Source organism: Trichomycterus rosablanca, chromosome 19 (genome assembly GCF_030014385.1).
Source record: "Trichomycterus rosablanca isolate fTriRos1 chromosome 19, fTriRos1.hap1, whole genome shotgun sequence".
Taxonomy (NCBI): domain Eukaryota; kingdom Metazoa; phylum Chordata; class Actinopteri; order Siluriformes; family Trichomycteridae; genus Trichomycterus; species Trichomycterus rosablanca.
In genome coordinates, this window is record NC_086006.1 from 26,040,720 (window position 1) to 26,112,808 (window position 72,089).

The following is a 72,089-nucleotide window of genomic DNA, read 5'->3' on the forward strand; positions in this document are numbered from 1 at the left end:
TGTGCAAATACACCTACAAAATACAACACTATTGAAATAAAGAAGGAAATAATAGAGAAATATGAGAGTTATTGTTGTTTCTGGTAGATACATTTCATAAAAAGGAAATGTATTATGGTGTAAGTGATGGTGTATTATGGTGTATGAAATGTGATGTTTATTTTATGCACAGTACTACTGTGTATTGTTGTTTGTTATTGCTTATTACAGGAATGTATATTCTATCATTTAAGATTTAAAGAAAATATACTTGTATTTATAACAAAAGACCATTTAAGACATTACAAATGTCAGATAATGGGGGGGGGGGGGTCTGGCAAGGATTAATTCTGTTTACATGATTTCTTATGGGAAAAATAGTAGGTTTAACTAACGAATATTTTGACTTAAGAACAGCCCTTCAGAACCAATTAAGTTCAAAAGTCAAGGGTCTACTGTATGTAATATTTTGTGGTACCTAGCCTATTTCCTTTTTATTTGGAATAACCTTGCTATAACAGGTTTGTCCGACAACTAAAGGGATACAGTTTGCACCTGTAAAGTTACCACCCAGTCATTCTGAGCACCTGCTTAACCACAAATACAAATTACACCACATTTAAATTCCCAGATGGTTTTTATTTGCTGAGTTTGATGTGCCAATGAAAAATAAATTAATGAATCTAACGTGGCACATTTGATGTGTTTTGTTTGATGTTAAATTAAACAGATCCATAATAATTGTGCACAAAAATAAGATTTTAAAGTGTTTTTGTTTGTTCGAACTTGAGTATAATACTACAATACATAAAAGAAAACAACATGCTTAGGCAAACTGGAAGAAATATGATAGGTTGATGCGTTCTTTCTTATTTGTTTAATTACACACTCCACACCTGTCATTCTGCTGCAATTTCAAATCTCGAAAACAGACACGTCTTCACATTTAAGTCTTGTGTTTTTAAACATATGGTAGTTACATTAAACAAAGACCCAAGTAAACGCAAATGTATCATTCATTGGAGAGAAATGCTGAAAAGAAATTCAATCTATGTGAAACAAGTCATAAAATCTACCAGCATCGAAAGGGTTGAGTCGCTGCTTGAGGCTCTGAGACTCCAGCCACAATGAAAGCCATTATCCACAAACACAAAATACTTGGAATAGAAGTAAACATTTCTAGGAGTGGCTGGCCTACTAACATTTCACAAAAATGCATCTATGAACTGCAGGCATCACTTGATTTACAAACCCAATTCATCAGAAACCTGAGATATTTCATGTTTTGTCTGCTTAACTTCATTTCCTTTATTAATAAACATCCATTCCTACATCTCAGGCCTGCAACACATTCCAAAAAAGTTGGGTCAATGTTCCACAAATAGAAAGACACTGGGGAAAAACAGCTCCCGTGGGAGACCAAAAAAAGAAAAAAGGCTTGTCTTGCAAATGCCAAATTCATCTAAATGACCCCCAATCATTTTGGGATAGTATTGTATATGCTTGAAAATCCTTCAGTATATTCGGCCAAATTTTCCAAAGCAAAAAAAAAAAAAAAAAACAAACAAACAAAAAAAACCTCATCACAAGTTATTGCAAATGTTTGATTGCAGTTCTTCCTGCCAAGGGTGGCAAAAGCAGTTATTAGGTTCAGGTGGTAATATACTTTCCCAGATATAAGCTTTGACTAAAAGCTTTATCCTTAATAAATGAAACGATCGTTTTAAAGGTGCATTTTTGTGTTTACCGGTGTTGTTTTCATTTTTAAATTAGTTTTAAGATATAAAACACTTAAAAAAAACGAATTAGCAGAAACAGAAGAGGGGCAAATACTTTTTTTCATAGCACAGTATTTAAAAGTATTTCCCAAACAATTTCATCTAGAACAGAGTGCCAGTTGTTCCTCTGGGCCATCGTTCATTGTGTTCATACTCATCAAAGCGTTGGCATTTTTCTTACTGTTCCAAACGTTTTGGAAATGGGGTTGTTGAGCCTAGCCCCTTCTTAACTTTAGTTTTTTTTTTAGAGAGATTTTGTTACTCCAGCTTCCAATATTTGTATTGAACAAAACATTAGTATTACCCATGCAGTGTTTGCTGTGCCACTGGCTATTAGATTTTAAAACTAATACACTAAAAATAACAAAAAATAATATAATAATCTTAAAAAACAGTTTGTTTCCTTATGCTTCTTAATTGTGGAGATCATTGATCTAGGAATACAATATTTCTTAGTGAGTTCAGTAACGCTAACACTGCTCTCATATTTTTATATTATCTCCTTTCATTTCACTGTAAAGGCGCATTTACATGATAAGTGCAAAACCGGTTAATGTTGTTTACTATGGATTGTGGCTCAAATATGAACAATGCGTAACGTGAACAAAGCTTAACGTGACTTATTGTACTAAAACAACAACCTATGAATTCAGTTAATGGAGAGAACTTGACCATTAATCATTAAGAAAAGTTTAGTGCTTCTATGTCGTTTTTTTAGTACTCAAGCCATGTTAAGCTTTTTCACGATATCGTTTTAGACTCTCTTGAAAAAGCTAATTCTAAGTGTTTTTCAGAACCCCAAGCTGTAAAACACAAGATTAAAAGTGAAACAGTGAGAGATTCCAGCTAAACACAGATGTGCAGTATGTGGACGCATACAAATGCGTATTCACATTGTGGAACACTTTGATGACATTTTAAGTTACAAGGTATGACTGTATCATGTTTGGTATTAACAGTTGGTTAGGATGTTCTTTTCATAAAATGTTTTTCTTTTTTTGGCACTTGTTTCTAAAATGTCTTTGGCTTTAAAAAAAATTGCATTCCATACATGTTCAGACATTGATGTTGGCGTTTCTGTTGTAGGAGCCACCTCCAGTTTTTTTGGTTCTCCAGGTTCTGTCTTGACATTTACAGTTTCTAAGAAATTTTGTTTCTTAATTGTAATGGGTCGTGCTTGGCTTGGTTCCAAAATATTGTTTCATCTGTCATGCTTATCATAAGTTATAGGCTGTGGATGTTCATTGGTTACTTTGTTCCTCATTTTTAGTGGATTATTAAGCCACAGTATTGTTCTATCTTAGTCAAGCATTCTGCATTTCTGGTTTATTTCATTCAATGTGTATGTTTTTACCTCAGCTTTGGTAGCAATCGTTTTCAGGCAGTGCACTATATATATAAGTTTCTGTTTGTTATTGTTATCTAACTAACACCCGTACATGCAAAACATATTACCTCATGATCTGTTCATTCTGTTCTGCTAACACACAGGCAAAGGCATGCAGAGCAAATCCACATAATTATATTATATATCAAAATCAAGAGAAACTCATATCAAAGGTTATTTAGACACTACCAAGTATCTGGAAACCTTCAAATCTTAACTGTAGAACTGTACTGGCATGACTTCTCAGTGTTTCTACATCATTTCATCTTTTCATGGCTGGATTATTGCAGCTCCCTTCTCACCGTTGTTCCTGCTAATCTGGTAAACCAGTTTCAGCTCATTCCAAATTTTAACATCTAATGAGCGGTCTGCCAAAATCACTCCCATTCTCTTATCTGCTTCAGTGGCTCCCAACAGCTTTTGTATAGAATACAAAGTAATTCTGCTGACTTCTAAAGTCCATGACCTATACCTATACCTCATTGCATTATTCTTCTTTTTTATGTCCTCGCTTTGTTGAGTCTTTTTGTCTAATATTTTTGTGTGTTCTTTCCTCTAATATTGACCTTGTAATGCATACCTGGGTATGTGAAAGCCACTATATAAATGTACTTATCGTGAAAGTTAAAGATTCAAGAGAATTAACAAATCACAGATTCTTCTTTTTTTTGTTTAACAAAACATCCCATCATTTTTGGGAATTGGCTTTGAAAGCTATTACAATCATTATTAATCTCAAAGTTCATATATAAATTTTAATTTCATAGATCATAAAGAAAAGTAGTGTACAAACTTAGTGGGTGAATACTGTTACGGACACTTGAAACCTATCACAAGACAAAAAGCTTTAATTCAACAAAACTATTTATTTTGGTGGGTATTACTAACCTATCCTTGTGTGTATACTTATTGTTTAAATGAACCATTTTGGTACTGCATTTGCTTCTAATCATGCTTGTTTACACACCCAAACCTCAAAGTGTTGTAATAAACCATGTACCTTCATTACTTCATTCAGATGCTGTATTTCTTCTCTTATGTGATTCCAGGCTTTTGAATAATTATATTTAACTTTATTTATTTATGTAGCTACTATATAACTATAAATTGTATATAACTTTTCTTGAAGTGGTGTGTTCTGTAGCAGTTTTTGAGTAAAAATTGAGTAAAAAAAAAAATCCAAACCTAAGAAATTTGTCAGTAAATAAATGTAAACTGTAATATAATGCTAGATAAACATTTTTGCAATGAATGTGATGAATCAGCTACTAAAGGCATGACTTTCCAGTCAAATAAGCGTTACCTTACTTTTTGAAACAAGGACTTTACTTCCAGTGAATCGGACACATCAAAGAAGGTTAAAAAAAGAATAATAAGGGTTTTCTTACAATTCCTAAATTGTGTTCAAGCACGACAATAAACTCAAACACTCATCACAACTGATTACATTGGTTACGAAATACAGTACATGTGCCTTACAGGTGTATGTAAACTTTTTACTTTATTTTAACTCATTTAAAGCTTTTTCAAGTTTTCCAAAATTCCAAAATGTATCTGACTTAAATATTATTAGGCAAGGCAAGGCAAGGCAAGGCAAGTTTATTTGTATAGCATTTTTCATACACAGTGGCAATTCAAAGTGCTTTACATAAGGAAAAAAAAATTTATTAAAAGCATTAAAACATTCCTGAGATCTAGAATCTCAGAAAGACATCTTGCAAACATTTAGTTACAATTAAGAGAATATGAAATTCAAACAAGAGAGATAAAAAATTAAGATCGTGAAAAATTAAAAGAAAATATTGTAAAATATACCCTACAATTTGGGAAATACGAAATTAAAACAAGAGAGATAAGCAATTAAAACATGAAAACTAAAAGAAAATATAGTAAAATATACACTACAATTTAGAATGTACACTACTCTATAAAAAGAATTATTAAGAGCATGAAAAACTAAAAGAAATAGGGTAATAGCAAAAAGTTTGAGCTCAATCATAGGCACAAGAAAAAAGAAAAGTTTTTAACCTGGATTTAAACATTTCTACATTTGCAAAACATCTAATATCTCCTGGCAGTCTGTTCCAGTTATATGCAGCCCAACAGCTAAATGCTGCTTCACCGTGTTTAGTTTGGACTCTGGGCTCAACTAGCTGACCTGAGTTCATGGATCTAAGAGATCTACTGGGTTTATATTCTCTAAAAATTTCTGAGATGTATTCTGGGCCGAACCCATTCAGTGATTTATAGACCAGTAGCAGCACATTAAATTCTATTCTGTAACTAACCGGAAGCCAGTGTAGAGATGTTAGAACTGGAGTGATGTGCTCAGTTCTCTTCGTCTTAGTTAAAACTCTAGCAGCAGCGTTCTGAATGAGCTGTAACTGTTTAATGGTCTTTTTGGGAAGTCCAGTTAAGAGACCATTACAATAGTCCACCCTACTGGAGATAAAAGCATGGATCAGCTTCTCTAGATCTTGTTGGCACATTAGACCCTTGATTTTGGCTATATTTCTAAGATGGTAGAAGGCTGTTTTGGTGATGGTTTTAATATGGCTGGTGAATGTGAGATCTGAGTCTATTAGCACGCCAAGATTTCGGACTTGGTCTTTGGTTTTTAGAGCCCGGGAACTGAGGTGCTCACTGACACTAGACCTCTTTTCTTTGCTGCCAAACACCACAATCTCTGTTTTGTCCTTATTTAACTGTAAAAAATTCTGGCTCATCCAGTTATTGATGTTCTCCAGACACTGACACAGTGAGTCTATTGGGCTGTAATCATCTGGTGAGAGAGCCAGATATATCTGTGTGTCATCTGCATAACTATGGTAATCAATGTTGTTAGCCTGTAGCATTTGGCCTAATGGCAGCATATAAAGATTGAACAGAAGAGGTCCGAGAACTGATCCCTGGGGGATTCCACATGTCATAGCCACCCTGTCAGATTCACAGCTGCCAATAGTGACGAAGTAACTCCGGTCTTCTAAATAAGACCTGAACCAATTAAGGACTGTTCCGGAAAGTCCAACACAGTTTTCCAACCTATCCAGCAGTATTCTATGATCTACAGTGTCAAAGGCTGCACTAAGATCCAGTAAAACCAGAACTGATATTTTACCCGAGTCAGTATTCAGCCGTAGATCATTTACCACTTTTATGAGAGCCGTTTCAGTGCTGTGGTGAGCTCGAAAGCCTGACTGAAATTTGTCAAAATAACCACTGGAATTCAAAAAACTGCTGACTTGATTGTAAACAACTTTCTCAATGATCTTAGCTGTGAAAGGAAGATTTGAGACCGGCCTGTAGTTGTTTAACACAGACGCATCCAGAGTTCTCTTTTTTAGGAATGGCTTAATGGCAGCTGTTTTCAGTGACTTTGGGAAAACGCCTGATGCTAGTGAGCCATTAACTATTTGTTGCAAATCAGTTTTTACAGAGTTAAAAATAGTTTAAAAAAATTCAGATGGCAGCATGTCGAGACAACATGTCGATGATTTAAGATGCTGGACTGTTTTCTCCAGAGTGTTTTGGTCTATTGTATTAAATTGTGACATAATAGTCATGTTATTTTTAGGTGTCTGTAGGGGCGGCATGGTTTCATCGTTTGACTGAGTGGCGTTGATGGTCAGTCTAATAGTTTAGATTTTTTCACAGAAGAAATGAGCAAATTCATTACATTTCTCTGTGGACAGATGTTCTGGTGTGATCCGTTTTGGAGGATTTGTAAGCTTGTCGACCACGTTGAATAGAGTGCGGGTGTTGTTGGTGTTCCTGTTAATGATCTTAGAGAAGTGCAGCTGTCTAGCCCTGCATAACTCCGAGTTAAAACTACAAAGGCTTTGCTTATAGAGATCATAGTGGATTTGAAGTTTAGTTTTCCTCCACTTACGTTCAGCTCTCCTGCATTCCTTTTTCAGAGCTATTACCATAATTGTGTTACGCCATGGTGCTTTCTGTTTGCTCAACGTTTTCATGACTTTTACCGGGGCAACCACATCCATGACAGTCAATATTTTCACATTAAAGTTATCCAGGAGTTCATCAACTGACTCTGCAATTAAAGTTGGTGATATAGCTATGGCCTCCATAAAATGAGAACTAGTACTTTCATTTATGCACCTTTTCTTAACAGAAACAGAGCTAGTTTGAGGAATTTAATTAATGAAGAAAACAGTTTCTTAATTGTAATGGGTTGGCTTGGCTCGGTTGCAGAATCTTGTTTCACCTGTCACACCAGTTATCATCAGTTATAGGCTGTGGATGTTCATTTGTTACTTTATTCTTGTTATTTTGCCCACCTCATTTATTTGTGTTTGTCTCCTTTTTGTTAGTGGATTATTTAGCCACAGTATTGTTCTGTATTAGTCAAGCATGCAGTTCTGCTTTATTTAAATGTATGTGTGTCTTTACCTCACGCTTCTGTAGCAAGGTGTGACACATCCTTTTACACTTAATAATATGTTAGACAGTTAAAATTATGTGCTGGAATAATTTTAATGTCTTATTTAGCTTTATTCAGCTCAAGTTTATTGAGTGTTTGTGCAAGATTTAAAGAGTCAGAAATGTTATTGTCTTCTGGGATTGCCATTAAATAATAAAAAAAGAAAATATAAAAGATTGTTGACCTGACCAATCCTAATAAGTCAAATATTGTCTTAAGACTTGGATGCTCAAGGTTTTAAATACAACCCTAATTCCAATTAAGTTGGTAAAACATAAATTAAAACAGAATACGGTGATTTGCAAATCCTTTTTAACCCATATTCAATTGAATACACTACAAAGAAAAGTATTTAGATATTCAATGTTCAAACGGATAAAATTGTTGTATTGCAAATATTCACTCATTTTGAATTTGATGCCTGCAACACGTTCCAAAGAAGTTGGGACAGGGGCATGTTTACCACTGTGTTACATCACCTTTCCTTTTAACAACACTCAATAAGCGTTTGGTAACTGAGGACACTAATTGTTGAAGCTTTGTAGGTGGAATTCTTTCCCATTCTTGCTAGATGTACAACTTGAGTTGCTCAACAGTCCGGGGTCTCCGTTGTCGTATTTTGCGCTTCATAATGCGCCACACATTTTCAATGGGAGAAAGGTCTGGACTGCAGGCAGGCCAGTCTAATACCCGCACTCTTTTACTACGAAGCCACGCTGTTGTAACACGTGCAGAAGGTGGCTTGGCATTGTCTTGCTGAAATAAGCAGGGACGTCCCAGAAAAAGACGTTGCTTGGATGGCAGCATATGTTGCTCCAAAACCTGTATGTATTTCAGCATTAATGGTGCCTTCACAGATGTGCAAGTTACCCATGCCATGGGCACTAACACACCCCCATACCATCAGAGATGCTGGCTTTTCAATTTAGCGCTGATAACAATCCGGACAGTCCTTTTCCTCTTTGGCCCGGAGGACACAACGTCCATGATTTCCAAAAACAATTTGAAATGTGGACTCGTCAGACCACAGGACACTTTTCCACTTTGCGTCAGTTCATCTCAGATGAGCTCGGGCCCAGAGAAGCCGGCGGCGTTTCTGGGTGTTGTTGATATATGGCTTTCGCTTTGCATGGTAGAGTTTTAACTTGCACTTGTAGATGGAGCGAAGAACTGTGTTCACTGACGATGGTTTTCTGAAGTGTTCCTGAGCCCATGTGGTAATATCCGTTACAGAATGATGTTGGTTTTTAATGCAGTGCCGCCTGAGGGATCGAAGGTCACAGGCATTCAATGTTGGTTTTTGGCCTTGCCGCTTACTTGCACAGATTTCTCCAGATTCTCTGAATCTTTTGATGATATTATGGACTGTAGATGATGAAATCCCTAAATTCCTTGCAATTGCACGTTGAGAAACGTTGTTCTTAAACTGTTGGACTATTTGCTCGCGCAGTTGTTCACAAAGTGGTGAACCTTGCTTGTGGACGACTGAGCCTTTCGGGGATGCTCCCTTTATACCCAATCATGACACTCACCTGTTTCCAATTAACCTGTTTACCTGTGGAATGTTCCAAACAGGTGTTTTTGAGCATTCCTCAACTTTCCCAGTCTTTTGTTGCCCCTGTCCCAACTTCTTTGGAACGTGTTGCAGGCATCAAATTCAAAATGAGTGAATATTTGCAAAAAAAACCAATAAAGTATATCAGTTTGAACATTAAATATCTTGTCTTCATTGGAATTGGGGTTGTATGTGAAATTATAAAAAAATTATTTGGGTCTGGATCTGGATGACCGTCTGCTATTTGTTGACCTTTGGTGTAAAATACTAGTGAACCCAAAATATTTCAGTAAAGATCTATACTGTTTCTTTGGTGTTAGCCACATTTATAGTCAGCCACTTGTTAAAAATGTTAACAGTGCTCATATTATTGTCTTTATTATTATTACATTTATCCATCAAAGAATTTTAGGCCCGGCTACAAAAATCCCAATAAATGACCAAATGGCAGTCTATACAGTTAGGACACACAGTCTGTATGGCCATAAGACAAAAAAAGGTTCGTCGTCAAACATTGTAAGATATTAAATGCTTTTCATGCAGTGCAACTATATCTTCATTTATCCTTTTATTTAAGTTCCTGTTTGTTATCTAACTAACATGTACGCAAATGCAAACGTGTTACTTTATGTTCTGTTTTTTTTGTTTTGTTGTTTTCTTAGAAACACAAAGGTGAGGACATGCAGAGCAAACCCACACACGTAAAGACAATCATGAGAAATGCATAGCAAAGTTTATTAAGACACTACCCAGTATCTGGAAACCTTCAGCTCTTTACTATAGAACTGTACTGGCATGCCTTCTCAGTGTGCTGAGTCAAGCCAATTATGGTTTGTACATGATTTCATCTTTTCGTGACTGGATTATTGCAACTCCCTTCTCATCGTTGTTTCTGCTGACCTGGTAAACCGGTTTCAGCTCAATCAAAATTGGTCAGCCAGAGTTTTCTCCTCGCTTTGTTGTGTTGTTTCCTCTAATATTAACTTTGTAATGCGTCCCTGGGTATGTGAAAGGCACTATATACAGTATACAGTATACAGTGTATCACAAAAGTGAGTACACCCCTCACATTTCTGCAGATATTTAAGTATATCTTTTCATGGGACAACACTGACAAAATGACACTTTGACACAATGAAAAGTAGTCTGTGTGCAGCTTATATAACAGTGTAAATTTATTCTTCCCTCAAAATAACTCAATATACAGCCATTAATGTCTAAACCACCGGCAACAAAAGTGAGTACACCCCTTAGTGAAAGTTCCTGAAGTGTCAATATTTTGTGTGGCCACCATTATTTCCCAGAACTGCCTTAACTCTCCTGGGCATGGAGTTTACCAGAGCTTCACAGGTTGCCACTGGAATGCTTTTACACTCCTCCATGACGACATCACGGAGCTGGCGGATATTCGAGACTTTGCACTCCTCCACCTTCCGCTTGAGGATGCCCCAAAGATGTTCGATTGGGTTTAGGTCTGGAGACATGCTTGGCCAGTCCATCACCTTTACCCTCAGCCTCTTCAATAAAGCAGTGGTCGTCTTAGAGGTGTGTTTGGGGTCATTATCATGCTGGAACACTGCCCTGCGACCCAGTTTCCGGAGGGAGGGGATCATGCTCTGCTCAGTATTTCACAGTACATATTGGAGTTCATGTGTCCCTCAATGAAATGTAACTCCCCAACACCTGCTGCACTCATGCAGCCCCAGACCATGGCATTCCCACCACCATGCTTGACTGTAGGCATGACACACTTATCTTTGTACTCCTCACCTGATTGCCGCCACACATGCTTGAGACCATCTGAACCAAACAAATTAATCTTGGTCTCATCAGACCATAGGACATGGTTCCAGTAATCCATGTCCTTTGTTGACATGTCTTCAGCAAACTGTTTGCAGGCTTTCTTGTGTAGAGACTTCAGAAGAGGCTTCCTTCTGGGGTGACAGCCATGCAGACCAATTTGATGTAGTGTGCGGCGTATGGTCTGAGCACTGACAGGCTGACCCCCCACCTTTTCAATCTCTGCAGCAATGCTGACAGCACTCCTGCGCCTATCTTTCAAAGACAGCAGTTGGATGTGACGCTGAGCACGTGCACTCAGCTTCTTTGGACGACCAACGCGAGGTCTGTTCTGAGTGGACCCTGCTCTTTTAAAACGCTGGATGATCTTGGCCACTGTGCTGCAGCTCAGTTTCAGGGTGTTGGCAATCTTCTTGTAGCCTTGGCCATCTTCATGTAGCGCAACAATTCGTCTTTTAAGATCCTCAGAGAGTTCTTTGCCATGAGGTGCCATGTTGGAACTTTCAGTGACCAGTATGAGAGAGTGTGAGAGCTGTACTACTAAATTGAACACACCTGCTCCCTATGCACACCTGAGACCTAGTAACACTAACAAATCACATGACATTTTGGAGGGAAAATGACAAGCAGTGCTCAATTTGGACATTTAGGGGTGTAGTCTCTTAGGGGTGTACTCACTTTTGTTGCCGGTGGTTTAGACATTAATGGCTGTATATTGAGTTATTTTGAGGGAAGAATAAATTTACACTGTTATATAAGCTGCACACAGACTACTTTTCATTGTGTCAAAGTGTCATTTTGTCAGTGTTGTCCCATGAAAAGATATACTTAAATATCTGCAGAAATGTGAGGGGTGTACTCACTTTTGTGATACACTGTATATGTACTTATTGTTAGTAGTGAGTCATGGAGAAAAAAAGTTTATAGGGAAAATAGCAATTGTTACTGCATCTGCTCAAATGAAGACTTTTTTTTTTAAGAAAGAAGTTTTATTTTTTACTTGTATAGAATTAACAAATCACAGATGCTTCCTTTTATTGTTTTAAAAAAACGTCCCAACTTATTTTGTAAATGGGTTTTAAAAGCTTTACTTTAAATCGAAGCAGGTAAAGGGGGTATAAATACTTTATAAATGTCATTATTAATCTTACATTTTAATTTATCAATTTTTATTTGATCATAAAGAAAAGTACTGTACTAACTTAGGCGATGAATACTGTTACAGGCACTTGAAATCTATCACAAGAAAAAAGTTACAGCTAAACTATTTATTTTGGTGGGTATTACTAACTTAACCTGGTGTGTTTCTTTATTTTTTAATAAACCATTTTGGGATGTTATTTGCTTTTAATCATTATGCTCGTTTATTCACCTCTACCTCCAAGTGTTGTAATAAACCATGTACCTTTATTACTGGAGTGGATTCAGACGCTGTAAATTTAAGATCTCATTATGGTGGGGTAGGGGTTTTTTGGGGTTGTTGGGGGCACCTCTGTGCCTGCTTTTGTATTTCTTGTCACATGTGATTCCAGGCTTTTGATTAAATATATTTCACTTTATGTTTTTAATTAAGTACTACATAACTATAAATGATATAACTTCTATTGAAGTGGTGTTTGTAGTTCAGTAGTACTTTTTGAAGGTCTTAAAATCTCTGATTTGTTGGTACAACTGCTGCCATCAATTACAAGAAAAGGCCCCCGCTTTCAAAGAAATTAAAGTTATAACATTTTCTCATCAGTCCCGCCTTCATATCCGCTTCCCACCCTGTATTTTTTATAAAACAGCCCATCCCTGAAGATCAGCTTTATTGTTCAGTCATCCTGCATCCTCTTCACCTTCAGCTTCTCAACGTCTCCAGTCCATCAACAATGAAGTCTCAGGTTGCACTGCTGCTTTTCTGCTTGTTCTTTAATAAAAATAAGAACTATCTCATATGGTCTCATATTCCTGATGGTTGGTTTGCGCTATTCTGTTGCTATATTCACTTTTACCGGCGCTCCAGAAAAGACGCCTCGTGGGCCAAACCAACTTAAACATTTGGGAGGGGAGAATTCCCTCAGATGGTAGAACCCATCTAATCTACTGAGATGTAGGGGCTGCGCTGTCAGATGAATGGAGAATGAATGCAAGAAGAAGATGAGATAGGTGACAGATAAGTGTCAAAATTATTTTTCCCATCCAAACGGCCCAAACTCGAGATTGACATGAATCCTCCCGAATCTCCCGATTAGCCACTCCGGGTTTGGAGGGCGCCGCCGTGGTAGGGATAGGAACGCTGGTAACGTTAAGCCACATAGCGGGGTGACGGTAGGTGGTATCAGAATCAGAATCAGATTTATTGGCCAAGTATGTGGATACACACAAGGAATTTGCTTCTGGCTGATGGTATCTCTCTAGTATAAATACAGTATACAAGCAATGTACAAGTTGCAGACAATACACAAGAACATTAAACATTAAACACAAAATATACAAGCCTGTGGGAAGAAACTGCTCTTTGATCTTGCAGTTTTAGAGTGAATTGACTTATAGAGCCTGCCAGAGAGGAGCGGTTGAATGAGGTTATGGCCAGGGTGTGAGGAGTCAGTAATAATTTTCTCTGTCTGTAGTTTTAAGATATGAAACACTTAAAAAACAAATTAGCAAAAAACAGAAAAGGAGCAAATACTTTTTTCATAGCACAGTATTTAACAGTATTTCCCAAACATAATCACAGTCAATCGCCCTCGCTCTGGAGCTCCATGCAAGATCTCACCTCGTGGGGTAAGAATGATTCTGAGAAAGGTGAGGTCAGTCCAGAATTACACGGGAGGAGCTTGTCAATGATCTCAAGGGAGCTGGGAGCAGAGAAATTCTGGATATGACCCCAAGAACACCATCCCCACCGGGCATTTCTCTGCCTCCAAACACGGCGAGTGGAGTTGATGCCAAAGAGCTTAATTTTGGTCTCATCTGACCATATGACATTCTCCCAAGCTTTCTCTGAATCATTCAGGTGTTCATTGGCAAACTTCAGACGGGCCTGCACATGAGCCTTCTTGAGCAGAGGGACTTTGCGGGCACTGCAGGATCTCAATCCATTACGGTGAAGTGTGTTACTAATGGTTTTCTTGGTGACTGTGCTCCCAGCTCCCTTGAGATCATTGACAAGCTCCTCCCCTGTAATTCTGGGCTGACCTCACCTTTCTCAGAATCATTCTTACCCCACGAGGTGAGATCTTGCATGGAGCTCCAGAGTGAGGGCGATTGACTGTGATCTTGTATTTCTTCCATTTTTGAATTATCGCACCAACAGTGGTCTCTTTCTCACCAAGCTTCTTGCTGATGGTCTTGTAGCCCATTCCAGCCTTGTGCAGGTCTACAATCTTGTCCCTGACGTCCTTTGATAGCTCTTTGGTCTTGCCCATGGTGGTCGAGAGATTTGAATGGATACTTTGTCTTTTATACAGGGACAGGACTAATTTGTGTGCCTTTTGTGCACATAACTGGTCTGTGGGGGTCAGAATTCTTGCTGGTTGGTAGGGGATCAAATACTTATTTCCCTTAATTAAATACAAATTAATTTATAACTTTTATTTAATGTTTTTTTTCTGGATTTTTTTTTGATATTCTGTCTCTCTCTGTTAAAATAAACCTTCTATAAAAATTATAGACTGTTTTTTAGAAATTATAGACAAAAACTAGAAGTCTTTGTAAGCGGGTAAACTTACAAAATCAGCAGGGGATCAAATACTTATTTTCCTCACTGTATATATATATATATATATATATATATATATATACTGTATATATATATATATATATATATATATATATATATATATAAACACTGAAATAATCTTGGAACAGAAAGTTTGTTTTCTTATGTTTCTTAATCTTGGAGATCGTTGATCTAGGAATACGATATTTCTTAACGAGGTCGGTAACGCTAACACTGCTCTGATATTTTGATATTATCTCCTTTACTTTCACTGTAAAGACGCATTCACGTGATAAGCGCAAAACCAGTGTTGTTTGGACTATGGATTGTGGCACAAATATGAACAACGCTTAACGTGAATAAAGCTTAACGTGACATTGTACTAAAACAACGACACAGGAATTCACTTAATATCAATCTATTAACTTATGATCATTAATCATTAAGAAAAGTTTAATGTTTCTATGTCATTTTTTTGTACTCAAGCCATGTTAAGCTTTTTTACGATAAGTGTTTTAGACTCTCCTGAAAAAGCTAATTCTCAACATTTTTCAGAACCCCAAGCAGTAAAACACAAGTTTAATAGTGAAACGGTATGTGGACGCTTTCAAAGTGGATTTCATGGTTATTTTACACAAATGTGTATTCATGTTGTGGAACACTGATGAAATTTTACACCAAGTTACAAGGTATGACTGTATCATGTTGGGTATTAACAGTTGGTTAGGATGTTATTTTTATAAAATGCTGGGGAAGGGGGGGGGGGGGGGGGGGGGGGGGGTTGTGGATGTTCATTGGTTACTTTGTTCCTGTTGTTTTGCTTGCCTTATTTATTTGTGTTTATCTCCTTTTGTAAGTGGATTATTCAGCCACAGTTTTGTTTAATTTAAGTCAAGCATCCTGCATTTCTGGTTTATTTCTGGTTTATTTATTCATGTGTGTCTTTACCTCAGCTTTGGTAGCATGTTGCGACCCACACTGTTACACTTAATTATATGTTAGACAGTTAAAATTATCTGCTGGAAGAATTTAAATGTCTTATTTAGCTTTATCCTGGTTCAGCTACTAGAAAAGCTCAAGTTTATTGAGTGTTAGTGCAAGATTTAGAGAGTCAGAAATGTTATCGTCTTCTGGAATTGCCATTAAATGAAAATGTCTAATTAAAATTTTTGACCTGACCAGTCCTAATCAAACAATGTCTTAAGAGTTAAATATGATGTTTAAGGTTTTAAATACAACTGTATGTAAAATTATAATACATTATTTGTGGACTGGAAAGTACCTTGGTTCTGGATCTGGATGACCGTCTGCTATTTGTTGATCTATGGTCTAAAATACTAGTGGATCCAAACTATTTCAGTAAAGATCTTGGGTGCGTGTTCCAAAACATTTGTAATGCTAAGTACTTTGTAACCTTGTACTTAAGAACATTCTTAAATTTACGAGTGTTTCCCGAAACCCTTCCTAACTAAGTACCTTCTTAAGTCTTCTTGAAGTCTGCGTGCACAAAAACAATAAATTCAGCTAATTTTGCAGGACCCACACAGAGCAGGTATTATTTAGGTGGTGGATCATTCTCAGCACTGCAGTGACACTGACATGGTGGTGGTGTGTTAGTGTGTGTTGTGCTGGTATGTGTGTATTAGGCACAGCAGCGCTGCTGGAGTTTTTAAATACTGTGTCCACTCACTGTCCACTCTATTAGACACTCCTACCTAGTTGGTCCACCTTGTAGATGTAAAGTCAGAGACGATAGCTCATCTGTTGCTGCTGTTTGAGTCGGTCATCTTTGAGATCTTCATCAGTGGTCACAGGACATCCACCACCTAAATAATACCTGCTCTGTGGTGGTACTGTGGGGGTCCTGACCATTGAAGAACAGCATGAAAGGGTGCTAACAAAGCATGCAGAGAAACAGATGGACTACAGTCAGTTATTGTAGAACTACAAAGTGCTTCTATATGGTAAGTGGAGCTGATAACATGGACAGTGAGTGTAGAAACAAGGAAGTGGTTTTAATGTTATGGCTGATCGGTGTATATATTGTACTGTTTTTTGGTGTTAGCCACATTTAGTCAGTCACTTGTTAAAAATGTTAATGGAGGGGGGGATAAATGAGAGATAAGGCAGTTTAACACGAAAATTTACTTTATTTAGTCAATACTCGCAACAATCATGGAAGTTATAAATAGACTACTAAAGTGCAACAGTGCTTTATAAAGGTTCTGACCCCAAGAGCAAAATAAAAACAATTATGAGAGAGTGTAGCACATAAACACCTCTATAATTAAACCTTAAGTAAACATAAAAATAACCACTACCCAAAAAGCAACCCTAATTCAAACCAAGGTGATAAGTGCTCACCTAAACAAAAGAAAAATACAATAAAGGAAAGCCCTGGGTCAGTACACTGAGACTTCACAATGTTATTTAAAGCCTATAATGCCAATTAAGTAATATTGCACTAGGAATAGCATTAAAAATGTAAAATACCTATAGGGTGGTCAGTTATACAATCACTTAAAACCATGCAGCTAACATTGGTGGCTCAGTAAGTTTATACATCACTAATAAAACTAATTTTACAAGGGAAAACAGTCTGGGGAAAAACAGTGGAAAAAACAATAGGAAAAACAGTGGCCTACAGGCAACCAGGCCCGGCCTCTCAGCAACAGATAACAGTACAAAACACACTTTAATTTTCACAGTATTCGTCACTTAACAACGTAACCATTAACAAGCCTCCATTAAAGAAAGCATAGCATTTACAAACCATACTATAACCTTATTTAATACTCAACATAGACTAACTCAAATATACATAGAAACTTACACATAAATACCATAAAATAAGATAAACATACACATAACCAATGATATGAAGTTATTGAAATAACTTTGCACCCCGATTTCCAATAAAACACCTCAGTTCCACTAAATGGCTCCCTTTTTCTGGCATCCCTTGTCAGCCATACCACAACATTTATCCATCCAGTAAAAACTAAATCCCAGTAAATAAGCGAAAGGCACACGGTCGGTATGGGTCAGCAGCAACGGTTTATGGATAAACATATAGGGGGTTTCCAAAATCATAAAATGACATTTTGTTCGGGACCAGCAGGGATAGCCGTATATAAGACAGAAACTCTTTTTAAATATGAACTTTTTCCTGGAAAACAAGATCAACCTGGGTAGAATATTACATAGTTTTCATGCAGTGCACCCGTATCACCCGTTTATATTTTTAAGTTTCTGTTTGTTATGTAACTAACATACCTGCACATGCAAAACGTGTTTATGATCTGTTCGTTCTGTTCTGCTAACACACAGGCAAAGACATGCAGAGCAAACCCACATAATTATATTATATAAAGAAAATCATGAGAAACTCATATCAAAGTTTATTAAGACACTACCCAGTTCAGATCTTTACTGTAGAACTGTACTTGCACACCTTGTGCTCAGCCAAGACGTTTCTACATGATTTCATCTTTTTATGACTGGATTATTGCAACTCCATTCTCACTGTTGCTCCTGCTAATCTAGTAAACCAGTTTCAGCTCCATCAAAATTCAGCAGCCGGATTTTTCAAATCTAATGAGCGGTCTGCCAACATCACTTTCATTCTCTATCTGCTTCAGTGGCTCCCGCTTTTGCATAGAATACAAAATAATTCTGATGTTGATTTTTAAAGTCCATGGCCTCGTCCCTACCTACTGCACATTATTCATCTTTCTTTATGTCCTCGCTTTGTTGAGTCTTTTTGTCTAATATTGTTGTGTGTTCTTTCCTCTAATATTGACCTTGTAATGCATCCCTGGGTATGTGAAAGCCACTATATAAATGTACTTATCGTGATCATTAAAGATTCAATAGGATTAACAAAATCACAGATTTTTCTTTTTATTGTTTAACAAAAACATCCCATCATTTTTGGGAATTGGCTTTGAAAGCTATTACTATCATTATAAATATCAAATTTCATATATCAATTTTTATTTCATAGATCATAAAGAAAACTACTGTACAAAGTGGGTGAATACTGTTACAGACACTTGAAACCTATCACAAGTCAAAAAGCTTTAATACAGCAAAACTATTTATTTTGGTAGGTATTACTTGTGTGTTTTTTTAATAAACCATTTTGGGATTTTATTTGCTTTAATCATGACTCATGCTCGTTTACAAACCCAAACCTCAACACCGAAGTGTTACTGGAGTGGATTCAGATGCTGTATTTCTTCTCTTATGTGATTCCAGGCTTTTGAATAATTATATTTAACTTTATATATTTATGTAACTACTATATAACTAGAAAGTGTAACTTTATTTGAAGTGGTGTGTTCTGTAGTACTTTTATAGGTTTTAACTTTGAGTCTCTAGCTAAACACAGCTGTAATTTTGGCCACCATCAACTGAGCTAATTTAAACAGACTATTACTTTTATTATAAAATTATTTATGCAAAAATTGAGTATAAAAAAGTATAAAAAAAAAATAAAATCAGCAGATTTAGATACACTAAAGTTTGTTCACACAGACAAAAAAGTCAAATGAAAAAGATTTGGCTTCCAGTGAATCGGACACAACAAAGAATGTTAAAAAAAAGAGTAATGGTTTCAAACAATTCCTAAATTCTGCAAGTAACAGTGTGTTCAAGCATGACAATAAACTCGAACACTCAGCACAATTGATTACATTGGTTACGAAATACAGTACATGTGCCTTACAGGTGTATGTAAACTTTTTGCTTTATTTTAACTCATTTAAAGCTTTTTCAAGTTTGTTCAACACTGAACAAAATGTATCCGACTTAAATATTATTAGTTATGCATTAAAGGTTTAGAAGTATTATTCACGTTACAAAAGTTTAAAGACAATACAATTAAATACAACTAAATTAAATAAAATAAAATCTCTGAACTGTGGGTACAACTGCTGCCATCAATTCAAAGAAAAGGCCCCCACTTCCAAAGAAATGAAAGTTATAATATTTTCTCATTAGTCCCTCCTTCATATCCGCTTCCCACCCTGTATTTATCATATAACAGCCCATCCCTGAAGATCAGCTTTATTGTTCAGTCATCCTGCATCACCTTCACCTTCAGCTTCTCAAGTTCTCCAATCAACAATGAAGTCTCAGGTTGCACTGCTGCTTTCCTGCTTGTTCTTTAATAAAGGTAAGAACTCTCTCACATGGTGTCATATTGTGATATATATATATATATATATATATATATATATATATATATATATATATATATACATACAGTATATACTGTATATCCTCAATATATGTTACACATATACATATAAATTTTTATATAAAATCTATACCTGAAAATAAGAAGAATACAGCCTTTTTATACATGTTATGTTAATTAATATACATATAATATACATGGATACCTGCTGGTATTTTTTACCAACTGTTAACACAGTAAGATAAAATGGATAAAGGAGGATAAGTGGAGAAGTTCGCTGCACATTTACCGTTATAATAATAATAATAATAATAATAGTTTTCAATGATCAGTTGTAACATCACTTGCTGTGTTTGGTTCGTTTAGATTTCTTTGGTTCGTATTGCACTCACACCTGAAAACAGTCACACCAGAATTTAGAAACGCACCGTGACCTCCTCCCAACTCCCAATCTCACTATAAAACTGGATCCGTTTTTGATTTTCTTTATTCTTTAGCACTGGCACTGAAATGCAATCAATGCACACCAACATCACCCACTACATCGTGCTCCCCAGTTACACCGACGGACTGTTCGGGAACCCAGTGCGCCAGTATAACTGCTTCTGTCATTGCAGGTAAGTGCTTATGCATACTTTTGGACCTCAAGTCTGTAGTAAATAACATTACATCTTCCAAATTTTTTTTTTGCTACACAGTCAGCTACAAGTCTATTTAATTTTATTTAAGGAATTTAATTTTAGCCTTTTTTGCTTTAAATTTCTTAGGAACAGGGAATTTGTTCATTTACTCATTAGCACAAATTACCTTATTCATCAGTTTTTCATTACAAACTTGAACTATCAGGGCTCCAGTGTCACCCTGTAGTTTTTTTTTATTTATATTAATGTAAAGTTTTTTTTATGTTGTGGACGAATGACGAATGACCCCCCCCCCCCCCCCCCCCACAACCAGTGAGCTTTGTGTAGAGATTTGATTGATATAGAGATTTGACTGATTTGATTTAATATTCTATACTTTTTAAAATACTAATATTGTTTCATTAAAATTGGTTTTTAAATAACTGATATGAATAAATATCACTATAAATCACAAATTTAGTATGAGCAGAATTACATTGTTTTATTTTCATTCATTGCTCATTTGTAATGACTTGAATTAAATATACTCACTCACACCTAAAAGCAATTTAGAGAAGCTCATCCACCTTATATCTTTTTAAAGGTTGGAGAAACGTAAAAAAAACCTGGAGGAAATCCATATAAACTCATTTAAGACATTTGCTCAAAGAGATCAGGGACAAGGATCAAACTGTCCCATTCCTGTCCTTTTAGCCCAAACATTTCATGCCTATGGTAATTAATTCTGATTCTGGGTTGGATTTTGGTCTGATCTCACTAATGTGATGTTCTGTGCAGCTGGTGTTAAGACGGATGTTAATGTGAAGACTTGTGGAGCCCCGGATGAGTGTGCAACCCAGAGTTTGAACTTAGGATTAGTAAAAGTCACCAGCAATGCCAAATGCTGCAGTACTGACCTCTGCAACACTGATGCACCACCAGGTAAAAAACATTTTACTGTCACTTTAAATACCTGCTGTAAGAGTGATCAAAAATTGTGTTTTTTTCTTCCATATTTAATTTTACATCCAAACATTGGCAGCTGCTTTTACTGTACACTGAATAATGGAACACGTTTAGAAACCTTTATTAAGTTATATTTGTTTATATATTTTGTTAAAGTTGTGTAAAATATGCTGTATTAAAAATGTACATACAGCTACTTAGATGATTGATTTATTTGGTGGTGGAGAAAGATCTACAATGTCATTTAACTTTGTGGTGTGGTCTAATCATTTCCTGTAAGTGATTTGATTGTTGATGACCCAAGATTTCTTTGTGCCCATTTGACAATAAAGAAAATGTAAATTGTCACTAGTATGTTAAGACGAATCTTGTCCAAAAATACACAAGTGAATTCAGGAAATGAACTGTTCAAAATGTTAAAATAATTTCCTCTGGTGGCTTGACTGTGCAATCACATGAGTAGTCACTTGGCTGGAATTTACAGTATGTTCCTCTCCATGTGGGACACAGACGGCAAATTCCTGGGAAACACCAAATAAATGAAAATAATTTTTATTTATTTTAGGTTTATTTAATATTTTGTGTAAGATTGAAGCTCCTTGTATCCATTACTAGAGTGCAATTCTGTTTTTCTGGTGATATATTAATATAATTTTTAAGTGAATTAAATTTATTACAGCTTTGTTTCATTTTGTATTTTTCTTTTTTCAGCTCTTATACAGTCAGCCAATGGGAAAAGGTGTTACACCTGTGATTCCAGTGACTGCTCGAAAACAGTGAACTGTGAGGGGATTGAAGATCGCTGCATCACTGCTACAGGTGAACATTACATTTTTAAAACATGCCAGTAGGTGGGCTGTTTACTCTAAAATGTCTTACACTGTCCAGAGTGTTTTCCAGCTCGGCATCTGATGTTTTCTGGTTAGGCTTAGAATCAATTATAGCCTAGTGTGTAAGGTTTTGGGCTGTCAACTGAAAGGTTGAGAGTTCAAATCCCTGCTCTGCCATGCAGCCACTGTTGGGCCCTTGAGCAAGGCCGTTCATCCTGTCTGCTCCACCGTACAATGGCTGACCCTGTGCTTTGACACCAGCTTTCAACTTACAGCTCAGACTCCTGAACAATAAAAAAATAATCAAATATTTTTCTTCCTTCAGTTGAACAAGGTGGCAACAAAATTGCCATGAAAGGATGTGTAAGCAAGAACGTCTGTGATGCCGCCTCAGGAAGCTCTCTGCAGGGGATTGCTGTAACAAAGCTGACCTGTTGTGAGGGGAACCTGTGTAACGGAGCTGAGACGTTTACTCTGAGTTTCCTGATCCTGCTGGTTCCTCTGCTCTCCTCCATCCTCCTCCACTGAGCTATCCACTGATTAAACACTTTCATTAAAGTTTAATCTACTGTAAGAATTTATTTTGAGTAAAACTAATACATAACATTTTTGTTGTAGTTCCTGATTTCTGGAATTTCTCATATTTTTATGTTTTCTTTTATATTGATTTTGCTTTATTATTATGATGTAATTTGCTGGTTTGCTTTCAGACTGTAATGAAAAACATCTAAATTAACATCAACACATAAAACCAGGCAGACAGGAAGATGTCGAGGATGATTAGGATTGGGATTAAGTAGGACGTAACAGTAGACACAAGGACGAGGCAGACACACTCAGACATTTTAGACAGGTGTATTTACAAATACAAAAGACAAAAACACAGTGATAAGGACATTATTAATTCTGAGCTAACTGTAAACATATATCAGATCCTTAGACTAAACAAACCTAACTACTAACTCAGACAAACAGGAATGCTAACACAAATGCTAATGGCTATGCTAAGCAAAGACAAAACAGACACTAGAACTAACACATTTTAATTAACAGATACTGCAGGGGATTTATATTAATAAACATACAATGACCAACCATAGAGGTTACAAACACAAGGGTCTATGTACACATAGTAATCAGGACAGACGTGGGGAACAGCTGGAGGAGTTTAACACGACAAATCAGAAACAGGAGGTGGAGACAAGAGGGGTGTGACATGAAAACAAACACAAAGGTGATCAAGTGTGATCGTGACATCATTTAAGTCTGTGTTAGAATAAAGTTAAATGGTTAATTTCTGGACATTGTGATTGCAGTCACTGCAGATTCCCATAATATCCAGTGGTCCAGCAGGAACAGCATTGATGCCATGACAGACTTGAACCTACAGGCTTCAGCCTCATGTGTAGTTAAAATATTAAAATATTAAATGAACAGTATAATTAGTAATAAGATGTCAGTTGAGCTGAGTATCCTCAAACATCCATAATGATTACAGCATAAGTGTGTGAACTATAGGGTACCACAGCCATGAAGGCCCTTTAGGACAACAGGGGTCACCTCCACCTGTCAACAAACCTGAATGATGTGTTGCTGAGCAGTACTAGAAGGCCGATACCCAGCTCAGTCTCACAGCTTTTTCATTGGATTCTTATATAGGACATTAGCTATACCACTCCAAAACTTAACTCACATCAAGACACAAGTACTTAAATCCTGTTTTAATAAATATCCTAATCACATACCTTAACAAAAAAACGAATCAGTTTTATAATTAATCCTATACAGCAGAGGTCACTAACAGGCGGACCGCGGTCCGGGTCCGGACCCAGAAGCTGTCCCATACGGACCCGGACCTACAGCCAAAACAGAAAGTTATTTGAAACCTGACAGAGCGCTTCTATTTTAACCGGCTCAGCTTTTGTAGTCTTTACGGTAGCGGTTTAGCGGATGAGAAAACGCACAGACCAATCACGTGACACCACTTAGCCAATCAAGTCTGTGCATTCCAGTCGGTAAACACTGCGACTCTACAGTGCAGACAGATGAGAGAGTTAGAGGCGAGTTACATGTAAAAAGACGGTGGAAAGAAAAAGAAAGATAGCGAATGTAGAAAAAGTGAAGGGAGAGATACAGACGACTGTGCCGGAGAAAGTTGAGAAAAAGACAAGTGAGACAGGAGACAAATGACGCTCTCCAAAAAAGAAACGTGTACAGCGAGAATACAGCATTTAATCCGTGATGGAGAGACTCATTTCTGTTCTTACTTCCCACTGGAGCACAATTTATTTTTATTTTCTCCTAATTTGATAAGAGAAAGGTTTGATAAGGTGGGGTGGTCCGGGTCCTCTCTGTGTGGAGTTTGCATGTTCTCCCCGTGTCCGCGTGGGTTTCCTCCAGGTGCTCCGGTTTCCTCCCACAGTACAAAGACGTGCAAGTGAGGTGAATTGGAGACACTGAATTGTCCATGACTGTGTTCAATATAAACTTGTGACCTGATGAGTCTTGTGTAATGAGTAACTACCGTTTCTGTTATGAATGTAACCAAAGTGTAAAACATGATGTTAAAATCCTATTAAATAAACAGACATCTGATTTGACAGTCAGTTATTGATTACATGCAGATGTTGATACAACTACTAGGCTACTTATATATAATATATATCAATATATATGTTACATATGTTATATATATGTTATAATATATATATATAGCAGTGATAGCTCAGTGGTTAATGTACTGGACTATTAAACAGAATAGTTCAAGCCCCGCCACCACCAAGTTGCCACTGTTGGGTCCACAAGGAACAGTCCTAGCCCCATTCCTCTTTACCCTTTAAACTGCAGCAACCTGCCATCCATTGTCTGCTGTTGTCGACTACATCTTGGATGGTAATGACAGTGAGTGCAGGATGCTTACCAGGAACTTTGTGGACTGGTGTCAGTAGAACTAGTACAACAAAAGAGCTGGCGGTGGGAAGTGGAGTAACTAGAAACTCATGGGCCTTCGTGCAAAAAATAATTTTGGGCCCCCCTCAAAAAATTTCATATATATATATATATATATACAGTGTATCACAAAAGTGAGTACACCCCTCACATTTCTGCAGATATTTAAGTATATCTTTTCATGGGACAACACTGACAAAATGACACTTTGACAATGAAAAGTAGTCTGTGTGCAGCTTATATAACAGTGTAAATGTATTCTTCCCTCAAAATAACTCAATATACAGCCATTAATGTCTAAACCACCGGCAACAAAAGTGAGTACACCCCTAAGAGACTACACCCCTAAATGTCCAAATTGAGCACTGCTTGTCATTTTCCCTCCAAAATGTCATGTGACTCGTTAGTGTTACTAGGTCTCAGGTGTGCATAGGGAGCAGGTGTGTTCAATTTAGTAGTACAGCTCTCACACTCTCTCATACTGGTCACTGAAAGTTCCAACATGGCACCTCATGGCAAAGAACTCTCTGAGGATCTTAAAAGACGAATTGTTGCGCTACATGAAGATGGCCAAGGCTACAAGAAGATTGCCAACACCCTGAAACTGAGCTGCAGCACAGTGGCCAAGATCGTTTTAAAAGAGCAGGGTCCACTCAGAACAGACCTCGCGTTGGTCGTCCAAAGAAGCTGAGTGCACATGCTCAGCGTCACATCCAACTGCTGTCTTTGAAAGATAGGCGCAGGAGTGCTGTCAGCATTGCTGCAGAGATTGAAAAGGTGGGGGGTCAGCCTGTCAGTGCTCAGACCGTACGCCGCACACTACATCAAATTGGTCTGCATGGCTGTCACCCCAGAAGGAAGCCTCTTCTGAAGTCTCTACACAAGAAAGCCTGCAAACAGTTTGCTGAAGACATGTCAACAAAGGACATGGATTACTGGAACCATGTCCTATGGTCTGATGAGACCAAGATCTGTTTGGTTCAGATGGTCTCAAGCATGTGTGGCTGCAATCAGGTGAGGAGTACAAAGATAAGTGTGTCATGCCTACAGTCAAGCATGGTGGTGGGAATGCCATGGTCTGAGGCTGCATGAGTGCAGCTGGTGTTGGGGAGTTACATTTCATTGAGGGACACATGAACTCCAATATGTACTGTGAAATACTGAAGCAGAGCATGATCCCCTCCCTCCGGAAACTGGGTCGCAGGGCAGTGTTCCAGCATGATAATGACCCCAAACACACCTCTAAGACGACCACTGCTTTATTGAAGAGGCTGAGGGTAAAGGTGGACTGGCCAAGCATGTCTCCAGACCTAAACCCAATAGAACATCTTTGGGGCATCCTCAAGCGGAAGGTGGAGGAGCGCAAAGTCTCGAATATCCGCCAGCTCCGTGATGTCGTCATGGAGGAGTGGAAAAGCATTCCAGTGGCAACCTGTGAAGCTCTGGTAAACCCAGGAGAGTTAAGGCAGTTCTGGGAAATAATGGTGGCCACACAAAATATTGACACTTCAGGAACTTTCACTAAGGGGTGTACTCACTTTTGTTGCCGGTGGTTTAGACATTAATGGCTGTATATTGAGTTATTTTGAGGGAAGAATAAATTTACACTGTTATATAAGCTGCACACAGACTACTTTTCATTGTGTCAAAGTGTCATTTTGTCAGTGTTGTCCCATGAAAAGATATACTTAAATATCTGCAGAAATGGGAGGGGTGTACTCACTTTTGTGATACACTGTATATACGTATATATACTGAACAAAAATATAAACGCAACACTTTTGTTTTTACTCCCATTTTTCATGAGCTGAACTTAAAGATCTAAGACTTTGTCTATGTACAAAAAAGGTGTGTCAGAAAACCAGTCAGTATCTGGTGTGACCACCATTTGCCTCACGCAGTGCAACACATCTTCTTCGCATAGAGTTGATCAGGTTGTTGATTGTGGCCTGTGGAATGTTGGTCCACTCCTCTTCAATGGCTGTGCGAAGTTGCTGGATATTGGCAGGAACTGGAACACGTTGTCGTATACGCCGATCGAGAGCATCCCAATTATGCTCAATGGGTGACATATCCGGTGAGTATGCTGGCCATGCAAGAACTGGGATGTTTTCAGCTTCAACTTCTTGTACAGTGAAAACCGGGATTCATCCGTGAAGAGAACACCTCTCCAACGTGCCAGACACCATCAAATGTGAGCATTTGCCCACTCAAGTCGGTTACGACGACGAACTGCAGTCAGGTGGAGACCACAATGAGACGACGAGCATGCAGATGAGCTTCCCTGAGATGGTTTCTGACAGTTTGTGCAGAAATTCTTTGGTTATGCAAACCGATTGTTGCAGCAGCTGTCCGGGTGATTGGTTTCAGTTGATCTTGGAGGTAAAGATGCTGGATGTGGAGGTCCTGGGCTGGTGTGGTTACACGTGGTCTGCGGTTGTAAGGCCGGTTGGATGTACTGCCAAATTCTCTGAAACGCCTTTGGAGACGGCTTATGGTAGAGAAATGAACATTCAATTCATAGGCAACAGCTCTGGTGGACATTCCTGCAGTCAGCATGCCTCAAAACTTGCGACATCTGTGGCATTGTGCTGTGTGATAAAACTGCACATTTTAGAGTGGCCTTTTATTGTGGCCAGCCTAAGGCACACCTGTGCAATAATCATGCTGTCTAATCAGCATCTTGATATGCCACACCTGTGAGGTGGATGGATTATCTCGGCAAAGGAGAAGTGCTCACTAACACAGATTTAGACAAATTTGTGAACAATATTTGAGAGAAAAAGGCCTTTTGTGTACATAGACAAAGTCTTAGATCTTTGAGTTCAGCTCATGAAAAATGGGAGCAAAAACAAAAGTGTTGCATTTATATTTTTGTTCAGTATATACGTATATGGTCTAGAAACGTTAAGCAGGTTACACAGATTTCCAAAATCCCTTGCTGTGAAATCACTGTATATTTTTGATAACATGTATTCTGATATTTCATTGCATTTGAGTTATTTTTATATTTTACTTAACAAAAATATTGTCGTGTTTTTACTTTTGTTATCACCACACTTTACCGCTAGCATTAGCCACTTGCTACTATAAGATCAACTCACCTAGCCTCATCTGGGGGGATGCTACGGGTCTTTTGCTGCGTGCGGTGGTGGAGGTGTGAGATGTTGGAATAATAGGCACACGACAAGGTAGAGTAATTTTAACTGTTTAGTTAAGACTTCAGTGAGTGTTACAACACTTTAGACTGCCTAGCTCTAGCACACAAACTACAGATGTATAAACCTGGTGCTGCATTCTGATTGGCTGAGCTAAATGTCACTTACGTTTCGATGCTACAATATTGTAATATAATAATAACAACCTGGCGAGTGCAGCCAATGGGGAGGAATGTGGTGGGGGGTTAAGTTCATGTTGTGGAGGGCCCCAGTGACCTCTGCAACACTGACACATTAGCAGGTAAAACATTTTATTGTCACCTTTAAAGATCTGCTGCATATTTAATGTAGGAGTGATCGAAAATTATGTTTTTCTTTCATTTTTACATCCACTTGTAAGGAAGAGACTTTTAAATGATTTCTGCAACTGTTCTTTTTGTGACTGAATAATGGAACACGTTTAGAAACCTTTATTAAGTTATATTTGTTTATATATTTAGTTTAGGTTGTGTAAAAATATGCTGGATTAAAAAAGGAACATACAGCGACTTAGATTGTTCATTTATTTGGTGGTGGAGAAAGATCTACAATGTAATTTAACTTTGGGCTGTGGTCTAATCATTTCCTGTAAGTGATTTGATTGTTGATGGCCTGAGATTTTTGTGTAAGATTGAAGCTCCTTGTACTCATTACTAGAGTGCAATTAATTCTGGTCTTTTCTGGTGATATATTAAATGAATTAAATATGTTACAACTTTGTTACATTTAGTATTTTACTTTTTTCAGGTCTTACACAGTCAGCCACAGCCAATGGGAAAACGTGTTACACCTGTGATTCCAATTCCAACTGCTCGAAAACAGTGAACTGTATGGGGAGTGAAGATCGCTGCATCAGTGCTACAGGTAAATATTACATTTTTAAAACATTGTAGTAGGTTGGCTGTTTACTCTAAAATGACTTAATGGATGGGTGCACTGTTCCAGCTCTGCATTTGGTGTTTTCTGGTTAGGCTTCGAATCTATAGAATCCATTGGTTGAGAGTTGGAATCCCTGCTCTGCCATGCAGCCACTGTTGGGCCCTTGAGCAAGGCCCTTAATCCTGTCTGCTCCAGGGGCGCTGTACAATGGCTGACCCTGTGCTCTGACCCCCAAAAATATCATTGTACTGTACACATTATGTATTTATGACAAATAAATAATGTGAATATGACTCCTGAACAATAAAAAATAATCAAATATTTTTTTTCCTTCAGTTGAACAAGGTGGCAACAAAATTGCCATGAAAGGATGTGCAAGCAAGATTGTCTGCGATGGCGCCTCAGGAAGCACTCAGCAGGGGATTACTATGAACTGTTGTGAGGGGAACCTGTGTAATGGAGGTTGTGATGGGAACCTGTGTAACAGAACTGAGATGTTTACTCTGAGTTTCCTGATCCTGGTGGTTTCTCTGCTCTCCTCCATCCTCCTCCACTGAGCGCTCACTTTCATTAAAGTTTAATCTACTGTAAAAATTTATTTAGAGTAATATGTAACAGGGCAGTTATAGCCTAGCGGTTAAGGTACTGCACTAGTAATCAGAAGGTTGCTGGTTCAAGCCCCACCACCGCCAGGTTGCCACTGTTGAATTGCTTCGACTGTATACTGTCACAGTACTGTAAGTTGTTTTGGATAAAAGCGTCTGCTAAATGCTAAAAATGTAAATGTAGAATTAATAAATAAATAAAGAATTTCCTCCCAAGAGGATTTTCTCTTTCTCCATGTTTCTTTGATATTGATTTTGATTTACTATTATGATGTAATTTGCTGGTTTGGTATGTTAATGGTAAAGGCTAAATGCTAAGCTAACTCTAAACATACAACCCCAATTCTAATGAAGTTGGGACATTGTGTAAAACATAAATTAAAACAGAATACGATGATTTGCAAATCCTTTTCAACCCATATTCAATTGAATACACTACAAAGACAAGATATTTCATGTTCAAATGGATAAACTTTATTGTTTTTCTGCAAATATTCACTCATTTTGAATTTGATGCCTGCAACAAGTTCCAAAGAAGTTGGGACAGGGGCAACAAAAGACTGGGAAAGTTGAGGAATGCTCAAAAAACACCTGTTTGGAACATTCCAGTTCGATCCAAGATGGCGCCGCAGATGGCGACACTGGTTAGGAGCTCCGTAGTGCTTTGTTTGTTTTTGTTTGTTTGTTATGGCATGTGTGATCCAAACACACTCCAATACAGCGCAGAAGATCTGCTGAACATTAGGCAGCTCATGCCACCAGGTATATTTCCTGATTTTTCATTTTCGGACAGTTTTTTGGACATTTTGGTCAGCGGAGCGGCTGCGCTCCTGAGCAGACGCAGGCGGATGCGCAGACGTGGGAAGCGCGCCGGAGCGCTCGTCAAACTCCGACAGCGCGGACTTCGTACACCGCTACCCAGCATCCACATGACAAACCTTCGCTCTTTAGGAAATAAAATGCTTTCACTGTTAAACCGTACCAACAAGGACTTTTCTCTCTCTGCTGTACTGTGCTTCACTGAGACCTGGCTCACCGATTCCGTCCCGGACAGCGCGCTCCACCTGCACGGCTTTCATCTCCACCGAGCGGACCGCAACGCGGAGCTTTCCGGCAAGAAAAAAGGCGGCGGAATTTGCTTTTATATCAACCAAGGCTGGTGTACAGATGTGACAGTGTTAATGAGAACATGCAGCCCTAATCTGGAATCACTTTTCTTGAACTGTAGACCGTTTTATTGTCCGCGGGAGTTTTCATCAGTTGTGCTTGTTGCTGTTTACATTCCATCTCAAGCGTGCACGCGCGAGGCACTGAGCGCACTCGCTGATCAGATCCTCAGCGTGGAGCACAAACACACAGACTCTGTTTTCATCATCTTAGGGGACTTTAACAGAGCAAAACTTAACAACGAACTACGTAAATACAGACAGCATGTTACCTGCCCCACCAGGGAGAGCAACATTTTAGATCACTGCTATACTGTATTTAAAGGTGCGTACCGCTCTGTCCCTCGTGCAGCACTGGGACTATCTGACCACTGTTTAGTTCATCTTCTCCCGACCTACAGACAGAAGCTCAAGTGTGCCAAACCTGTGGTCAGCACGGTGAAGAAATGGACTAATGAGGCTAAAGAAAGGCTTCAGGACTGCATGGAATTAACAGACTGGTGTGTGTTTGATGATGCCACAAGCAGCCTGGATGAACACACGGACACTGTGACATCTTACATCAGCTTTTGTGAAGACATCTGTGTTCCCACCAGGACTCGCATTAAATATAATAATGACAAGCCCTGGTTTAATGCCAAATTGAGGTAGCATATAGAAGTGGGGATCGGGCGCTGTACAACCAGGCAAGGAACACCCAAACCAAAGAGATCAAGGCTGGAAAGAAGAACTACTCCAACAAGCTAAGCAGCATGATGTCCACAAATGAGCCATCAACCGCCTGGAGGTGTCTGCAGAACATCACCAGCTACAAAAGGCCACCTTCACAGACAATGGGAGATCGTCAACTGGCCGACGACCTTAACAGATTCTACTGCAGGTTTGAACAGCCCAGCAACGAGCTCCCATCCAACACCACTTCACACCCATCTGACTATCAGCCACCCATCCAGCCTGCCCTGAAGATCTGCGAGGAAGACGTGCTGAGACTTTTTAAAAAACAGAAAGTCAAGAAGGCCCCAGGTCCTGATGGAATCTCTCCCTCCTGCCTGAGGACCTGTGCAGACCAGCTTGCACCTGTCTTCACTAAGATCTTCAACAGATCACTGGAGCTGTGTGTGGTTCCATCCTGTTTTAAATGCTCCACAATAATACCCATTCCCAAAAAGGCAACTACCACAGGACTAAATGACTACAGACCTGTTGCCCTGACCTCTGTGGTCATGAAGTCCTTTGAAAGACTGGTTCTCAACCACATTAAGGAAATCACGGACCCCCTGCTAGACCCCCTGCAATTTGCCTATCGGGCCAACCGGTCGGTGGACGATGCAGTGAACATGGGTCTCCACTTCATCCTTCAACACCTTGATCACCCGGGAACTTATGCAAGAATTCTGTTCCTGAACTTCAGCTCAGCCTTCAACACAATTATTCCAGGACAATTACACAGCAAACTGGCTGAACTCAGCGTACCAGCTTCCACCTGCCAGTGGATAACTGACTTTCTTACTGGCAGAAAACAGCAGGTGAGGCTGGGAAAGTGTACTTCAGGGACCAGAACCATCAGCACAGGTGCCCCACAGGGTTGTGTACTCTCCCCACTGCTCTTCTCGCTGTACACAAATGACTGTACCTCCATGGACTCCTCTGTTAAAATCCTGAAGTTTGCAGATGACACTACAGTCATTGGTCTCATCAGTGACAGTAATGAGTCTGCTTATAGACGGGTGGTTGATCAGGTTGTCCTCTGGAGCAGTCAGAACAACCTGGAGCTGAACACAGCAAAAACAGTGGAGATGACCGTGGACTTCAGGAGGAGACCCCCAACCCTGCCAGCACTCACCATCCTAGACAGGACTGTGATGGCTGTGGAGTCCTACAAGTTCCTGGGCACAACGATCTCCAAGGACCTGAAGTGGGACAGCAACATCAACTCCATCATCAAGAGGGCTCAACAGAGGATGTACTTTCTGTACCAGCTGAGGAAGTTCAACCTACCCCAAGAGCTGATGGTGCAGTTCTACACAGCCATCATAGAGTCCATCGTCACCACATCCATCACAGTGTGGGGCAGCGCTATCACAAAACATGACACCAAGAGACTGCAGCGCATCATCAAGTCTGCAGAGAGGACCATCGGTGTAAAGCTGCCCACACTGCTGGACCTGCATGCCTCCAGAACCAGGAAGCGTGCAGAGAAAATCATCACTGACCCGTCTCACCCTGGCCATCACCTGTTTCGGTGCCTTCCATCAGGCCGACGCTTCAGCCACATGAAGACCCGAACGACCAGGCTACAGAGAAGCTTTTATCCAAACTCCATTACGCTCATGAACAATTGAACACTACTGTACTGTTAATACTCGGGACACTTGCACATCAAAAACTACCTATTTCATTTATGTCATGGCATACACAGGATTTTCACCTTTACTTCCATTTCATATTTATATATTTTTATATTTTCTATAGTTTTTATATTGCACAAAACTGCACCTTTTTAAAATTACAATGTAAATTGCACATGCTAAATGTTTACAATGTTTTCTATGTTTACAGTTATGAATGTGTGTGTTAGAGAGAGAGTGAGCTGTGTGAATAAGATTGTCTGTATTGTATTTTTCGTGCACTGCAAGCATCTGTGTAACCAAAAACAAATTCCTTGTATGTGTGAGCATACTTGGCCAATAAAGCCCGATTCTGATTCTAATTCTGAACAGGTTAATTGGAAACAGGAAAATGTCATGATTGGGTATAAAGGGAGCATCCCCGAAAGGCTCAGTCGTTCACAAGCAAGGTTCACCACTTTGTGAACAACTGCGTGAGCAAATAGTCCAACAGTTTAAGAACGTTTCTCAACGTGCAATTGCAAGGAATTTAGGGATTTCATCATCTACAGTCCATAATATCATCAAAAGATTCAGAGAATCTGGAGAAATCTGTGCAAGTAAGAGGCAAGACCGAAAACCAACATTGAATGCCCGTGACCTTCGATCCCTCAGGCGGCACTGCATTAAAAACCGACATCATTCTGTAACGGATATTACCACATGGGCTCAGGAACACTTCAGAAAACCATCGTCAGTGAACACAGTCCGTTGCTCCATCTACTAGTGCAAGTTAAAACTCTACCATGCAAAGCAAAAGCCATATATCAACAACACCCAGAAACGCCGCCGGCTTCTCTGGGCCCAGTGGTGTATAGTAACGAAGTAATAATACTTCGTTACAGTACTTAAGTAGTTTTTTGAAGTACTTGTACTTTACTGGAGTATAAAAATTTTCGGCAACTTTCACTTTTACTCCACTACATTTTCTAAAGAAATTGTGTACTTTTACTCCGATACATTCGCTGTATGTAAATTCGTTACTCGTTACTACAGAATGAAGGTAAATGATGTGAGATGTGTGACGGACCGCACGCTGGTTTGGCGAATCTGCGCTTGTGAGTTAAACACATTAATGCGCATGTGCAAACGTTCTCTAAAAGCTATCGGAGTTTTCTAAAAGTGCGTCGTTCACCCAAAGACACGCAAATATGGAGATTTCAGAAGCTCCCCGTCCAACACACTGATGTAAGTTAATGATTAACAAAGTAAAGCTGCAGCATCAGCGGTTTTTAAATCTTATTAGCATTAACATTGTTCAGATATCTACCTACCATTTTTACCGATTACATTCGAACCACAAATAAAACGTTTCATGAATCATTAAATTTGTTTGGAATTCATTGACTGCAAAACTCATGAAGACACGTCCATTATTTTTAAAAACTCACCTATGGACAAATATTTCCTCAGATAACTTCTGTATTAGACCGGTAGAGGAGAGATTCATGGTGCTGAGGAACATGCAGCACGTCTTTAACCCTTTAATGCTCTCAACAAGAACTCAACTTATCCAACTTATTATTCATGATTTTTCAGCTGTTGGCTTCAAGTTAGAAATGGTGTTTTCTTAAAGTAAGAATACCAATATTTTTTTTGTTTAACACATGGCATTCAGTGAGTAGATACGGCCCCAAAGAATATTATTTAAATACAGCTTATTTTACTCAAATATTTTGATTTAAATTAATGGTTGAACATCATTAAAGGGATAAAAGTGCCGCACGTTTTGTTACACTCTCTTGAGTTTTGCTTTAAATTAATTATGCCAAAATTATTTTTTTGTTATTCAAATATACTACCCAAATAAAAAAATGGGACAGTATAGAAAATGCAAATAAAATAGATGCAGTGTTTTTTACATTTACATCGACTCACATTCTAAAAACGTTGGAGCAGGAACATTTAGGGCTAGTAATAAGTTAAAAAAACAACTAAATAATGATGTGATTTCAAACAGGTGATGTCAACAGTTGATTATGATCATGAATTGGCACAAATAAGGTTCAGATGAAAGGAAGAAAACAGGTTCATTGTTAAGGTGGTTTACAGGCTTAAATTTAAAATGACCGCTTCCATTTACACTAACAACATTTACTTTTACTTCTACTTTTAATACTTAAGTACATTTAATATCAAATTACTTTTGATACTTAAGTACATTAAACATCAGATACTTTTAGACTAACTCAAGTTGTACATCAAGCAAGAATAGGAAAGAATTCCACCTACAAAGCTTCAACAATTAGTGTCCTCAGTTCCCAAACGCTTATTGAGTGTTGTTAAAAGGAAAGGTGATGTAACACAGTGGTAAACATGCCCCTGTCCAGGCATCAATTCAAAATGAGTGAATATTTGCAAAAAACAAATAAATGTAAATGCTTTTCTTTGTAGTGTATTCAATTGAATATGGGTTGAAAAGGATTTGCAAATGTGTTTGTGACGTGAACAATTACAAAAAATCTGGAAGCGTTCCGATGATGATCTTAAGTCTATTTCTATGTCAGAAATAGAACCAACTTACATCTTTGTAGAGTAGAATATGTTTATTATTTATTATGTGTTTAGTTTCTGACTGGTTTATGTTGATATGTTGAGTTTTGGAAGTTAAGTCAGAAACAATGACATACTTTTATATTTGCTTGACCAAGAAAGCACCTGGGCTAGATATTTGGCTGTCTAAATATTCATGGCTTAGTGGTATCTGGCTATTTTAATGTGGTTAAGGGGCATTTACATGTTTCACATGTAAATGTCTCACATGTCGGACATGAAGTCCTTGTTAAGATTGTTATGGAAGTTTGTTTTGTGGTTGCCACTGACACATTTATCCCAGTCTTCTTCAGGTCATTTTGTCAGGTCTTAATGAGATCGCTAGGGCCTCTGAATAACATTTGAGGTTTTCTCCCATGACCAGGCAGAATTGGAACTTCTAGACCAGGGGTGTCAAACTCATTTTCACAGAGGGCCACATCAGTATTGTTGTGGCCCTCAAAGGGCCTATTGTAATGTATTCTGCTGTGATTGTAGTCTGTTGTTTTTCTTGGAGGCTAAATTCTGCATTTATATTGTCCTACTTTACCACAGACACGGCCTCATAACACAAGAGACGCACCGTTTTCTCCTCCTGAAGCACAAACTTGTTTTCATTTTCATTAAATTTCCTCCTTCTGCTTAATTTTCTTATTTATCTTCTTGTACATTTTAGGATCATGTGTAAATATTTCTTAACATCATCTACTGGCAGGCTGTGTCACTTTGCAGGTCACAAAATCAGCATGCATTTTGAGAGATGCAGTTAATGTAGGATTTTACAGTGTATTTTAAGACAATTGTTCTGCCCTCACTAATAGTTTATCCCCCTTGCTCAGCTAGACAGACAGACAGACAGACAGCGCTCTTCAGAATACAGTCGGTTTATTTGCTCGCCAGCTGTGTGATTTAAAATATACAAGCTATAAGATTATATACAGGCAAATGGCAGTGTGTGGGATATTTTAAAAATAATAGTAAAGTGCACAGCATGTAGGATGAGTACTACAAAATTTAGTAAATTGTAGCAGGTGAATATTGTCACGCTCAAGTCTGTGTTGTCAGTCATTTATTTATTTAGGGAAATGAGGCCTGTGGGAAGTGTGGATTGACCTGTAGCGCCTGCCAGAGAGGAGGGGTTGAATGAGGTTATGGCCGGGGTGTGAGGAGTCAGTGATAATTTTCTCTGCCGTTTCTTGGTTCTTGAAGAATACAAGTCCAGGAGGGAGGGCAGAGGAGCACCAATGATTTTCTCTGCTGACTTGGTATACGTCATATAGTCCCTATTTCTATGGTGTGTGTGTGTGTGTGTGTGTGTGTGTGTGTGTGTGTGTGTGTGAAACTGCCTGTACTTATAAAGTAAAATACTGTCAACCCTTGAGTTATTATTCATTTCAGGTTACGAACAATCTTTTTTATCAACAAATTTTGGATTACGAACCGACATTTGCGAAACATGAGCATTTGTTGTTGTATAATTACTCCTGTCGGTGTCACTGTGTATCAGACAGAGGGGACAGTGAGTGAAAGAGAAGAAGGAAGTTGCTGAGTGAAGTATTCTTTTTTTCTGTGCAAATACACCTACAAAATACAACACTATTGAAATAAAGAAGGAAATAATAGAGAAATATGAGAGTTATTGTTGTTTCTGGTAGATACATTTCATAAAAAGGAAATGTATTATGGTGTAAGTGATGGTGTATTATGGTGTATGAAATGTGATGTTTATTTTATGCACAGTACTACTGTGTATTGTTGTTTGTTATTGCTTATTACAGGAATGTATATTCTATCATTTAAGATTTAAAGAAAATATACTTGTATTTATAACAAAAGACCATTTAAGACATTACAAATGTCAGATAATGGGGGGGGGGGGGGTCTGGCAAGGATTAATTCTGTTTACATGATTTCTTATGGGAAAAATAGTAGGTTTAACTAACGAATATTTTGACTTAAGAACAGCCCTTCAGAACCAATTAAGTTCAAAAGTCAAGGGTCTACTGTATGTAATATTTTGTGGTACCTAGCCTATTTCCTTTTTATTTGGAATAACCTTGCTATAACAGGTTTGTCCGACAACTAAAGGGATACAGTTTGCACCTGTAAAGTTACCACCCAGTCATTCTGAGCACCTGCTTAACCACAAATACAAATTACACCACATTTAAATTCCCAGATGGTTTTTATTTGCTGAGTTTGATGTGCCAATGAAAAATAAATTAATGAATCTAACGTGGCACATTTGATGTGTTTTGCTAGTATGTTAAATTAAACAGATCCATAATAATTGTGCACAAAAATAAGATTTTAAAGTGTTTTTGTTTGTTCGAACTTGAGTATAATACTACAATACATAAAAGAAAACAACATGCTTAGGCAAACTGGAAGAAATATGATAGGTTGATGCGTTCTTTCTTATTTGTTTCATTACACACTCCACACCTGTCATTCTGCTGCAATTTCAAATCTCGAAAACAGACACGTCTTCACATTTAAGTCTTGTGTTTTTAAACATATGGTAGTTACATTAAACAAAGACCCAAGTAAACGCAAATGTATCATTCATTGGAGAGAAATGCTGAAAAGAAATTCAATCTATGTGAAACAAGTCATAAAATCTACCAGCATCGAAAGGGTTGAGTCACTGCTTGAGGCTCTGAGACTCCAGCCACAATGAAAGCCATTATCCACAAACACAAAATACTTGGAATAGAAGTAAACATTTCTAGGAGTGGCTGGCCTACTAACATTTCACAAAAATGCATCTATGAACTGCAGGCATCACTTGATTTACAAACCCAATTCATCAGAAACCTGAGATATTTCATGTTTTGTCTGCTTAACTTCATTTCCTTTATTAATAAACATCCATTCCTACATCTCAGGCCTGCAACACATTCCAAAAAAGTTGGGTCAATGTTCCACAAATAGAAAGACACTGGGGAAAAACAGCTCCCGTGGGAGACAAAAAAAAGAAAAAAGGCTTGTCTTGCAAATGCCAAATTCATCTAAATGACCCCCAATCATTTTGGGATAGTATTGTATATGCTTGAAAATCCTTCAGTATATTTGGCCAAATTTTCCAAAGCAAAAAAAACAAACAAACAAACAAACAAAAAAAACCTCATCACAAGTTATTGCAAATGTTTGATTGCAGTTCTTCCTGCCAAGGGTGGCAAAAGCAGTTATTAGGTTCAGGTGGTAATATACTTTCCCAGATATAAGCTTTGACTAAAAGCTTTATCCTTAATAAATGAAACGATCGTTTTAAAGGTGCATTTTTGTGTTTACCGGTGTTGTTTTCATTTTTAAATTAGTTTTAAGATATAAAACACTTAAAAAAAACGAATTAGCAGAAACAGAAGAGGGGCAAATACTTTTTTTCATAGCACAGTATTTAAAAGTATTTCCCAAACAATTTCATCTAGAACAGAGTGCCAGTTGTTCCTCTGGGCCATCGTTCATTGTGTTCATACTCATCAAAGCGTTGGCATTTTTCTTACTGTTCCAAACGTTTTGGAAATGCGGTTGTTGAGCCTAGCCCCTTCTTAACTTTAGTTTTTTTTTTAGAGAGATTTTGTTACTCCAGCTTCCAATATTTGTATTGAAAAAAACATTAGTATTACCCATGCAGTGTTTGCTGTGCCACTGGCTATTAGATTTTAAAACTAATACACTAAAAATAACAAAAAATAATATAATAATCTTAAAAAACAGTTTGTTTCCTTATGCTTCTTAATTGTGGAGATCATTGATCTAGGAATACAATATTTCTTAGTGAGTTCAGTAACGCTAACACTGCTCTCATATTTTTATATTATCTCCTTTCATTTCACTGTAAAGGCGCATTTACATGATAAGTGCAAAACCGGTTAATGTTGTTTACTATGGATTGTGGCTCAAATATGAACAATGCGTAACGTGAACAAAGCTTAACGTGACTTATTGTACTAAAACAACAACCTATGAATTCAGTTAATGGAGAGAACTTGACCATTAATCATTAAGAAAAGTTTAGTGCTTCTATGTCGTTTTTTTAGTACTCAAGCCATGTTAAGCTTTTTCACGATATCGTTTTAGACTCTCTTGAAAAAGCTAATTCTAAGTGTTTTTCAGAACCCCAAGCTGTAAAACACAAGATTAAAAGTGAAACAGTGAGAGATTCCAGCTAAACACAGATGTGCAGTATGTGGACGCATACAAATGCGTATTCACATTGTGGAACACTTTGATGACATTTTAAGTTACAAGGTATGACTGTATCATGTTTGGTATTAACAGTTGGTTAGGATGTTCTTTTCATAAAATGTTTTTCTTTTTTTGGCACTTGTTTCTAAAATGTCTTTGGCTTTAAAAAAAATTGCATTCCATACATGTTCAGACATTGATGTTGGCGTTTCTGTTGTAGGAGCCACCTCCAGTTTTTTTGGTTCTCCAGGTTCTGTCTTGACATTTACAGTTTCTAAGAAATTTTGTTTATTAATTGTAATGGGTCGTGCTTGGCTTGGTTCCAAAATATTGTTTCACCTGTCATGCTTATCATAAGTTATAGGCTGTGGATGTTCATTGGTTACTTTGTTCCTCATTTTTAGTGGATTATTAAGCCACAGTATTGTTCTATCTTAGTCAAGCATTCTGCATTTCTGGTTTATTTCATTCAATGTGTATGTTTTTACCTCAGCTTTGGTAGCAATCGTTTTCAGGCAGTGCACTATATATATAAGTTTCTGTTTGTTATTGTTATCTAACTAACACCCGTACATGCAAAACATATTACCTTATGATCTGTTCATTCTGTTCTGCTAACACACAGGCAAAGACATGCAGAGCAAATGCACATAATTATATTATATATCAAAATCAAGAGAAACTCATATCAAAGGTTATTTAGACACTACCAAGTATCTGGAAACCTTCAAATCTTAACTGTAGAACTGTACTGGCATGACTTCTCAGTGTTTCTACATGATTTCATCTTTTCATGGCTGGATTATTGCAGCTCCCTTCTCACCGTTCTGGCAAACCGGTTTCAGCTCATTCCAAATTTTAACATCTAATGAGCGGTCTGCTAAAATCACTCCCATTCTCTTATCTGCTTCAGTGGCTCCCAACAGCTTTTGTATAGAATACAAAGTAATTCTGCTGACTTCTAAAGTCCATGACCTATACCTATACCTCATTGCATTATTCTTCTTTTTTATGTCCTCGCTTTGTTGAGTCTTTTTGTCTAATATTTGTGTGTGTTCTTTCCTCTAATATTGACCTTGTAATGCATACCTGGGTATGTGAAAGCCACTATATAAATGTACTTATCGTGAAAGTTAAAGATTCAAGAGAATTAACAAATCACAGATTCTTCTTTTTTTTGTTTAACAAAACGTCCCATCATTTTTGGGAATGGGTATTGAAAGCTATTACAATCATTATTCATCTCAAAGTTCATATATAAATTTTAGATCATAAAGAAAAGTAGTGTACAAACTTAGTGGGTGAATACTGTTACAGACACTTGAAACCTATCACAAGACAAAAAGCTTTAATTCAACAAAACTATTTATTTTGGTGGGTATTACTAACCTATCCTTGTGTGTATACTTATTGTTTAAATTAACCATTTTGGTACTGCATTTGCTTCTAATCATGCTTGTTTACACACCCAAACCTCAAAGTGTTGTAATAAACCATGTACTGTACCTTCATTACTTCATTCAGATGCTGTATTTCTTCTCTTATGTGATTTCAGGCTTTTGAATAATTATATTTAACTTTATTTTTTTATGTAGCTACTATATAACTATAAATTGTATATAACTTTTCTTGAAGTGGTGTGTTCTGTAGCAGTTTTTGAGTAAAAATTGAGTAAAAAAAAAAATCCAAACCTAAGAAATTTGTCAGTAAATAAATGTAAACTGTAATATAATGCTAGATAAACATTTTTGCAATGAATGTGATGAATCAGCTACTAAAACTCAGGCATGACTTTCCAGTCAAATAAGCGTTACCTTACTTTTTGAAACAAGGACTTTACTTCCAGTGAATCGGACACATCAAAGAAGGTTAAAAAAAGAATAATAAGGGTTTTCTTACAATTCCTAAATTGTGTTCAAGCACGACAATAAACTCAAACACTCATCACAACTGATTACATTGGTTACGAAATACAGTACATGTGCCTTACAGGTGTATGTAAACTTTTTACTTTATTTTAACTCATTTAAAGCTTTTTAAAGTTTTCCAAAATTCAAAAATTTATCTGACTTAAATATTATTAGGCAAGGCAAGGCAAGTTTATTTGTATAGCATTTTTCATACACAGTGGCAATTCAAAGTGCTTTACATAAGGAAAAAAAAATTAATTAAAAGCATTAAAACATTCCTGAGATCTAGAATCTCAGAAAGACATCTTGCAAACATTTAGTTACAATTAAGAGAATATGAAATTCAAACAAGAGAGATAAAAAAATTAAGATCGTGAAAAATTAAAAGAAAATATTGTAAAATATACCCTACAATTTGGGAAATACGAAATTAAAACAAGAGAGATAAGCAATTAAAACATGAAAACTAAAAGAAAATATAGTAAAATATACACTACAATTTAGAATGTACACTACTCTATAAAAAGAATTATTAAGAGCATGAAAAACTAAAAGAAATAGGGTAATAGCAAAAAGTTTGAGCTCAATCATAGGCACAAGAAAAAAGAAAAGTTTTTAACCTGGATTTAAACATTTCTACATTTGCAAAACATCTAATATCTCCTGGCAGTCTGTTCCAGTTATATGCAGCCCAACAGCTAAATGCTGCTTCACCGTGTTTAGTTTGGACTCTGGGCTCAACTAGCTGACCTGAGTCCATGGATTTAAGAGATCTACTGGGTTTATATTCTCTAAACATTTCTGAGATGTATTCTGGGCCGAACCCATTCAGTGATTTATAGACCAGTAGCAGCACTTTAAATTCTATTCTGTAACTAACCGGAAGCCAGTGTAGAGATGTTAGAACTGGAGTGATGTGCTCAGTTCTCTTCGTCTTAGTTAAAACTCTAGCAGCAGCGTTCTGAATGAGCTGTAAATGTTTAATGGTCTTTTTTGGAAGTCCAGTTAAGAGACCATTACAATAGTCCACCCTACTGGAGATAAAAGCATGGATGAGCTTCTCTAGATCTTGTTGGCACATTAGACCCTTGATTTTGGCTATATTTCTAAGATGGTAGAAGGCTGTTTTGGTGATGGTTTTAATATGGCTGGTGAATGTGAGATCTGAGTCAATTAGAACGCCAAGATTTCGGACTTGGTCTTTGGTTTTTAGAGCCCGGGAACTGAGGTGTTCACTGACACTAATCCTCTTCTCTTTGCTGCCAAACACGACAATCTCTGTTTTGTCCTTATTTAACTGTAAAAAATTCTGGCTCATCCAATTATTGATGTCCTCCAGAGTGTGCCCTCGAGTATGTGTAGGCCCTTTCACATGTTGCAATAGACCAAACGTGTCAAAAAGTCCAAAAAGTTCTTTGGTGTTATTGTCCTTGTTATTATCTAAGTGGATGTTAAAATCCCCAGTTATGATGAAAAAGCTGTACTCAGTGGAGATAACTGACAGTAGTTCAGCAAATTCATCTATAAAATGTGCAGAGTATCTTGGAGGTTTATAAATGGTTAAAAATAAAATTTTGGGAGTACCCTTCAAAATAAAACAGAGGTATTCAAAAGACATAAAATTGGCAAGTACAATTCTCTTTGCACTGGAATACATCTTTAAATAAGGCAGCTACTCCTCCACCTTTCCTACCACTTCCACACACATTCATAGAACTGAAGTTTGCTGGTGCTGTTTCATTAAGAACAGTAGCACTGCTGCCTTCTGCTAACCATGTTTCAGTTAGAAACAGAAAATCTAAACCGTAGGATAGAATTATGTCATTCACTAAAAATGATTTGTTGGCTAGAGATCTAACATTAAGCAGAGCTAGCTTTAAAGGAACCACAGGAGCCCCTGGGGCAGCCCAAGGTTGTCGTGGTACAGGTAAGAGGTTAGACTGGTTGACTTGATATGCTGATATGCTTCTATTCTTTCTATTTCTAATCAACACAGGAATAGAAAACATTTCAGGCATACTGGGTCCAAGCTTACTCTCCAAACTGTTGTCAGTATCATATCTGCTATAGCAAGGACCCTAAACACATCACAACGTGTTATCATTGTTTTGTACTCTGCAGCCGCTATCAGTAGCACTCGCTGAACGTTCTGAACTCTGTACAGCCAGAGGAGATGAAGTACAAGGCTGCTGCTGACGGTGCTGAAGTGGCCTCAGAGAACGGGGAGGGGGCTGTGGACAGGGGGGAAGGGGTGCCCTGCGCTTTTTGGGTGAAACCTGTGGACTGGCTGAGATGGAGTGTGAGAATTTAGTCCCAACACACACCAGTTTCTCCATTTTCTCTGTGAAATCCATATGTGGGGGTGATGTGGTTGAGAGAGAGAAGTTGGAGGATGATTGTAATGTCTCTGCTGTTGACTGCTGTGTCACTGCCTGATGATGAAGGTCGTAATAGCTTTCGTCAAGAGTCAGAAACTCAGCCTGAGCTGTGTTCTCCAGTGATGGGGATTGTATGTTTGATGGTCCTTCATGGTTGAAAGCAGGTGAGGGAGGTTGAGGATGCACGTATTGTGTCGAGTCAGTCCAAGAAGCAGATGGGTGGCAAAGAGCAAAATGGAGGTTGTCCTTTAGTGCCTTCACTCCAGTCTTGCTTAGGTGGGTGCCATCTGGGTAAAAACATTCTCTGCGTCCCCAGAAAAAATTAAAATTGTCAATATAATCCATACCTTTCAAACTGCAGGTTCTGCTTAGCCACGTGTTGAGGTTGAGTAGTCGTGAAAACATATTAGATCCTCGGGCTGGGAGAGGCCGACTGATGAACTTCTGAGCATTCAGCTTCTCAAGTGTATTAAACAGTTCAGTGAAGTTGTTCTTTAAGATTTCTGACTCCTCTCTGCGAATGTAATTTCTGCCCACGTGCAGAATAATTCGGTCGATCCCTCCATGCTAGGATGTTGGGAAGTTCCTCATTTAATTCCGTCACATTCGGGAGACAGCATGTTAGCATTGATCTGCTGCCTATATTCTTGATGGCAGAGTCACCGACGATCAGAGTTTTCGGAGCGTTCTCTGCGTCAGGCGAGGGCCTCTGCTTAATCAGCCTCGTGTTTTTGCTAGCCCGCTTTGAGTCGCCTTTTATAGTCAGCTTCGCTGGTTTTGTTTCGTTACCATTACCACTGGGGATAACCTCGATCAGATTTCTGAGCGGTTCAAAACGATTCAGCAAAGGGATCGGTTTTTGTTGCGACCCTGCTATTTTCCCATGGGGTGCAATTGTGCTAGCTTTTGGAATAGTTTTAGCTTTCCGAGCCCATGATGAACAGTCTGGCGTGGAAGAAATTAAGACAGCCACCTGCTGATTTTGTGCTTTTGGTTTTGCTCCAAGTTTTTGCCACCGACTTATTCTCTCACATGGTTCGTTTCTGTTCCCCTGTTTTGATTGAATTCTGTCAAGCTTCGGGAAGTCTGTTAAGCTGTCTAGCCTTAGCTTAGCTGGTTGTTCTGTGTTAGATTTTGACTCACCCTTAGTTATACTAGTTATACATTAAAAGTTTAGTAGCAAGTGTAAAGACAAAACAATAAATACCAAAACAATTGGGTACAATTGCTGCCATCAATTCAAAGAAAAGCCCCCCCCCCACCCCACCCCCCAGCTTCCAAAGAAATGAAAGTTATAATATTTTCTCATCAGTCCCTCCTCCATATCCGCTTCCCACCCTGTATTTTTCATAAAACAGCCCATCCCTAAAGATAAGCTTTATTGTTCAATCATCCTGCATCATCTCTGCCTTCAGCTTCTCAACTTCTCCAGTCAAACAACAATGAAGTCTCAGGTTGCACTGCTGCTTTTATGCGTGTTTTTTAATAAAGGTAAGAACTATCTCATATGGTCTCATATTGTGATATATATATATATATATATACAGTATATATACTATATATATACAGTACATCCTCAATATATGTTACACAACATTTTAATATAAGTTTTTTAAATCATATTTTGGCATATGCATGGATATTTTTTACCAACTGTTAACACAGTAAAATGGATAAAGGATAAAGTGGAGAAACTGCACATTTACCGTTATAATAATAATAATAACTTTTCAATGCTCAGTTGTAACATCACATGCTGTGTTTGGTTCGTTTAAATTTATTTGGTTCGTATTGCACTCACACCTGAAACAAATCACACCTGAATTACTTTAGAAACGCACCGTGACCTCCTCCCAACCAACATTTGTATATAACAACAATTGTAGTGATGATTATTTTAATTATATATAATAATTTAAACATATATGTAATATTGAATTCGGCACATCATCGTTCAATTTCTACACTAAATCTGGTGCGGTTTGTTACAGGTGTGCGCGCAATATGAACCAAAGGAAACTGAACGAACCGAACACAGCATGTGATGGTACAAGTGACACTAAACGCTCTGTTACAGACGCCTTTATCCATTTTACCACCACTTACTGTGGTAAAAAATACCAGCAGGTATACACGACCTGATAACTGACACAGATTTACAAAACAAAACTGGACTTTACTGACCGTTCCGAGGCTGGAAAAGTGTAACGTTACACGTCAAATGTAACTTTTGTTTTATTTTGGTTCAACTGTAAATTTGTGAGTGTGAAAGCTTACATTTACATTTTCAGCATTTAGCAGACGCTTTTATCCAAAGCGACTTACACAATGATCTGAACACGATGAGCAGTTGAGGGTTAAGGGCCTTGCTCAGGGACCCAACAGTGGCAACTTGGTGGTGGCGGGGCTTGAACCGGCAACGTTCTGTTTACTAGTCCAGTACCTTAACCACTGAGCTATCACTGCCCTATCAGGACTAAAATAAAACAATATTTCATTTTCTTGGTTGGTCTGGACCAGGGGAATCGGATTACCAAAAACACGAGTGGTTGTAGTTTTATTGTGCATGTGAGCAAGTCGGGAAATGTAAGGATGCGATTTTTTTAATTAATCTCACTATAAAACTGGATCCGTTTTTAATTCTCTTTATTCTTTAGCACTGGCACTGAAATGCAATAAATGCACACCAACATCACCCACTACATCGTGCTCCCCAGTTACACCGACAGAATGTTCTTCGGGAACCCAGTGCGCCAGTGTGACTGCTTCCATCACTACAGGTAAGTATATATAGTACATGCTTCTGCAAAAGTGTGGACCTCAAATCTGTAATAAATAACATTAAAAAAATTTTTTGCTACACAGTCAGCTACAAGTCTATTTATTTGTATTTAAGGAATTTAATTTTTAGCCTTTTTTGCTTAAAATTTCTTAGGAACAGGAAATTTGTTCATTTACTCATTAGCACAAATTACCTTAAAGTAGCCCATCCAGTTCTGCATCATTTTGAGGAGCAGGAGGGAAAAGACGAGTTGTCTGTGAGAAAATTCATCAGTTTTTCATTAGAAACTTCAACTATCAGGGCTCCAATGTCACCCTGTAGTTTTTTTTTTTATATTAATGTAAAGTTTTTTTTATGTTGTGGACGAATGAATTAAATATACTCACACCTAAAAGCGATTTAGAGAAGCTCATCCACCTTATATCTTTTTAAAGGCTGGAGAAATGTAAAAAACCTGCAGGAAATCCATATAAACTATTTTAAGACATTTGCTTAAAGAGATCAGGGACAAGGATCAAACTGTCCCATTCCTGTCCTTTTAGCCCAAACATTTCATGCCTATGGTAATTAATTCTGATTCTGGGTTGGATTCTGGTCTGATCTCACTAATGTGATGTTCTGTGCAGTTGTTTCTAAAACAGATGTTAATGTGAAGACTTGTGGAGCCCCGGAGGAGTGTGCAACCCAGAGTTTGAACTTAGGATTACTAAAAGTCACCAGCAATGCCAAATGCTGCAGTACTGACCTCTGCAACACTGACTCACCAGCAGGTAAAACATTTTACTGTCACCTTTAAAGACCTGCTGTATGTTGGAGTGATCAAACATTTTTTCTTTCATATTTAATTTTACATCCAAACTTTGGCAGCTGCTTTGACTGTACACTGAATAATGGAACACGTTTTTTAGAAACCTTTATTGAGTTATATTTGTTTATATATTTTGTTTAAGTTGTGTAAAAATATGCTGTATTAAAAATGTACATACAGCGACTTAGATGATTTATTTATTTGGTGGTGGAGAAAGATCTACATTGATGTGATTTAACTTTGTGGTGTGGTCTAATCATTTTCTGTAAGTGATTTGATTGTTGATGACCCAAGATCTCTTCTTGTTCATCAACAATCAACAATGAAGGCTTTTTAGGACAACAGGGGTCACCTCCACCTGTCAACAAACCTGAATGATGTGTTGCTGAGCACTACTAGAAGGCCGATACCCAGCTCAGTCTCACAGCTTTTTAATTGGATTCTTATATAGGACATTAGCTATACCACTCCAAAACTTAACTCATGGTGGGGCAGGTGCACTGGGGCACATGGCAGGAAGGGGGGGTCCTCCATGAGTGATTTGCCCCCAAATTGGCTGCACTCGCCAGGTCATTATTATTATATTACAATGTTTTCGTTAAGTAAAATTAAAATAACTAAAACTGTGCATTAAAAATAGGCAGGAATTTGGACTTGAAGTGTAACTTCTGAGTGAGTACTTTTAATTCATTCTGATCAGCTATCAGCATATGCAATTTGTTGAGGGGGACCAACATTTTTTTTTGCACTGGGACCCATGAGCTCCTAGTTACACCACTGGTGTTGCATCTAGAAATGGTTCATATTATGAGCGGCTGTTTTCAGTGGCAGGGTTATGAACAGGAAAAGATCCTCACTTTTGTCAGATAATGTGAACAGACTTGTCATTTTAAATAACTGGCTGAAAGATGGGAGCTGTTAACAACTCTGTACAGGCATTGGCTTTGTGCCCATATTGACAATAAAGAAAATGTCACTAGTATGTTAAGAAGAATCTTGTCCAAAAATACACAAGTGAATTCAGGAAATGAACTGTTCAAAATGTTAAAATAATTCCCTCTGGTGGCTTGACTGTGCAATGACACGAGTAGTCACTTGGCTGGAATTTACAGTATGTTCCTCTCAATGTGGGACACAAGAGGGCAAATTCCTGGGAAACACCAAATAAATGACAATAATGTTTATTTATTTTAGGTTTATTTAATATTTTGTGTAAGATTGAAGCTCCTTGCACTCATTACTAGAGTGCAATTTTGTTTTTCTGGTGATATATTAATATAATTTTTAAGTGAATTAAATTTATTACAGCTTTGTTTCATTTTGTATTTTTCTTTTTTCAGCTCTTATACAGTCAGCCAATGGGAAAAGGTGTTACACCTGTGATTCCAGTGACTGCTCGAAAACAGTGAACTGTGAGGGGATTGAAGATCGCTGCATCAGTGCGACAGGTAAATATTACATTTTTAAAACATGCCAGCAGGTGGGCTGTTTACTCTAAAATGTCTTACACTGTCCAGGGTGTTTTCAAGCTCGGCATTTGATGTTTTCTGGTTAGGCTTAGAATCAATTGCAGTCTAGTGTGTAAGGTTTTGGGCTGTCAACTGAAAGGTAGAGAGTTCAAATCCCTGCTCCGTCATGCAGCCACTGTTGGGCCCTTGAGCAAGGCCCTTCATCCTGTCTGCTCCACTATACAATGGCTGACCCTGCGCTTTGACACCAGCTTCCAACTTACAACTCAGACTCCTGACCTATAAAAAATAATCAAATATTTTTTTCCTTCAGTTGAACAAGGTGGCAGCAAAGTTTCCATGAAAGGATGTGTAAGCAAGAACGTCTGTGATGCCGCCTCAGGAAGCTCTCTGCAGGGGATTGCTGTAACAAAGCTGACCTGTTGTGAGGGGAACCTGTGTAACGGAGCTGAGACGTTTACTCTGAGTTTCCTGATCCTGGTGGTTCCTCTGTTCTCCTCCATCCTCCTTCACTAAGATCTCCACTGATAAATTGTAGTTCCTGATTTCTGGAATTTTCATGTTTTCTTTCATATTGATTTTGCTTTATTATGATGTAATTTGCTGGTTTGCTTTCAGACTGTAATGAAAAACATCTAAATTAACATCAACACATAAAAACAGGCAGACAGGAAGATGTCGAGGATGATTAGGATTGGGATTAAGTAGGCTGTAACAGTAGACACAAGGACGGGGCAGACACACTCACAGAGACATTTTAGACAGGTGTATTTACAAATACAAAGACAAGAACACAGTATTAAGGACATTATTAATTCTAAGCTAACTGTAAACATATATCAGATCCTTAGACTAAACTAACCTAACTACTAACTCAGACAAACAGGAATGCTAATGACTATACTAAGCAAAGACAAAACAGACCCTAGAACTAAGACATAACAAGAATGGACGGTGACATAAGCAAAGACAAAGCAAAGCAAGACATCACCATGAGAGGAGTCAGAATAAACATAAACAAGTTCTAATTAACAGATACTGCAGGGGATTTATATTAATAAACATACAATAACCAACCAGAGAGGTTACAAACACAAGGGTCTATATACACATAGTAATCAGGACAGACTTGGGGAACAGCTGGGAGAGATTAACAACAGGACAAGAAGGTCCTGAGTTCGATCCTCAGGTGGGGCGGTCTAGGTCCTTTCTGTGTGGAGTTTGCATGTTCTTCCCGTGTCAGCGTGGGTTTCTTCCGGGTGCTCTGGTTTCCTCCCACTGTCCAAAAACATGCAAGTGAGGTGAATTGGAGATACTTAATTGTCCTTGACTGTGTTTGACATAAAACTTGTGAACTGATGAATCTTGTGTAATGAGTAACTACCGTTCCTGTCATGAATGTAACCAAAGTGTAAAACATGACTTTAAAATCCTAATAAACAAACAAACAAACAACAGAACAAATCAGAAACAGGAGGTGGAGACAAGAGGGGTGTGATATGAAAACAAACACAAAGGCGATCAAGTGTGATCGTGACATCATTTAAGTTTGTGGTAGAATAAAGTCAAATGGTCGAATTTTGGACATTGTGAGTGCAGTCACTGCAGATTCCCATCATGTCCAGCAGCCCAGCAGGAACAGCATTGATGCCATGACAGACTCCAACCTAAAGGCTTCAGCCTCATGTGTATTTAAAATATTAAAATATTAAATGTTCAGTATAATGAGTAATAAGATGTCAGTTGAGCTGAGTATTCTCAAACATCCATAATGATTACAGCATAAGTGTGTGAACTATAGGGTACCACAGCCATGAAGGCCCTTTAGGACAACAGGGGTCACCTCCACCTGTCAACAAACCTGAATGATGTGTTGCTGAGCAGTACTAGAAGGCCGATACCCAGCTCAGTCTCACAGCTTTTTAATTGGATTCTTATATAGGACATTAGCTATACCACTCCAAAACTTAACTCATGGTGGGGCAGGTGCACTGGGGCACATGGCAGGAAGGGGGGGTCCTCCATGACTGATTTGCCCCCAAATTGGCTGCACTCGCCAGGTCATTATTATTATATTACAATACTTTTGTTAAGTAAAATTAAAATAACTAAAACTGTGCATTAAACATACCAGAGGCAGGAATTTGGACTTGAAGTGTAACTTCTGAGTGAGTACTTTTAATTCATTCTGATCAGCTATCAGCATATGCAATTTGTTGAGGGGGACCAACATTTTTTTTTGCACTGGGACCCATGAGCTCCTAGTTACACCACTGGTGTTGCATCTAGAAATGGTTCATATTATGAGCAGCTGTTTTCAGTGGCAGGGTTATGAACAGGAAAAGATCCTCACTTTTGTCAGATAATGTGAACAGACTTGTCATTTTAAATAACTGGCTGAAAGATGGGAGCTGTTAACAACTCTGTACAGGCATTGGCTGGCTTTCTAAAAAATAATTTAATTAATTTGATCATAATTGTGTACATTTTTTATTGGTAAACATGTTCTTGCTGTAAAAATGTGCATAACTGTTCAAATTGTGCTTTATTTTTGCACACGATTAATCTCCATTAAAAAATGTAATTGCGTGACAGCCCTGATATCTTTATATTTCTATTGTTGCATTTATTCTCACTGCTGTAACACTACAATAACATTGCAAACTCTCTTTTCTCACTCAACTTGGGGGAAGTAGATGTTAAATTTGCAATCATGGCAGTTTACTACTTCTTGTTATTAGGACAGTTTGAGGATAAAAGCTTTTCAGTTTGTATTGTGCTCATGTTTTTTGGGAACCATGAATAAATGTTGGTTAAATTAGTGCACAAATACAATAGCACAACAAACAATTAATGGCACAGAGCAGTAAAGCAGTTCAACACTTAGATTTTGGTTTGAATTTTTTCCTCAGTTCGTAGCTGAACAATGTAAAGTCACGTTGACCACCAATCCACACAACTGCAATATTTTAAACAGATTATTACCTCTGTTTCATAAAATGTAAAAATAAGCATCTTATCTATGTCCTTAAAAGCAAACCTAAAAGATTTGTTAGGAAATAAATGTGAATTATTATTCCAAAAAATGTACCTGGATGTAATTTAAAAAACCAACAAAAACAAGTTCACGAACTGGAAACTACTGGAACACAGACGTTACTGTACAGTCAAGCGAGCTTAACATAGCCTTTACATTGCTCAAAGGCTATCGTGCAAGATTGAAAATACATCTGAGATCAGCACATCAAAGCTCCACTAAAGATTTCATTACAATAAACTTTAAAAGTCAAATGAAACAAAGATCGTCTTATTTGGCCACAATGAGCAGTGGCATGCTCTGAAAAAATCCAGAAAAGACACAACAACACTGTACCTACTGTCAATCATTTTGTTGGTGATACCTGATGCATTAAAGAAAGTTAAAATAATAATAATTATGAAAATTATTTTAATTAAATTCCTTGAATCCTTTAAGCAACTGGGAGTTTGAGCACAGCAATGAACTAAAATACTCATCAGAACTTGTTCTGGACTAAATTAATAAAAGCAGAATTACATTTTTTATCTCAGCCCTTTCAAATCACGCAGAAATCATTAAAATCTAAATCCACAAAGTTGAATCAGTTCATCTGGACGCAAGTTTGTTGTAGAGATACGTTTCGTCACTCAATCTGAATGACTTAGATCGACCTAGAAGAACATAGAAGATCGACCTCGTCTGGCCAGGACTCTGCGGTTTATACCCACCTGCAAGCCAGCGGCCACTCATTTAATGATGAAGATGTGCAGATCCTTGACAAGGAGGAACGCTGGTTTGAACGTGGAGTCAAAGAGGCCATCTATGTGAAGAGGGAACGACCATCTCTGAACCGGGGAGGGGGCCTGAGAGTACATCTCTCACCATCTTACAACACCGTAATTGGAGCTTTACCCCAATCATGTGTGAAAGACACACATGACCATTGTAATTAATGGTCATTGTGAATTTCATATGGACCTGATCACCAGTTCCATTGTTATGCAGTGGGCAGTGATCGGTCGTTATGCAAATCAACTGCATATAAGGTTGGGGTATTCAACACCAGCTCAGACTGAAGAAGTCATTCGGATTGAGTGACGAAACGTATCTCTACAACAAACTTGTGTCCAGATGAACTGATTCAACTTTGTGGATTTGTGTACCTGGATTATTGAGCAAGCATCAACAGATTAAAATCTAAAGTTTGCTTTGTAATACAGCACATGGTTTACAAAAGTTAAAGACAGTACAATTTGTGCTAAAATCTTTAGACAGACAGGCATTTCCCCTGCATTCCACACAGGCACCTTAGTCCGGTCCCCACCCTGCAGATACGGTGGCCAATTAGTATCTGCTGCAGGCACTGCCAATCATGCCCACTAGATGGTGCCCAGACGACCGGTGACAACGCCAAGTTTCGAACCGAGGATTTCAGAATCTCGCCACTGGTGTGCTATCGGAATATCCCGCTGCGCAACCTAGGTGCCTGTCCCTGAATTCTTACCATTCTATTTTAATAATAATAATTATTATTATGTCCCTGCTGATGAGAAGCACTGCCATAGCATAATGCTACCACCACTATATTTCACCATAGGGATGGTCATAGCCAGGATTAGCCAGACGTTTCTTTCTTTCTTTATTTCTTTCTTTCTTTATTTATTTTCAGCTTGAACGTTACTTACACACACACACACACGCATGCACGCACGCACGCACGCACACACACACACTCACACACTTTCACACTCTTCAATCTGTGACTTCCAGAGAAATGAAAGGTCTTGTGCGGTGTGCAGAGTAAAACCTCACTTCCTTCCTCAGTTGCCCCTGACTCATTTTTCTTTTGCTTGTGTCAAAATCTTTATGTTGCTGCTTCTCTTAATTTTTAAATTCTTTCACATGAACACAATTTTTGCAATTACAAAAAACTGATAATCAGTGTTGAATTTGATCATAAGATGACATTTTATTAATCACAATTAAAGTTGTCAGGGATCGCTACTATAAAACATTGTTTGAGAAAATGATTATTTTACAGGGTATTGTAGCTACAGATGTGGTGGTGGGTCTATAATCATCTGTTGCTAAAAGTATTCTGAATGCAACAGTGAAGGAATTTTAAGAATTGATTAACATTCTTCATAAATATAACCTGCCATACACAAGGTGTCCATAAAGTCTGGAAATCTTTCAACATTTTATTTCTCACATTTAATCAATAACATTTTCAGTGTGTTTTCCACTATTTGTGATGCAATATGTATGTGTGTCTGTATTTTAGTAAACATAGTCATAGTTTATTATAGTGTTATTTCCTATGTGTCCAGACTTTAGGGACATCCTGAAGATGCTATATCTAGATATAAAATGAATGACTGTTCTCCACTTCACTTAACCAACAACAGTGCTACACCTGATACTCATACCAGAACAAAACACACTTCCTTGTTATTACACATGCAGCTTTTAGCAAAAACTTTTATACAATTACATTTAATTTAAAATTATATACTTACAATTATGACTGAATACAATTTGAGCAATCAAAAGTGAGAAGAAAGGGTTTGCTTAGGGGCCAAACTGTGGCAACTTGGCAGTGGCAAAACTCAACACTTTGAGATGTCTATCTTTTCGTCTATCTGGACCTCTTATTTTGCCATGTAAGACAGTCTGCCACACTTATCTTGAAGTCACGCAAGCTAGACTCACTTTCATCAGGAGGAATAGCCACATGTGCCCTATTTTCAGTCCTCTTGTTAGCCTTGCCATAGAACATAAATGGGTTCATGTTCTAAACAAAAAAAATACATTTATAATGTCGAAAACACAAGTATAATCATTCTATTCATATATCAATCTGTCTAGGTCTCTGTGTAATTAGTTGTATTCAGGTGTCAGTAACTAGAGATTACACTGACTCCACTCCAAAAAACACAAAACAACACTGTACCTACTGTCCTACTGTCGAGCATTTTGTTGGTGATATTGTGCCGTTAAAAAGAAAACTTGGTGTGTTGAAGAAAGTTACAACAAAAAAAAAAACACTTGAATCCTGCAAGCAACTGGGAAATTGCGTACAACAGTGAACTAAAACCCTCATCACAACTGGTAAAAAATATTTCAAAAAATGCAAAAATCATTCAAATTTAAAGTTTGCTGTGAAATACAGCACATCTACCTTTAACAAGTTTAAAGACAGTACATTTTGTTCTAAAACATTTGAAAAAATCATCGGCCACTTCCAAAGATATGATAGGAGGAGAGATTTTCTCATCAGTCCCTCCTCCATTTCAACTTCCCACCCTGTATTTTATATAAAACAGCCCATCCTCAAAGATCAACTTCATCATCCATCCGTCCAGCATCACCTTCAGCTTCTTCACTTCTCCAGTCCATCTACTATGAGGTCGCAGGTTGTACTGCTGCTTTTTTGCATGTTCTTTATTGCAGGTAAGAACTCTTATGTATTGTGGGTGCAGTTTGCAATTACCAACCTGAATCTGAATATTTACCAATAATGACCATATCATTACTAACAGAACAATTAATTCTTGTATTTCCTGGTGAATAAAATATATTACAACTTATTATTTCCTCTCTTCAGCTCACATACAATCTGCCAGTGGGCTAAAGTGTTACTCCTGTGAGGGGAGCGACTGCTCGAAAACAAAAGAATGTGGGACATTGGAAAATCGCTGCTACTCTGCTACAGGTAAACTTTACTTTACATTAAAACCTGCCAGTAGTAGACTGTGTACTCTATAATGTCTTTATCTGTGAATAAAAGAATTAATAGGTAAATATGTGATGAACTCTGATAGCAGATATACTGTTCAGGGTGTTTTACAGCTTTGTATTTAGTGATTTCTGGGTAGGCTCCAGATCCACTGGAGTCGTAGTAATAATGATAAAACAATACATAAATAAATGCAACAAGCAGAGCCAGTATGAGTAAATAAAACTGTTTATAATCATATATTCTAGAGGGATTTCAGCTGACTTTATTATGAGTACTAATATAGCTTGTGACCCCTATAATAAACCGCTCATATGAGTTAGCATTAAAACAGTAACTTTTTCACTCATTCACCCACTTACTAACTAACTCACTTCGGAAAAGCTCCTCCAACTATTATGTTAGTAAAAGTGGTAGAAAACCGAAAATAAATACTGGAGGCAACCACCACCGACATGTCAAATTTCTCACAGACAGTGAAAGAGGCGAGGTTCAAACAGTGCCACTCCATTTTTAAAACATTTTAGCCCAAACATTACACACACCAAGGTCCTGAGAGCCTAGGTTTAATCCCTGCCTTCAGAATAAAATGTTTAATTAAACTGAATAACACCAATAAACTTATTTTTTTTGTAAATCCAAGCTAAACAGTGAAAGTAAATAATGTAATTAATGTAATTTTCTCTATCAGCTAAAGTAGACAGCAAAACAGTTTCCATGAAAGCATGTGTAAATGAGGCCTTCTGCGACGTGGCTAAACTACCTACCACTCCAGGAGTTTCTGTGGAGTCGGTAAAGTGCTGTGATGGGAACCTGTGTAACGGAGCTGAGACGTTTACTCTGAGTTTCCTGATCTTGTTGGTTCCTCTGCTCTCCTCCATCCTCCTCCACTGAGCTCTCCACTGATGAAGCAGTTTCATTAAAGTTTAATCTACTATAAGAATTTATTTTGAGTGAAATTTGATAAATAAATAAAGAATTTTCTCTCAAGTGGATTTTCTCTTTTTCCATGTTTTCTTTTATATTGATTTTGATTTACTATTATGATTAGGGTTGCCAACTTTCAGAACTGGAAATAAGGAACACCCTGGTTACCTGAGCGGGAAGGGGGGGGGGGGGGGGGTTGCACCTGTAAACAATATAACGGGTCTTACACCATCATAGGAACATTATCAAAATGTTTAATTTAAGCTGTTTATCATATATTATTTTCATTCTTAAATGATAAATCAGAACCATATTTGAGGTAAAAGAACATGCATAAACAACATCATGTAACATTTTTTCTCAATAGTGAAAACATTTTTACATAATCCATCTTCACACCGACATGCAGCCCGGTTCTGGACTGCGTTGCTTAGGGGGGCAGTAAGAAAATTTGGGGGAGGGTTGGGCAAATGCCCACCCCAGAGCCCCCATAGCGCCGGCCCTGCTTGTGTTACTTTAGTTTTGCCCGAAGCCGGATTCGAACCTAGGGCAGAAGAGCGTGCACGATGCGCGCTGCCCACTGCGCTACTCAAACAGCGAAATATTTATAGTGGTGGTAAATTCGGTTCATTTTATGGACTCGGGTTAATCTGAGTCACTCAGTAATGTCATCCGGTTCACTTGGGTCACTTGAGTCAGTTGAGTCACTTGTACTGACATTCTGATTGCGATTGATTTACTGCATTAAAATGCATCAAAATATCACTTGTCTTCCATGCTCTCATCTTCTGTAAATAAATCCTTCTCTCTTCATTCTCTTGGCCGCTCACACTTCTCCTGTCAGTGACAAGTTGACACTTTTTTTAAGTGAATACTTGATCATGTGGGAGAGGGGGGTGGACTCACCTACCAATCAGATGGGTATATTAATGGGTCAAGGGTTTAAAATTACCATGGGGGCTGTGATACTCCTTAAGCACTACAGTACTAAAGTAGCCTGTAAGCATTTGCATTTTAATAATAATATAACTATATTATGTTATTTTGCTTACAAGAAAATATGCTGCATTACTAATCTATACCACTACTACTGATTAATAATAATAATAATAATAATAATAATAATAAAATAGCATGTGCATAAAATCAGCCACATAACGAACACCAGTGTGTGTAATCGCTGTTTATTGGAATATTTAACTTATTACTTAGATTCACAGACTGGAGTGAAGCCGGTTCAGCCAAATGATCTGAGTCAGAGGTGTTTCCAGTGAGTCGGCTCACTCGCCTTGTGTACTTATGCCTAGTTCAAACTACAAGATTTTTGCCCTGATTTTCGCTCGGCGATTGATTTTCCGGGTCGGGAGCAACTCAGCGTTCACTCGGCGATCAAAACTCGGCTCTCAGTCGCTATGTGTGAACTATCCAACAACTCGACCCGACCGGCTCGCCGACCGCTCGGCGACCGGATCGAGTTTTCTAGCACGTCAGATATCTGATCTCAGATGGGCAACTGGGGATGAGTGACATGTCGAACAGCCAATGAGAACACAGGATACGGGGTGAGGGGAAATGCAGGAGAGGATGTAGTTTATATCAGAGCGGTAGAGAGAACAGAGTGGCGACACTCCCATAGGGAACCAGAGCCGTAGATAGAGAGAGTTGCGACACTCCTTGATCTCGCCGCCACGCGGTCACGTGGTTCATGTAACCCTCCGATAGTTCCAAACAAACCCGGCGCTGTCATGTTCTCCTATGGGACCGGCAGCAGTGAATGAAATATTAAACAGTAAATAATAAACATTTGTACAATTTCTGGGTATTTTCACCTGCCTTTACATTTACTGCATCTGCTTTAATGTCAATTTGGTGTATAAAGTGGAGAATTGATGTTTATAATGACTTAATAGGTCGTTCTTGTTAACACACAGTACATTATATTAGCATACATTACATAATGCGATATCATTAAGTAGTTTAAACAGTTTTTTATGTTTTGTTTTTTACATAAACTAATCTCCCTTCACTTTCCTGAGGATTCATAATAATAATCATTTTGGTTAAACACTAAGCCATGTGGCTGGATTCATAAGGTTTACCTGCACTGAATGATCAGATTCATTCATCTATTTCATGAGTAAGTAATAATTTATTTCTACATGTAATACATGAATTAATTAGGGCTGTCAAACGATTAAATTTTTTAATCGCGATTAATCTCAGAATTTCATATAGTTAATCGCGATTAATCGCATTAAAAAAAATATGTGTAAATGTTATAGAAAACAAGGATTTTTATGTGAAAAGTTACAATTAAAATGGTGAACACATTTTATGCTAAATGTACTGATGTTAAAAACTGCTGGGACAAGAGAAAACTGTAAGGGAGTTTTATTCACTCACATACTAGGCAGTAAATGTCAGATTGTAGGTTAGAATTTCTCCATCAGCAAACATTGTAGATCAGCGGTGCTTTAGGTGGGATAAGGCGTAGTTATTGTAACAGACTTGTCTGTGGTTGTATCGTGACGATGGTTTGATGGACGTTTCTACACGAAGTGAGTGTGTTTTGACCCTTTGGGGCTTCCATAGTTCATGAACTAACGTGCTCGACTCAGCTTTCCGGTATTCGGTACAGAAGAAGAAGTTAATTAAGTGTAATAAAGTGTTCTGCTCCCGACAACTTGTGAATATAGCGTGTATTTATTTCTTTATTATGCAAGTGCATCACTACCACGATCGGTTACATTATGTTAACAAACCGCAAATGAAAAACGGTGGCAAGTCCGACATTAAAACGTTTGTTCTACCAGTCAAGTGTCAACATGAACTAGAATTTGCGTTAATGGCACTAATTTTTTTAATCGCGTTAAATTGAGGTCGCGTTAATGCGTTATTATCGCGTTAACTTCGACAGCCCTAGAATTAATTCATAATTAATATGCACTAGTTCATTTTGTCTAATGTAAGTGGTGGACAAGGTACACAAACCACGTAGCTGAGTTGAAGTAGAGATATCCAAGGTAACATATTACTCCAGTAAAAGTAAAAATACCTCCACTAAAGTACTAAACTAAATTTACCTTCAAATGTACTTAAGTATGAAAGTAAAAGTAGCATGATTTATTATGACTCTGATGTTTTATTATCATTTCTGTAACAAGACTCTTGATTAATCAACTTTTAATTAATCAATTTTAGGTGAAAAGACTCTAGTGTCAATAATTTAGCTTAGCTGACTAAGCATTCAATTCTTGATCTGCTCAATTCTTGCAAGATGTTTTTTGAGGATCATACACTGAACTCACCATGGATAGGATGCCTCTTCTAGTAAGAGGTTTGTTTTGGATGACAACTCTAAACTTGAAACAGTCCGACTGGACGCACCATTGTACTCCTAATGCTCTTTCTATTGGAAATGGATTATGATCCAGATCGAGGTCTTTGATGTCATTTGCCTTTTTTTCATCTGGCATCTTAGCCAGAACTTCTGCGCTGTTGCTGATCCATTTTGTTAGCCTGAAGCCTCCAGCCTTGCAGATTTCTTTCAGACCCTGATACAAAGACAATGCCTGTTCAAAAGATGTAACTGATTTCAGACAATCATCAATGTAAAAGTTGTGCAAAATTGTGTCAACTACAGAAGCATCAAACATGTGCTTGTTGTCTTCAGCACATCGCCTCAGAGCGTAGCTAGCACAACTTGGAGATGAAGTGGCACCAAATAAATGCACTTCCATCCTATATTCTTCCAGGTTTTGATTAACATTACCGCCTGGCCACCACAAGAATCTGAGCAGGTCAGCATCATCAGAAGGAACCTTTACCTGGTGGAACATGGCCTCCACGTCAGCCATCATTGCCACAGGTTCTTGGCGGAACCGTGTTAAAACTCCAATCAAAGTGTTGCTGAGGTTGGGCCCTTGAAGAAGTTCCTCATTTAAAGACGTTCCTTGATATGATGCTCCGCAATCAAACACCACACGGATTTTGTGTTTTTTGGGATGATACACTCCATGATGTGGAATGTACCACACCCTTCCATCACTGCGGTTGATGTCTTCGTTAGGAACCTTTACCGCATAGCCTCTTGTGATCATATCATTCATGAACGTGATGTAGTCCTCCTGAAATTGAGCATTTCTGAGAAGCTTCTTCTTCAAATTTAAGGCCCGTTGCTCAGCAATGGCACGGTTGTTAGGCATTTTAACCTCCTTGTTCTTTAAGGGCAGGGCAATACAATAGTGCCCATTTTTTATTTGGGCTGACATGGCCACTTTGTCCAAAAAAAGGAGATCATCCTTAGACGTTTCCGCCTGCTCATCCTGTCTACCTTCAGGAAAGTCATACTTGAACTGTTGACTCCACAGTTCTTCTAGCCTGGCCACAGATATTCGATTTGACACTATGTGTGGTACACCAGTTTTGGTCCTTATGCAGCTGTCCTCTCTTATTGGTCCATTAACCGTCCATCCTAACATTGTTTTTACGGCATAAGGTCCATTCTTTACACTGTGGATTACCTTTTCTGGTTCCAATGCCTTTGGCACATTTGCCCCTATTAGCAGTTCTATTTCTCCATCTATGCTTGGAATATGAACATCTTTCAGATGAGGCCATCTGTCTATTTCTTCCTGACTTGGAATGTTAGCTTTACTCACTGGAATTACCTTTTGTGAAAACACTTCAGTTAACTCAATGAAGTTGTCACTAAGAAGGCCACTTACTTCCAAGTCTGCAACAGCATTACTGTGAACAATCCTTTGCTCTCCCATAGTGGTCAAGAGAATATTAACCTTTCGTCCACAAAGGTTAAGCTTATTCATAAGCCGTTCAGTGCAAAAAGAGGCATTGCTACCAGGATCCAAAAAAGCATAAGACGTGACTATCTTGTTGCCCTTCTTTGCCTTTACTTGTACTGGGACGATGGCAAGGACACTATCTGTGCTCCCGGCCCCGTTACTGGCCTTTTTGTCTGTTATGTCCACAAAACTACTGATCACTGTGGGGTTCTCCTCATCCTTTGGCTGCTCTTCACAGCGTACAACTTTCTCTTTGTTTTTTATATGTAGAAGTGTGGGATGTTTTCTTGCGCAGCGCTGGCACTGCAATTTCTCCCCACATGTCTTACTCATGTGTCCTGTTTTAAGACAACTAAAGCACAGGCCTTTGCTTCTGAGAAAGTCCAACTTTTCTTTATGCAAAGATTTCAGCAGCTTCTTACACTGTTGCAATGTATGTTCACCTTGACAAAAAATGCAAGGCTTACTGAATGGTTTAGAAGGACTGTTAGGACCCTTTTTACTGGGAATTATACCAATATCTGTACTTTGTTGATAGTTCAACTTGGTCACTGTGGTAGTAAAACTCTTTTTACTACCCATTCTATCTGACTTCATGTTTGAAGGAGATCTTATCTGAGTTTTGAATCTGTCCTTTAGGTCTCCAAACACTGGGTCTAAAGCAATCTTTGCTTGTCTGGTAACAAACCTCACTATGTCTTTAAATCTAGGTTTGCGCTCCTGTTTTTCTTGTATTTCGCAGGCTACGCCTCTCCACTTTTCTCTCAACTTATATGGGAATTTGGAAATTATTGCACGCATGTTGGCAGCATTATCCATCTCATCCATATAATCTAACTCTGACATTGCATTTTTGCAGCTAGTCAAAAAAAGGGCATAGGAATTGAGTGCTTCACTGTCATCTGCTTTGATGTCGGGCCAGTGTAAAGCCTTATCCATGTATGCTACAGATATTTTGTATTCATTTCCAAAATGTTCTTTTAGGAGACGTTTAGCTTCACAATAACCCTTGTTTGGGTTCATGTGAAAACAACTCTGCACCACCTCTCTAGGGTGCCCACTGGTGTATTGCTCCAAAAAGTACAGTCGGTCACTGTTATTTTCTGTTTTGCTCTCTACACCATGTTCAAATGCTCTAATAAAAAGTATGTATTCCAAAGGATCTCCTTTAAATGTGAGGATGTTTTGTGGTGGTAATGAAGAGAGCCTTTGTTGCCTAATCAAGCATTCTGTAATCTCATTTTGTCGCTGCATTACAGTACACAGAGTCTCTGTATTTACTGAACCGTTAGATGGAGCAGCATCCTTACTGTGAAAATCCGTTTCATTAATTCCAGAAGTAGGTTCCCTCTTCGTTACAGTAGGCACTGCACCTCTTTCACTTTGTGTAACACTTGGTTCCTGTGACCTTTTATAATTTTGTAAAACTTTAAGTTGTGCATCAGTGACAGCAAGTGCAGCCTCTATCTCAAGCTGCTCTTTCTGAGCCCTTAATTTAACCTCAAATTCCTCCTTTTCAGCTTTAACTTTCAGTTCTTGTTCCTCCAAAGCATGTTTTTGCCTTAGTGCTGCTGCTTTAGCCAAAAGTGCTGCCCTTTCCAACTCTGCCTGTAGACGTGCAGAGGACGCTACCGACGATGTTGCAGAGCTCCCAGAACTTGCTCTAGACTTCCTAGACTTTCTAGAGGATGTAGCAGAAACACTATCTCCAGGGCACACGCCCTCATTAACCTGGCTTGCTTCTTCCCTACGTTGGGGAACAACTTCAATCCAAGTATTGATCTCAGTTATGAATTCACGAAATGATGTGGCTTTAGGCTCAAACCAACATTGCTGATCCTGATTCATTTCCTCTTCAGATGCGATCTGGCATAACAACCCCTTTACAGAAGTATTTATGTTGTGAAAGTCTTCAAACAGCTGGTTAAACTCAACTTGCAACTTGGTTTTAACCACATCCACATTGCTATCATCATCCATTAACTGAAGCATTTCATTTTTCTTTCCAGTTAACTGGCTTAACTTAGCCTTAAGTTTGCCTTGCTAGAGCATTCTCTCTAGCCTTAACTGTTAGCTTCACTCGTCTTTTTTCCACTGAAGCTGAATCGTCAGCCATAGCTCATTAGCTTTACACCTGTTGCTTAGCTGATACAGTAAAGATGCACTTACTTGAACAGCTTTCCACTCACAGACAATGTGAAGCCAGGTTTTCTTACTTTATGTTGGGGCGTAATCTGTTGTTCAGGTGCAGCGATGGTTTACTCGTGCTCTGGTCGTTTCAGTTGACAAATATCCACACATCCAAGAGTTTAAAGCGAAACCATACCTTTAATTTCACATTTTCCACTGTTATATTCATCAAACAAACACAACTGCACGTTAAGAAAACCGTGTGCTTCTACACCTGCCGTGCATTTTTCCCCGCCTCCTATTCCCCCATAATAAAACATCAGAGCCATAATAAATCATGATACTTTTACTTTCATTCTTAAGTACATTTGAAGGTAAATTTAGTTTAGTACTTTAGTGGAGGTATTTTTACTTTTACTAGAGTAATATTTTACCTTGGATATCTCTACTTCAACTCAGCTACGTGGTTTGTGTACCTTGTCCACCACTTACATTAGACAAAATGAACTAGTGCATATTAATTATGAATTAATTAATGTATTACATGTAGAAATAAATTATTACTTACTCATGAAATATATGAATGAATGCTATGTCATGTACATGCACTATAATGTTAAAGGTACGGTAGTGTGTTTATTAACCTGTTCATTTAGTGCAGGTAAACCTTATGAATCCAGCCACATGGCTTAGTGTTTAACCAAAATGATTATTATTATGAATCCTCAGAAAAGTGAAGGGAGATTAGTTTATGTAAAAAACAAAACATAAAAAACTGTTTAAACTACTTAATGATATCGCATTATGTAATGTATGCTAATATAATGTACTGTGTGTTAACAAGAACGACCTATTAAGTCATTTTAAACATCAATTCTCCACTTTATACACCAAATTGACATTAAAGCAGATGCAGTAAATGTAAAGGCAGGTGAAAATACCCAGAAATTGTACAAATGTTTATTATTTACTGTTTAATATTTCATTTACTGCTGCCTGTCCCATATGAGAACATGACAGCGCCGGGTTTGTTTGGAACTATCGGAGGGTTACATGAACCACGTGACCGCGTGGCGGCGAGATCAAGGAGTGTCGCAACTCTCTCTATCTACGGCTCTGTCACCAACAAAATGATTGACAGTAGGTACAGTGTTGTTGTGTCTTTTCTGGCTTTTTTCAGAGCATGCCACTGCTCATTGTGGCCAAATAAGACGATCTTTGTTTCATCTGACTTTTAAAGTTTATTTTAATGAAATCTTTAGTGGAGCTTGCGCGATAGTCTTTGAGCAATGTAAAGGCAATGTTAATCTTGCTTGACTGGACAGTAACGTCTGTGTTCCAGTAGTTTTTAGTTCGTGAACTTGTTTTTGTTGCTTTTTTTTTTTTTTTCAAACTCGCCCTAAATGCTGCAGCTGTGCACTTCTTTGGTCAATTTTACTAAAATTGTTTATGTGTTTCTAATTGTTTTTATACTTGGAATGTATGTACAAGTTATACAACAGATGATACAAACTTTATTCATTTGCATTTATTTAACTATTTAAACTATTTTTGTTTATTGTTATTAACATATACGATGTGTATACTTTTCAAATAAATCTTTTTTTTTCTTCTCTCATTTAAGTGTTGCTTGAATTAGGCCTACATTTAAGGCAAGATAGCAACATTTGCTTGATCGTTCATCATTGATATTATTATTAGATGCCCTCCAGTTCCGCCAATACCAACGAACCACCAACCACAGAGAACCCCAGCAGCAACCCTGCAACGCCTCACCCACACCTCAGAAACGCAGCGCAGCTACGCTGAGGCTCTCAGAGGACCAGCGCAACACAACGACATGGGTGAGATCAGACAATTACTACAGTACATCTAAAATAAAACACTGGACAGAATAATAACCACTTTGAAAAAAAAAAATTTAACAAAATGTATATGCACATATATACAGTTATATAAATATTTATATATAAAGATAAACATAAGTATATACTGTACATATATATACATAAACACAAAAAATCTGATATCTTTTTACAAAGTTTATCTCATTTTAAACACTACACACTGCAACTGCATAATATCACTCACTGTTTCTAATTGGAACATCCAAGGCCTGAGCTCCTCAGCCTTTGGATTAAAAAGCGTACACACTGACTTCCACACACACATTAAAAACCTTGACATCATCATCCTACAGGAAACATGGTGCAAGGCCGACACGGTCACTCACTGTCCCCGTGACTACAGAGAAATCATACTACCCTCCCAAAAACTTAGCACAGTGCGCCAAGGCAGAGACTCAGGAGGTCTCATAATCTGGTACAAATCACACCTACACACACTAATAAACATTATGAAAATTGGAAAATACCACATTTGGCTAAAAATAAACAAAACTATACTATCATCACAAAAGGATCTGTTTCTCTGTGCCATTTATATTCCTCCGTCAGAGTCTCCATACTACTCTGAAGACATGTTCTCAGAGCTGGAGAGAGAGACCTGCCATTTCCAAGCCCAGGGAAACGTGCTCGTCTGTGGAGACCTGAACGCCAGAACAGGAACCCAACCTGATATTATAAATGAACAGGGAAACATTCATCAATAACAACCAAATTCTTAATACTAATTCCACCCTAAACCACAGAAACAATTATGATCATGTTATTAACAAAAATGGTAAAGACCTCCTGCAGCTCTGTCGAACTTTAGGTCTGTACATCGTCAACGGTAGAACACGAGGGGACTCATTAGGAAGGTACACGTTCTGCTCACCTCTTGGTAATAGTACAGTAGATTATGCAATAACAGATTTAGACCCTTTCTCTCTCAGTGCATTTACTGTTAAACCTCTAACCCCTCTGTCTGATCACAGCCAAATTACTGTGTTCATCAAAAAGACAGAAACTAACCCCACCACACACACACGGCCCAGTAAGCTGTACAACATCTCCAGATCCTACAGATGGGCCGAGAACAGCGCAGAGGAGTTCCAGAAAGCAATTAGCAGCACAGAAATCCAAATTAGCTTAGATAACTTTCTGGACACTGCGTACATTCACAGTAAAGAAGGAGTAAATCAGGCAGTTAAAAATATTAATCAGATCTTTAAAGATACAGCAAATAAAGCTCAATAAATCTAAATCAAAACCTAAATCTACAAAAGATGACAGCTGGTTCGACAACGACTGTCAAATCCTAAGAACAGAACTCCTTAAAATATCAAACCAAAAACACAGAGACCCAAACAACAGTAACACACGACTTCTTTACTGTGAAACCCTCAAACAATATAAACGTACACTCAACCAAAAAAGCTCAGTACACCCAAAAACAACTAACAATTATTGAACAATCAATCAACACACATCAATTCTGGGACAATTGGAACAAATTAAAACATAGAGAACAGGAAGAATTGGCCATTCAGGATGGGGATATCTGGACAACCCATTTCCAATCACTCTTTAAAAATGTAGAATTAGATTCAAATCCTGAACAAAATCAAATTATTAGTAAATTAGAGGAACTGGAACGGGCTGTTAAAAACCACCAGAATCCTCTAGACTCTCTCATTACTGAGCAGGAACTTAAAGACAACATTAAAAAACTAAAAACAAAGAAATCATCAGGACCTGACGGGATCCTGAATGAAATGATCAATCACGGCAGCTCCAAATTTCACCTGGCGATGTTAAAAGTCTTTAACCTGGTTCTGAGTGTCGGCTCCTTCCCTGAAATCTGGAATCAAGGTCTCATAACACCCATCTACAAAAGTGGAGATAAATTCGACCCTAATAATTACCGGGGCATCTGTGTGAACAGTAATTTGGGGAAGTTATTCTGTAGTATAATTAACTCACGATTATTACACTTCCTTACCGAACACAACGTCCTGAGTAAAAGTCAGATTGGTTTTCTACCAAATTACCGCACTACCGATCATATTTACACCCTACACACCCTGATCGAAAAATATGTAGTTCAAAATAACTCTAAAATATTTGCATGTTTTATTGATTTTAAAAAAGCTTTTGATTCCATTTGGCATGGAGGATTGTTTTATAAAATGTTAGAGAGTGGTGTAGGGGGTAAAACATATGATCTTATTAAATCCATGTACACAGAAAACCAGTGTGGAATAAGAATTGGCAGTAAGAGAAACATCTCATCTCTCAGGAGCGTGGAGTGAGACAGGGCTGCTGTTTAAGTCCAACTCTATTTAACATCTATATTAATGAATTGGCCTCCATGTTAGAGCACTCAGCCACGCCCGGTCTCACTCTACACGACTCCGAGATTAAACTCCTGCTGTATGCAGATGATCTGGTCCTGCTGTCCCCCAGCGCCCAGGGTCTCTAGCACAAACTGGACCTGCTGCAGCAATACTGTCAGACCTGGGCCCTGACCGTCAACCTCAAAAAGACCAAAATTATGACCTTCCAGAAAAGAGCCAGATCTCAGGGAACCAAACACACATATAAATTAGGACACCATGAAATTGAGCACACTAAAGATTATACTTACCTCGGACTAAACATCAGTTCCACAGGAAACTTTAACCCGGCAGTAAACGAACTGAGAGAAAAAGCTCGCAGGGCCTTCTACGCCATAAAACGTCAAACATTCGTGGAAATTCCGGTTCGAATCTGGCTTAAAATTTTTGAATCAATAATTGAACCGATTGCTCTATATGGCAGTGAAGTTTGGGGTTCGCTTACACACCATCAATTCCGTAATTGGGACAAACATCCATTAGAGACCCTGCACACAGAGTTCTGTAAAAGCATCCTAAAGGTGCACAGACACACCACTAACAATGCGTGCAGGGCAGAATTAGGCCGATTTCCTCTAACTATCAATATACAGAGAAGAGCAATCAACTTCTGGAACCATCTAAATGAGAGCGACCCCCAATCTTATCATTATAAAGCCCTGAAACACCAAGAGCTGAGCAAACATCCCAGTCCCCTCATCCAACTGGTCCTGAGTCACTGCACCCACACACCACTAACACACACAGATACGCCAGTAACACACACAGATACACCACTAACACACACAGACACCCTAATAACACACACAAACACATTACTAACACACGCCGCCGCACCACTAACACACACTAACACAATAAAGACTCAGGAACAGGAGAAATCTGCAAACCCAATTAGAATAAACCAAATTACACAAAAACTCAGAACTAAATATCTGAATTATTGGGAAACTGAAACCAAAACTCAAAGTAAAATGCAGTTATTTATTATTTGTTGTTATTTGGCCCTAAACAGACACTACAGTGCAGCAGATTATCTGAGCACAGTATCCGACCCTAAATTAAGAAACACCCTGACGAGGTACAGACTGAGCGCACACGACCTGGCCGTGGAGACGGGGCGACACACCCGGTCCTGGCTGCCCCGGGAGGAGAGGTTGTGCCAGCACTGCACTCTCAGTACAGTAGAGACGGAGCTGCACTTCCTCACCCGGTGTACCAAGTACCACCACGTCCGCTCCCAATTCTTCCATAAATTTAATAACATCATCCCCAACTTTACCTCCCTCCCAGACCCCGACAAACTGCCCCACCTACTGGGGGAGCACAGAGAGAGCTGCACACTAGCAGCACTCTATACACACACCTGTCACCAGGTGAGGGACAGTGGGTGACCATGTCTCATACACACACACACACACACACGCACAAACTGATTGTTTTTCTACCTCATTAATGTAAATATTATACTTTTTATTGTTATTATTTTGCACTGTTTTTATTAATATTTTATTCTATTCTATATTTTTTGCACATGTAACTGTTCTGTATATTTTTGTTCTTTCTTATTTTTATTGTTAATATTTCTCTGTACCTTGCTTTGGCAATACGAATGTCCTTATTTGTCATGCCAATAAAGCTTCTTTTGAGTTTGAGTTTGAGTATTAATGTCGGGGCTGTTTTATAGTTTACCCAGTATCCCCTCCTGAAGAACGAAGAGCTATTTTTTGAACGGCTTTTTAAAAGAAACATTTATATTTAAATTTTTGGCATTTAGCAGACGAAGGCTTTTATCCAGAGCGACTTACAGCACTGTGGCAGTGTACAGTCTAAGCAATTGAAGGTTAAGGGCCTTGCTTAAGGGTCCAACAATGGCAACCTGGCAGTGGTGGGGCTTGAACTAGCGACCTTTCTATTACTAGTACAGGAACGTAACCACTAGTCTACAACTGCCCTTGTTACAAGAAACGGAGCCAAAAGATCCGACTCCCTTCAAAGAGCCATAATTCCCATCGCTACTTCATGCATTATAATTAAGTTGCTTATGACCTCTAGTGGTGGTTACCAATCATGTTAAATAATTGAATAGCAATAATGTTGTGTTATGTACCTTACATGCGCCAGTAGGTGGCGCCAATGCATAGTGTTATGTACGATGCATTACTGAACGTAACATGTAATGTGCAAAGAAGTTAGAGAGAGAGAAGAAAATAAAATGGAGTACTGGTGCCTCTCTGCATTCTTACTTACTAGTTATGAGTACAGTTTATCTTAGTCCTTATCTGTATCTTTAGTTCTACTCTACACTTACAAATATAACAAATACAACATTATTATTGTTATTATTATTATTATTATTATTTACCACACACAGCCCTTACAAGAGCTTTGTATATTATTGGAACTTATTTTCATTTGTTATTAAGTTTGAGAGACAGAAATATCTCATACAGAGAGAATTTCTGTGTCCCTATTTTGGTTATGCATTTAAACAACAGTTACACCATTTCTTTTAAATATAAATTACTAGATTTAACTCATTCCTGCCCAGAATGTTGAATCTTTTGTTTTGCTTTTGTTTTGCTTCGTTCTTTAAGAAGAACATGTAGATGAAGCTCACAAGCATGTCCAGATGAAGTCACTGTCCTTAAGTGTGATATGAGGTATTTAGTCCTTCCCCAGCTATTCACTTGGCTATTGTGTCTATGAGGCTCTGCAGAAGATCTGAGTCTTGGTCGTCAGAAGATTTTCATTATAAGCTGTTCTGCTTACAGTTGGTACAGTGTAGTTGAGTTTATGTTGTTGCATCAGTGTTGATTTCAGTACAAAGTACCGGCTTCAGTGTAACATACGAACTTGATCTGTGCAGCAGTTTAATGAGAAATGAGCAGAGATTGTCTGGGTTTATTTCCAGATTTTTGGAGTAGCTACAGGTCATGAACTTTTCTTCTGACGTCCTTGTTAGTTAGTGGATGCATAAGGTAATTACACTGAGAATCATTTTTCCACAAAAAATTGTATTAAATAGAAGTAGTAATTTTTCGGGATGGTGGCCAACGTGACTTTACACTGTTCACTGTATATTAATTGAGGGATGAATAATACTCAGCTGACACTAACAGGATAATCACAGTGATGTTTTAGTGGTTAAGGTACTGGATTAGTAAAAAGAAGGTTGCTAGTTCAAGCCTCATTACTGCCAAGTTGCCGCTGTTGGACCCCTGAGCAAAACCTTTCTTTTAACTTTTGATTGCTCAAATTGTATTCAGTTGTAATTTTAAGTGTGTAATTGTAAATTAAATAGTATAAAAGCTTCTGCTAAAAGCAGCATGTGTAATAACAAGGAAGTGTGTTTTGTTCTGGTATGAGTACAGTGGGGCCAAAAAGTATTTAGTCAGCCACTGATTGTGCAGGTTCTCGTACTTAGAAAGATGAGAGAGGTCTGTAATTTTCATCATAGGTACACTTCAACTATGAGAGACAAAATGAGAAAAAAAAATCCGGGAAATCACATTGTAGGATTTTTAAAGAATTTATTTGTAAATTATGGTGGAAAATAAGTATTTGGTCAATAACAAAAGTTCAACTCAATACTTTGTAACATAACCTTTGTTGGCAATGACAGAGGTCAAACGTTTCCTGTAAGTCTTCACCAGGTTTGCACACACTGTAGCTGGT

The 72,089-nt window shown here is 38.1% G+C and overlaps 3 protein-coding genes and 1 long non-coding RNA gene across 4 annotated transcripts; all 4 read left to right on the top strand.

Moving 5' to 3' along the window:
• The first annotated feature begins 19,727 nt into the window (after positions 1-19,727).
• Positions 19,728-22,868, top strand: LOC134333804 (phospholipase A2 inhibitor and Ly6/PLAUR domain-containing protein-like). The gene is made up of 5 exons (XM_063015968.1): positions 19,728-19,822; positions 20,344-20,463; positions 21,265-21,408; positions 22,144-22,251; positions 22,588-22,868. Exons 1-5 carry the CDS (start codon positions 19,774-19,776, stop codon positions 22,788-22,790), a joined length of 624 nt encoding a protein of 207 aa, XP_062872038.1. The 5' UTR covers positions 19,728-19,773; the 3' UTR covers positions 22,791-22,868.
• A 5,470-nt stretch (positions 22,869-28,338) lies between these two features.
• Positions 28,339-30,122, top strand: LOC134333969 (uncharacterized). The gene is made up of 3 exons (XR_010015432.1): positions 28,339-28,402; positions 29,156-29,272; positions 29,624-30,122. It is a non-coding gene; the product is annotated as an uncharacterized LOC134333969 (long non-coding RNA).
• A 15,740-nt stretch (positions 30,123-45,862) lies between these two features.
• Positions 45,863-52,099, top strand: LOC134333545 (urokinase plasminogen activator surface receptor-like). The gene is made up of 5 exons (XM_063015567.1): positions 45,863-45,947; positions 47,114-47,236; positions 47,865-48,008; positions 49,387-49,494; positions 49,829-52,099. The coding sequence occupies exons 1-5, from the start codon at positions 45,899-45,901 to the stop codon at positions 50,029-50,031; spliced, it is 627 nt and encodes a 208-aa protein (XP_062871637.1). The 5' UTR covers positions 45,863-45,898; the 3' UTR covers positions 50,032-52,099.
• Positions 52,100-55,937: 3,838 nt separating this feature from the next.
• Positions 55,938-57,204, top strand: LOC134333077 (xenoxin-2-like). Its single transcript, XM_063014891.1, has 3 exons — positions 55,938-55,987; positions 56,142-56,249; positions 56,965-57,204. The coding sequence occupies exons 1-3, from the start codon at positions 55,939-55,941 to the stop codon at positions 57,165-57,167; spliced, it is 360 nt and encodes a 119-aa protein (XP_062870961.1). The 5' UTR covers position 55,938; the 3' UTR covers positions 57,168-57,204.
• Positions 57,205-72,089: the final 14,885 nt, after the last annotated feature.

What these genes read in the sequence shown, in the direction of transcription:
- LOC134333077 (XM_063014891.1), top strand. Translation starts at nt 55,939, where the DNA reads ATGAGGTCGCAGGTTGTACTGCTGCTTTTTTGCATGTTCTTTATTGCA. An exon ending in TTGCATGTTCTTTATTGCAG is followed by an intron (nt 55,988 to 56,141) that starts GTAAGAACTCTT and finishes TCCTCTCTTCAG; the next exon opens with CTCACATACAATCTGCCAGT. An exon ending in TCGCTGCTACTCTGCTACAG is followed by an intron (nt 56,250 to 56,964) that starts GTAAACTTTACT and finishes TTTCTCTATCAG; the next exon opens with CTAAAGTAGACAGCAAAACA.
- LOC134333804 (XM_063015968.1), top strand. Translation starts at nt 19,774, where the DNA reads ATGAAGTCTCAGGTTGCACTGCTGCTTTCCTGCTTGTTCTTTAATAAA. An exon ending in AACTGCTTCTGTCATTGCAG is followed by an intron (nt 20,464 to 21,264) that starts GTAAGTGCTTAT and finishes TGTTCTGTGCAG; the next exon opens with CTGGTGTTAAGACGGATGTT. An exon ending in CAACACTGATGCACCACCAG is followed by an intron (nt 21,409 to 22,143) that starts GTAAAAAACATT and finishes TTCTTTTTTCAG; the next exon opens with CTCTTATACAGTCAGCCAAT.
- LOC134333545 (XM_063015567.1), top strand. Translation starts at nt 45,899, where the DNA reads ATGAAGTCTCAGGTTGCACTGCTGCTTTTATGCGTGTTTTTTAATAAA. An exon ending in ATGCGTGTTTTTTAATAAAG is followed by an intron (nt 45,948 to 47,113) that starts GTAAGAACTATC and finishes TTTATTCTTTAG; the next exon opens with CACTGGCACTGAAATGCAAT. An exon ending in GACTGCTTCCATCACTACAG is followed by an intron (nt 47,237 to 47,864) that starts GTAAGTATATAT and finishes TGTTCTGTGCAG; the next exon opens with TTGTTTCTAAAACAGATGTT.